The sequence below is a fragment of the Aotus nancymaae genome, unplaced genomic scaffold, assembly GCF_030222135.1.
Source record: "Aotus nancymaae isolate 86718 unplaced genomic scaffold, 86718_ANA_hifiasm-v0.15.2.pri h1tg000090l, whole genome shotgun sequence".
In the NCBI taxonomy this organism is placed as follows: domain Eukaryota; kingdom Metazoa; phylum Chordata; class Mammalia; order Primates; family Aotidae; genus Aotus; species Aotus nancymaae.
Window position 1 is genome coordinate 4,743,916 of NW_026988505.1, and position 69,705 is coordinate 4,813,620.

Here is a 69,705-nt window from a genome sequence, read left to right on the forward strand (position 1 = left end):
TTAGAATTGACTTGGCTATGCGGGCTCTCTTTTGGTTCCATATGAAGTTTAAGGTGGTTTTTTCCAGTTCTGTGAAGAAGGTCATTGGTAGCTTGATGGGGATAGCATTGAATCTGTAAATTACTTTGAGCAGTATGGCCATTTTCACGATATTGATTCTTCCTAACCATGAACATGGAATGTTTCTCCATCTGTTTGTGTCCTCTCTTATTTCGTTGAGCAGTGGTTTGTAGTTCTCCTTGAAGAGGTCCATTACGTTCCTTGTTAGTTGTATTCCTAGGTATTTTATTCTCTTTGTAGCAATTGTGAATGGCAGTTCGTTCTTGATTTGGCTCTCTTTAAGTCTGTTATTGGTGTATAGGAATGCTTGTGATTTTTGCACATTGATTTTGTATCCTGAGACTTTGCTGAAGTTGCTTATCAGTTTCAGGAGATTTTGGGCTGAGATGATGGGGTCACCTAGATATACCATCATGTCGTCTGCAAATAGAGAGGATTTGACTTCCTCCTTTCCTAATTGAATACCCTTTATTTCTTTTTCTTGCCTGATTGCTCTGGCTAGAACTTCCAATACTATATTGAATAGGAGTGGTGAGAGAGGGCATCCTTGTCTAGCACCAGATTTCAAAGGGAATGCTTCCAGTATTTGCCCATTCAGTATGATATTGGCTGTTGGTTTGTCGTAAATAGCTTTTATTATTTTGAGATACGTTCCATCAATACCTAGTTTATTGAGAGTTTTTAGCATAAAGGGCTGTTGAATTTTGTCGAAGGCCTTCTCTGCATCAATTGAGATAATCATGTGGTTTTTGTCTTTGGTTCTGTTTATGTGGTGAATTACATTTATAGACTTGCATATGTTGAACCAGCCTTGCATCCCCGGGATGAATCCTACTTGATCATGGTGGATAAGCTTTTTGATGTGCTGTTGTAATCGGCTTGTCAGTATTTTATTGAAGATTTTTGCATCTATGTTCATCATGGATATTGGCCTGTAGTTTTCTTTTCTTGTTGAGTCACTGCCGGGTTTTGGTATTAGGATGATGTTGGTCTCATAAAATGATTTGGGAAGGATTCCCTCTTTTTGGATTATTTGGAATAGTTTCAGAAGGAATGGTACCAGTTCCTCTTTGTATATCTGGTAGAATTCGGCTGTGAGCCCATCTGGACCTGGGCTTTTTTTGGGTGGTAGGCTCTTAATTGCTGCCTCGACTTCAGACCTTGTTATTGGTCTATTCAGGGTTTCGATTTCTTCCTGGTTTAGGCTTGGGAGGAGGCAACTGTCCAGGAATTTATCCATTTCTTCCAGGTTTTCTAGTTTATGTGCATAGAATTGTTTGTAATAATCTCTGATGATGGTTTGAATTTCTGTGGAATCTGTGGTGATATCCCCTTGATCATTTTTTATTGCATCTATTTGTTTATTCTCTCTTTTCTTTTTTATTAATCTGCCTAGTGGTCTGTCTATTTTGTTGATCTTTTCAAAAAACCAGCTCCTGGATTTATTGATTTTTTGTAGGGTTTTTCGTCTCTCTATCTCCTTCAATTCTGCTTTGATCTTAGTTATTTCTTGTCTTCTGCTAGGTTTTGAGTTTTTTTGATCTTGCTCCTCTAGCTCTTTCAATTTTGACGATAGGGTGTCAATTTTAGATCTCTCCTTTCTTCTCATGTGTGCACTTATTGCTATATAGTTTCCTCTAGAGACTGCTTTAAATGTGTCCCAGAGATTCTGGTATGTGGTGTCTTCGTTCTCGTTGGTTTCGAAGAACATCTTTATTGCTGCTTTCATTTCATTGTTTATCCAGTCAACATTCAGGAGAAAGTTGTTCATTTTCCGTGAAGCTGTGCGGTTCTGGGTTGGTTTCTGAATTCTGAGTTCTAACTTGTTTGCACTGTGGTCTGAGAGACTGTTTGTTATGGTTTCCATTCTTTTGCATTTGCTGAGGAGTGATTTACTTCCAATTATGTGGTCGATTTTAGAGTATGTGTGATGTGGTGCTGAGAAGAATGTATATTCTGTGGATTTGGGGTGGAGAGTTCTGTAAGTATCTATTAGGTTTGCTTGTTCCAGGTCTGAGTTCAAGTCCTGGATATCCTTGTTAATTTTCTGTCTCATTGATCTGTCTAATATTGACAATGGTGTGTTGAAGTCTCCCACTATCATTGTGTGGGAGTCTAAGTCTCTTTGTAAGTCTTTAAGAACTTGCCTTATGTATCGGGGTGGTCCTGTATTAGGTGCATATATATTTAGGATCATTAGCTCTTCTTGTTGCATTGATCCTTTTACCATTATGTAATGTCCTTCTTTATCTCTTTTGATCTTTGTTGTTTTAAAGTCTATCTTATCAGAGATGAGAATTGCAACTCCTGCTTTTTTTTGCTCTCCATTTGCTTGGTAAATCTTCTTCCATTCCTTTATTTTGAGCCTTTGTGTATCCTTGCATGTGAGATTGGTTTCCTGGATACAGCACACTGATGGGTTTTGGCTTTTTATCCAGTTTGCCAGTCTGTGTCTTTTGCTTGGGGCATTTAGTCCATTTACATTTAGGGTTAATATTGTTATGTGTCAATTTGATCCTGTCATTTTGATGCTAGCTGGCTGTTTTGCCCATTGGTTGATGCAGATTCTTCATTGTGTTGATGCTCTTTACCATTTTGTGTGTTTTTGGAGTGGCTGGTACTGGTTGTTCTTTTCTATGTGTAGTGCCTCCTTCAGGAGCTCTTGTAATGCCAATCTGGTGGTGATGAAATCCCTGAGTACTTGCTTGTTCACAAAGGATTTTATTTTTCCTTCACTTATGAAGCTTAGACTGGCTGGATATGAAATTCTGGGTTGAAAGTTCTTTTCTTTATGGATGTTGAATATCGGCCCCCACTCTCTTCTGGCTTGTAGGGTTTCTGCTGAGAGATCTGCTGTGAGTCTGATGGGCTTCCCTTTGTGGGTAACCCAACCTTTCTCTCTGGCTGCCCTTAGTATTTTCTCCTTCATTTCAACCCTGGTGAATCTGACGATTATGTGCCTTGGGGTTGCTCTTCTTGAGGAATATCTTTGTGGTGTTCTCTGTATTTCCTGGACTTGAATATTGGCCTGCCTTGCTAGGTTGGGGAAGCTTTCCTGGATAATATCCTGAAGAGTATTTTCCAGCTTGGATGCATTCTCTTCATCACATTCGGTACACCTATCAAATGTAGATTAGGTCTTTTCACATAGTCCCATATTTCTTGTTGACTTTGTTCATTTCTTTTTACCCTGTTTTCTCTAATCTTGCCTTCTCATTTTATTTCATTGAGTTGATCTTCGACCTCTGGTATCCTTTCTTCTGCTTGGTCAATTCGGCTGTTGAAACTTGTGCATGCTTCGCGAAGTTCTCGTGTTGTGTTTTTCAGCTCCATCAATTCACTCATATTCCTCTCTAAGTTGTCCATTCTCGTTAGCATTTCATCATGTCTTTTTTCAAGGTTCTTAGTTTCTTTGCATTGGATTAGAACATGTTCTTTTAGCTCACGGAAGCTTCTTATTATCCACTTTCTGAAAGCTGATTCTGTCATTTCATCACATTCATTCTCTATCCAGTCTTGTTCCCTTGCTGGTGAGGAGTTGTGCTCCCTTGTAGGCGGAGAGGTGTTCTGGTTTCGGGTGTTTTCATCCTTTTTGCACTGGTTTCTTCCCATCTTTGTGGATTTATCCACCTGTCGACTTTGTAGTTGCTGTCTTTCTGATTTTGGTAAGTTTAAGTCTGCAGCAGAAGAACTCATAAACCCCCTTTTCTTCCCCCCACATGTTCTGTCCCAGGGAGTTAGGGCTTTATGATTTTCTGCTGTTCTGCTGCCGTTTTCCCTGCCCACAAGGTGGCAGCCTAGTCACACTCAGCCTGCAGAGGCTTCGCTGAGCTGCTGTGGGCTCTGCCCAGCTTCTGTGTGAACTTCCCTGCAGTCCTGTTTATAAGGGTGTAGTTAGAACTGCTTCTGCTATGTTGTCCCGCCCCTGTTGTGACAGAGTCTCTGTAGTGCCGGGTTACCTTGGCTATGGCAGATTGCCCTGGGAACTGCAGGGTGCCTCCATAATGAAGGACGCCCCTCCTCCACAGAGCTGGACCATCCCAGGTTCAGTTGTGTTTGCTGTGGCGCTTTTTTTGCCCGGGAATCTCCTGGCTTGGCTCCCTGTTTCAGCTCCCCTTGCTAGCTAAGAGGGGACACCGTCTCGTCTGCTCTGCCCCGGGAGCCACTGCATCAGCTGAAGCCATGGCTCTGAGATTCAAGGTGCTTTTTTGCCCAGGAATCTCCTGGCCTGGCTCCCCGTTTCAGCTTCCCTTGCTGGCTTAGAGGGGACTCAGTCTTGCTCACTCTGCATAGGGAGCCGCTCCGCCAGGGCGCAGGCCAAGCAGCCACACCAGTCAAACCAGTGGTGCTGGCGACCCGTGGGGCTCCTCCGCCTGTGAATCTCCTGGTCTGTGGGCAGTAAAAATCCGTCTGGAAATGCGGTGTCCACTCACCCTCTGTGCTTTCTCTCGGAGCTGCAATCCCGAGTTCCTCCTAACCAGCCATCTTGGATCTCCTCCACTTTCTGTTCTTTCTTTCTCTCTCTCTTTCCCTCCCTCCCTCCCTCCTTTCCTTCCTTATTCCTTCCTTCCTTTTTTTCTCTCTTTTTTTTTCTTTTTTATGAATTGTATTTTAGGTTCTGGGGTACATGTGCAGATTATGCAGGATTGTTGCATAGGTACATACATGGCAATGCAGTTGGAGGCAACACCTCCAACCCCCCATCACCTACATCTGGCATTTCTCCCCATGTTATCCCTTCCTGACCTCCCCACCCCCTTCCCACTGTCCCTCCCTTGGCCCACCCCAAGAGACCCCGGTGTGTGATGCTATCATCCCTGTGTCCATGTGTTCTCATTGTTGAACACCCGCCTATGAGTGAGAACATGCAGTGTTTTTCTGTTCTTCTGTCAGTTTGCTGGGAATGATAGTTTCCAGATTCATCCATATCCCTACAAAGGACATGAACTCATCATTTTTTATGGCTGCATAGTATTCCATGGTGTATATGTGCCACATTTTCCTTGTCCAGTCTATCATCAGTGGGCATTTGGGTTGGTTCCAGGTCTTTGCTATTGTAAACAATGCTGCAGTGAACATACGTGTGCATATGACTTTATGATAGAATAATTTATAATCCTTTGGGTATATACCCAGTAATGGAATTGAAATACACAGAAAATTTCCTTTTCTGTGTTCTTGAGAAATCGCCACAGTGTCTTCCACAATGGTTGAACTAGTTTACACTCCCACCAACAGTGTAAAAGTGTTCCTATTACTCCACATCCTCTCCAGCATCTGTTGTCTCCAGATTTTTTAATGATCACCATTCTAACTGGCATGAGTTTGTATCTCCATGTGGTTTTGATTTGCATTTCTCTAATAATCAGTGATGATGAACATTTTGTCATATGTTTGTTGGCCTCGTATATGTCTTCTTTTGAAAAGTGTCTGTTCATATCCTTTGCCCACTTTTGGATGGGTTCATTTGCTTTTTTCTTGTAAATCTGTTTTAGTTATTTGTAGATTCTAGATGTTAGCCCTTTGTCGGATGGGTAGATTGCAAAAATTTTTTCCTATTCTGTTGGTTGCCAGTTCACTCTAATGATTGTTTCCTTTGCTGTACAGAAGCTCTGGAGTTTAATTAGCTTCTATTTGTCTATTTTCGCTTTTGTTGCCAGTGTTTTTTGTGTTTTAGTCAAGAAGTCCTTGCCTGTGCCTATGTCCTGAATTGTTGTGCCTAGGTTTTCTTCTAGGTTTTTTATGGTGTTAGGTCTTATGTTTAAGTCTTTAATCCATCTGGAGTTAATTTTAGTTTAAGGTGTCAGGAAGGGGTCCAGTTTCTGCTTTCTACACATGGCTAGCCAGTTTTCCCAACACCATTTATTAAACAGGTTATCCTTTCCCCATTTCTTGTTTTTGTCCCGTTTGTCAAATCTCAGATGGTTGTAGATGTGTAGCATTGCCTCCAGGGCCTCTATTCTGTTCTGTTGGTCTATATCTCTGTTTTAGTACCAGTACCATGCTGTTTTGATTACTGTAGCCTTGTAGTATAGTTTCAAATCAGATAGCAAGATGCCTCCGGCTTTGTTCTTTTTGCTTAGGATTGTCTTGGCTATGCAGGCTCTCTCTTTTGGTTCCATATGAAGTTTAAGGTGGGTTTTTTCCAGTTCTGTGAAGGAGGCCATTGGTAGCTTGATGGGTATAGCATTGAATCTATCAGTTACTTTGGTCAGTATGACCAGTTTCATAACCATGAGCATGGACTGTTTCTCCATCTGTTTGTGACCTCTCTTACTTCGTTGAGCAGTGGTTTGTAGCTTTCTTTAAAGAGGTCCTTTACATCCTTTGTTAGTTGTATTCCTAGGTATTTTATTCTCTTTGTAGCAATTGTGAATGGGAGTTTGCTCATGATTTGGCTCTCTGTTAGACTGTTATTTGTGTATAGAAATGCTTGTGATTTTTGCACATTGATTTTGTATTCTGAGACTTTACTGAAGTTGCTTATCAGTTTAAGGAGATTTGGGGCTGAGATGATAGAGTCTTCTAAATATATAATCATGTCATCTGCAAATAGAGATAATTTGACTTCTTCTTTTCCTAATTGAATACCTTTTTTTTTTTCTTGCCTAATTTTCTGGCTAGAACTTCCAATACTATATTGAATAGGAGTGGAGAGAGAGGAAATCCTTTTCTAGTGCCGGAATTCAAAGGGAATGCTTCCAGTTTTTGCCCATTCAGTATGATACTGCCTGTGGGTTTGTTGTAAATAGCTTTTATTGTTTTGAGATATGTTCCTTCGATACCTAGTTTATTGAAAGCTTTTAGCATAAAGCACTGTTGAATTTTATCAAAGGGCTTCTCTGCATCTATTGAGAAAATCATGTGGTTTTTGTCTTTGGTTCTGTTTATGTGGTGGATTACATTTGTAGACTTGCATATGTTGAACCAGACTTGCATCCACTGGATGAAGCCTACTTGATCGTGATGGATAAGCTTTTTGATGTGCTGTTGCATTGGTTTGACAGTATTTTATTGAATATTTTTCATCTATGTTCATCATGGATATTGGCCTGAAGTTTTCTTTTTTTGTTGAGTCTCTGCCAGGTTTTGGTATCAGGATGATGTTGGTCTCATAAAATGATTTGGAAAGGATTCCCTCTTTTTGTATTGTTTGGAATAGTTTCAGAAGGAATGGTACCAGTTCCTCTTTGTACATCTGGTAGAATTCAGCTGTGAACCCATCTGGACTTGGGCTTTTTTTGGTTGGTAGACTACTAATTGCTGCCTCAACTTCAGCCCTTGTTATTGGTCTATTCAAAGTTTCAACGTCTTCCTGGTTTACGCTTAGGAGGGTCCAAATGTCCAGGATTTTATCCATTTCTTCCAGGTTTACTGGTCTGTATGCATAGAGTTGTTTGTAGTAATCTCTGATGGTAGTATGTATTTGTATGGAATCGGTGGTGATATCCCCTTTTTCATTTATTGCATCTATTTGATTCTTCTCCCTTTTCTTTTTTATTAATCTGGCTAGCAGTCTGTCTATTTTGTTGATCTTTTCCAAAAACCAGCTCTTGAATTTATTTTTTTTTGAAGGGTTTTTTGTGTCTCTATCTCCTTCAGTTCTGCTCTGATCTTAGTTATTTCTTGTCTTCTGCTAGCTTTTGAGTTTTTTTGATCTTGCTCCTCTAGTTCTTTCAATTTTGATGATAGGATGTCGATTTTAGATCTTTCCTCACTTCTGATGTGGGCATTTATTGGCATAATTTCCCTCTAGACACTGCTTTAAATGTGTCCCAGAGATTCTGATATGTTATGTCTTCACTCTCTGGTTTCAAAGAACATCTTTATTTCTGCCTTCATTTCATTGTTTATCCAGTCAACATTTAGGAGGCAGTTGTTCAATTTCCATGAAGCTGTGCTGTTCTGAGTTAATTTCTCAATTCTGAGTTCTAATTTGATTGCAATGTGGTCTGAGAGACTGTTACGATTTCCATTCTTTTGCATTTGCTGAAGAGAGATTTACTTCCAATTATGTGGTCAATTTTAGAGTAGGTGCAATGCAGTGCTGAGAAGAATGTATATTCTGTGGATTTGGGGTGGAGATTTCTGTAGATGTCTATTAGGTCCACTTGGTCCAGATCTGAGTTCAAGTCCTGGATATCCTTGTTAATTTTCTGTCTCATTGATCTGTGTAATATTGACAGTGGAGTGTTCAAGTCTCCCACTATTATTGTGTGGGAGTCTAAGTCTCTTTGTAGGTTGTTAAGAACTTGCTTTATGTACCTGGGTGCTCATGTATTGGGTGTGTATATATTTAGGATCATTAGCTCTTCTTGATGCATTGATCCTTTTACAATTATGTGATGCCTTTCTTTGTCTCTTTTGATCTTTGTTGGTTTAAAGTCCATTTTAGCAGAGACTAGGATTGCAACCCCTGCTTTTTTTTTCTCTCCATTTGCTTGATAAATCTTCCTCCATCCCTTTATTTTGAGCCTATATGTGTCTTTGTACATGAGATGGGTTTCCTAAATACAGCACACTAATGGGTCTTGACTTTTTATCCAATTTGTCAGTCTGTGTCTTTTGATTGGGGTATTTAATTTATTTACATTTAAGGTTAATATTGTTATGTGTGAATTTGATCCTGCCATTTTGATGCTAGCTGGATGTTTTGCCAATTAGTTGACACATTTTCTTCATTGTGTTGATGGTCTTTACCATTTGGTATGTTTTTGGAGTGGCTGGTACTGGTTGTTCCTTTCTTTGTTTAGTGCTTCTTTCAGTAGCTCTTGTGAAGCAGGCCTGGTGGTGACGAAATCACTCAGCAATTGCTTGTCCGTGAAGGATTTTCTTTCTCCTTCGCTTATGAAGCTTAGTTTGACTGGATATGAAATTCTACGTTCAAAGTTCTTTTCTTTAAAGATGTTGAATATTGGCTCCCACTCTCTTCTGGCCTGTAGGGTTTCTGGTGAGAGATCTGCTGTGAGTCTGATGGGCTTCCCTTTGTGGGTAACCCAACCTTTCTCTCTGGCTGCCCTTAGCATTTTTCCTTCATTTCAACCCTGGTGAATCTGACAATTATGTGCCTTGGGGTTGCTCTTCTTGAGGAATATCTGTGTGGTGGTCTTGAATGGTGGCCTGGCTTGTTAGGGTGGGGAAGTTCTCCTGGATAATATCCTGAAGAGTGTTTTCAAGTTTGGATTCATTCTCTGTCACATTTAGGTACAGCTGTCAAATGTAGAGTAGGTCTTTTCATATAATCCCATATTTCTTGGAGGCTTTGTTCATTTCTTCTTTTTTTTCTCTCTCTAATCTTGCCTTCTCATTTTATTTCATTGAGTTAATCTTTAGTCTCTGATATTCTTTCTTCTGCTTGGTCGATTCAGCTATTCAAGCTTGTGTATGCTTTGTGAAGTTCTTGTGCTGTGTTTTTCAGCTCTATCAAGTCATTTATATTTGTCTCTAAGCTGTCTATGCTAGTTAGCATCTCATCTAACCTTTTTTATAGGTTCTTAGTTTCTTCTTTGCATTGGGTTAGCACATGTTCTTTTAGCTATGAGAAGTTTGTTATTACCCATCTTCTGAAGCTTGTTTCTGACAATTCATCAGATTCATTCTCCATCCATCTTTGATCCCTAGCTGGTGAGGAGTCTTGATCCTTTGGAGGAGGAGAGGTATTATAGTTTTTGGTGTTTTCATCCTTTTTGTGCTGGTTTCTTCCCATCTTAGTGGCTTTATCTACCTGTGGTCTTTGTAGTTGGTGACTTTCAGATGGGGTATCTGAGTGGACATCCTTTTTGTTGATGTTAAAGCTATTTCTTTCTGTTTCTTAGTTCTTCTTCTAAAAGTTGGGCCTCTCTGCTACAGGACTGCTGGAGTTCCAATCCAGACCCTGCTTGCCTGGGGATCACTCATGGGGGCTGCAGAACAGTAAGGGCTGCTGCCAGTTTCTTCTTCTGTTATCTTTGTCCCAGAAGGGTACTTGCCAGATGTTGGCCTGAGCTCTCCTTTATGAGATGTCTCTTTGGGTATATGGGGGTTGGGAGCTGCTTGAGAAGACAGTCTGTCCCTTATAGGAACTCAAATGCTGTTCTGGGAGCTCCATTGTTCTGTGCAGAACTGCTGGGCAGGTACTTTTAAGTCTACTGCAACCGAACTCATAACCCCCTCTTTTCCCAGGTGTTCTGTCCTAGGAAGGCTGGCTTTATTTATAAGTTCCTGTTGTGCTGCTGCCTTTTTTCATAGATGCCCTGCCCTGCAGGGAGTAGTCTAGTCACAGTATGCCAGCAGAGGTGTTGCTGAGCTGCTGCAGGCTCTACCCAGCTGCTATGTGAACTGTCTTGGTAGTTGTGGACTGCCTCGGTAGTGATGGCCGCCCTTCCCCCAACTGAGCTGGACCATCCTGGGTCCAGCTGCCCTTGCTGCCAAATTTTCAATCCAGAGCATTTCAGATTGCTTGTTTTGTGGGAGTGGTACCCACCAAGCCAGATCACCTGGCTCCCTGTCTCTGCCCCCTCCCTTTCAGTTGAATGGGTAACTCTGTCTCCCAGGCGTACCTGGTGTCAGTTGAAATGGCTGCCCAGATTTGTGTGAGTTTCTGTGTGCCAACCCGGCACCGGCTGAAGCCACCATGCTGAAAACTCATGGCACTTTTCGGTCTGCTGGTCTGTGGGCAGTGAAAATTCATTTGGATATGTGGTGGGCAGTCACCCTCTGCATTGATCTTGCTGGGAACTGCACTCTAGAGCTGTTTCTATTCTGCCATCTTGGATCCTCCCCCTCCCTTTTTCTTTTTCTTTTCTTTCTTTCTTTCACTCTGTTGCCCAGGCTGGAGTACAGTAGCACAATCTCAGCTCACTGCAACCTCCACCTCCTGGGTTCAAGCGATTATCCTGCCTCAACCTTCCTAGTAGCTGGGAGTACAGGCATTTGCCACCATGTCCAGCTAATTTTTGTGTTTTTAGTAGAGATAGGGTTTTGCCATGTTGGCCAGTCTGGCCCCAGAACCCTGTCCACAGAGCATCCTCCTGTGTCAGCCTCCCAAAGTGTTAGGATTACAGGCGTGAGACACCGTGCTTGGCCTGTTTTCTTTATTAGAGCTCTAAGTGTACCTTTCTTCCTTTCTCATCTTTTTGTTCGCCATTGTGCATTGTCAAAGTAAGTGACCACAATTTGTAGATCATCTACTACCTTAGGAACTTATGTTGCCAAGAACAAATAAATGACCATGTAGTGTAAACTTTTACATTTTCAGTAAATAAGTGTTGGGAATCAAGTGTGAATTTTGTGTGTGTATTAAGTGTTTATAAATTGGTGCAGTTAATCATTTTTATGAATATTAAAGTGAATAAATGTTCTCAAGTTGGGTTACTGGATGTATCCTAAAATACTGCTCCTTCAGCTCTCATAGTACCTTGGGGAAATTAGTGAAGGTCAGTCAGTGTGCCAAATAGATTTTGTGTGGATTATGGCCTGGAAAGTAGTTGAGAAATTCTGTAGTAGAGTAAGAAAATTATCCTAGTCCAGGAGTCCTGCAGTGGAAAAGACAAAACTCAGTGCTTAACTCATAAGTTAACCTCCTCAGCATGCTTTTTTTTTTTTTTTTTTTTTTTTTTTGAGATGGAGTCTTGCTTTGTCACCCAGACTGGAGTGCAGTGGCATGATTTTGGCTCCCTGCAACCCTTGCCTTCCAGATTGAAGCAGTTCTCCTGCCTCAGCCTCCTGAGTAGCTGAGATTATAGACTCACACCACACGCCTAGCTGATTTTTGTAGTTTGGAAGAGACGGGGTTTCATCATGTTGGCCAGGCTGGTCTTGAACTCCTGACTTTGTGATCCATATGCCTCAGCCTTCCAAAGTACTGGGATTACAGGTGTGAGCCATAGCACCCAGCATGCTTTTAATTTAGCCAAAGAATTAAAGTATTGGTGAAGAACTGAAGATTCGAAGTTATGTATGTTTTCCTAAGGGAAGTCATAGAAAAAGAAAAATATTCCTGGAGGTAGATCTTCAGTGTGGATTAGTTTGAACATGATGAAACCTGTAGAAGGCTTCATTTTCGAGACAAAGCTCAGATTCAAGGTTGTGATGAGTGCAGTCACCACTTTTGTTATGGGCAGTTGTGACAGTGATTGCAGAAACTGAGAATGTGAAGGCTGTACTACATAAAGAATATACCAGTGCCATAGAAGACACTGCAAGGATTGGGTGCTGGAGCAGCGCTGGGCCTGCCATCATCACCAGAGTGCAGCAGCTGTCATCAGAAGGAGAATCTCCACTTTTGCCATCACTAACAGCTGTTGACTTTCTCCAATTTATAAGATCTTGGAAGGAATTAAAGGTGCTTGGTGATTCCTCATTCTAACATAACCTTACTTGGCCTGTGAGTGGACCATGAATTTGTTTTTGGACAGGACAATTCAAGTCACAGACCATATGGCAAAAGAATTTTGTGGCCGTCAGAATTGTCTGCTTAAACCCACTATGGGTATACTCTGTCCTCAGCTTGGTGAAACCTAGATGTCACACATGAGAATGTGGTGGAGCCAGGGATGTGAAAGAGCCTCCAAGAGTGGAAGGTAGCACCTGGCTCTGTGATGAGAGTGTGAAGTCCTGCCTGGGAGGAGCAGATGCCAGAAAAGTAGATGAGGGTAGGCAGAAAAGGAGGCCAAAGAGCAAGTGAATAGATGCCCTTCACCTCAGAGGAGGAGAGTCTGATGTCTTTATTGGTAGTGTTCAAATGGGTTTCATAGCCGAGTTATTTTCTGTGGCTGAATGGTTCAACTACTCTGAAATCCATGGGGAAAAAACAACACATACTAAACCCCTGAGATGCTAAGTTTTCTTTTAAAGTAAAGGAAATGTTACAAGATTTTCCGAAACCACCAACCTTTAGCAACGTTTTCAGACCTTCTCCAACATTTTCCACTGCTGTTGTCAGCAATCAGAGATGACCTCCACAGTGAGATGAATCTTCTACTCCCCTTATCCTTTTTCTTTTTCTCTTTCCGTCCTTGCCTCATCCAGTAATTCCAGTCAGCCTCCATTGTCTCCAAGTCGACTTTTCTCCTCATCCACAACTTCACACCAGCCCTGAACACCTGTTCACGTAAGTGACATTCTATGTGTCTTTATTTTTTATTTTTATTTTATTTTTGAGACAGAGTCTCACTCTTGCCCTGGAATGCAGTGGCATCATCTTGGCTTACTGCAATCTCTGCCACCCAGGTTTAAGTGATTCTCCTGCCACAGCCTCCCAAGTAGCTGAAACTACAGTTACCCACCACCACACGTGGCTAGTTTTTGTATTTTTAGTAGTGATGGGGTATCACCATGTTGGCCAGGCTGGTCTCAAACTCCTGACCTCAGGTGATCTGCCCACCTTGGCCTCCCAAAGTGCTGGGATTACAGGTGTTAATCACTATGCCTGGTTCATTATTTACTATTTATAAGAACATGAGCTTACTACTTGTGTAACATTTATCCTTGTATTTTAGATGGGAGTTGCTGAGGTGGTATGAGGTTTGGTGTCTACATCCGGCATCTCAGGGAAATTGCCAAGTTGTTCAGATTGTCAACTGTATTAATGAGGTTGTTTGTCAGCTTCATAGCTTGCTACTGTAAAGTAAGTTATAAAGGGAATTTTTTTAATAAAAAGAAATAGATTCAGGCTGATTGTGGTGGCTCCTGCCTGCAATGCTAGCACTTTGGGAGGCCAAGGTGGGTGGATTGTCTGAAATTAGGAGTTTGAGACCACCCTCAGCAACATGGTGAAACCCCATCTCTACTAAAAAAAAAAAAAAAATTAGCTGGGCCTGGTGGTGGATGCCTGTAGTCCCAGCTACTCAGGAGGCTGAGGCACAAGAATTACTTGAGCCTGGAAGGCAGAGGTTGCAGTTTGCTGACATCATGCCAGTGCCAGCCTGGGTGGTAGAGATAAACTCTGTAAAGAAAAAAAAAAAAAGATTGACTCAAAGGAGGGGGACCCACTGTTAGTAAAATATATCTAGTACCACATGCTTTTTGATCTGCTAATGATCTATCAAACTGCAGGTCTTTTGGCTTTGTAATATATTCAGTTACACATTTCTTCATTTAAGAATTGAAGACTTTTTATATCTCCATTATGTGCCAAGTACTGGGTGGAACACTAGGTGGCAGAGATGAACAAATCTCTGTTCCCAGGATTTCACAGTGGATGTTGGAATTTAGTGCCATTTAGCTTCATTCAATACCTCAGTAGTCCCAAGATTTCCCATATGATCCTGTCCTCCAGCATCCTGTTGATTCAACTTCAGAATATATCCCAGACTCTGTCCCTCTTCATGCCTCACTGCTACCACCCTGGATTCATCTGCCATCATCTCTCATCTGGATTATCTCGGTACTGTTGTAACTCGTTTTCTTGTCTCCATGCTTACCTCCTTCAGTCTACTCTCTTTCTCTTTATTTCTTTTTTTAGACAAAGTCTTGCTCTATTGCCAAGGCTAGAGTGCAATGCCATTATCTAGGCTCACTGCAACTTCCACCTCCCCAATTCAAGTGATTCTCCTTCCTTAGCTGCCCTAGTAGCTGAGATTACAGGCATGAGCCACAATGCCCGCTAATTTTTTTTGTATTTTTATTAGAGACAGTGTTTCACCATATTGGCCAGGCTAGTCTTGAACTCCTGTCCCCGAGTGATCCGCCTGCCTTGTCCTCCCAACATGTTGGGATTGCAGTAGTAAGCCACTATGCCCAGCCAGTCTACTTTCAATATAACAGCTAGAATAATCCTTTTACAGTGGAATTAAGATCATGTTTACGCCTCTGTTCAAACTCTCCAGTGGCTTTGTTTTGTACATGACCTGGCTCCTGCTACCTGTTTCACTGTGCTTCCTGCTGCTCTGCTGCTCTTACTCTTCTTTATAAACACTGAGCTCATGGTGTTTCTCTTAGCATGCCAGGCAGGCTTCACCCTGTCCTGTCTCTGGGCCTTGCTGTTTCCTCTGCCTGGAGCACTCTTCCCCTAATGTCTGCATGGCTCACTCTCTTACTGCTTTGGATTGTGGTCCAAAAGTCACTTTATCAAGGGCCTCCAGGCTGCTCTGAGACATTGATCACTACTTGCAGAGGTCAGTCCTGCAGACCTTGACTTAGTAACAGATGAATGAAATATGCTCTTACATACAGAATACAGTGTATGAGTTGGGTTAAGGGATCCTCAGCTGCTTTTAGGGGGCGATTACAGCTAATTGACTACAACTTCTTGTTCCTTCTTGCATTTATTCAGTATAGCTCTAACAACAGAGGTTTTAAATCAACATGCTTGTGGATAATTAACATGGTTAAAAGACTGGTTTTACAAATGATAAAAACTTTTGGTTCTTGGGCCCAGAATAAACACCATTAAGGAGTAATTCTTTTTCAGCCACCCCAGAGAGGGCCATCTAGCACAAAGTTTACATAAGTAAACAGAGTAGAGACAAAGGAATGTGGGGTAAACAGACTTAACTGGGGGAATTTTTATTATCTTAATCTTCAGCTTATGACTTAAAGCTCTAAAGTCTTCAGCCTGGCTCATTAAAACTTTCTTGGCTCTCCAAAATGTTTGAGACTGTAATCTATGACTTCCCTAATGTTTCCCTTAATATTTTGCCAGCCACCCTGAGTGAATCCCAACACTGCCCTGCATAAAATATATTCTTAATTCATATTTTCTATTTGATATCTGGCTTCCCCTCTTCCTTCACTAAAATGTAAGCTCCATCAGGGAAGGGATTTTGTCTGTTTTGTTCTGTTGTATCCCTAAATACCTAGAAGGTGCTCAGTAAATATTTGTTGGTTGAGTGGATAAATCAGCCTATTATTGAATTGGTTAATATCTTCTGTAGAAGGGACATCTCTTACCAGTGGTGCATATCTGTATGAGAGATGGTGTAGGGAGGGACATGGTCAGAATGTCTGTGTGGAATAGTTTTGCTTAGCATAATCCCAGCAGGCTCCTATTGGGGTTGTCACAATTTTAGCCTTATTAGTATCACTCTTTAATCATAAAGCCAGAGGATGTTAAGATTGAAATTGATCTGGGAGACTATTCTGTCCACTTTTCTCATTATTGATGTGAGAATAACAGAGCCTAGAGAAAGTAAGTTGATTAATCACAATTGTAAAGCTGGGGGGTCAACCTGAAATTAGGCTTCTGACATCAGATTCTGTAGTCTTTCCTACGTGTGTTCCCCCCTGGCTAAGACAGTTTGTGGGCTTTCAGATTTGACAATTTTCTCTCCAGTTTCTAAACAGTAGCTTTTATCTGGACATCTAGGTTAGCATAGATGGAAAATGACCCTGAAATGTGTGGAAGAATCCCAAAGGTTGACTTCTGTGAATGGGAACTACCCCAGATGTGTCAGGAGCACCACAGGCATTCTCACTCCTCCATTCACTGGAGCTGTGTATGGTGGAAAGGAAACCCAAATCAAGACCCTTTGCTGCTTCACTTCTTTTATTGCATGTCACAGTCCAATGTGTCTCCACTTAAAGTCAGATTTTTTGATGAATAGTCAGACCAGCAGCAGGCCCTTTGTGTCAGAAGTCCTGATCTCACCAACTGTTCATTTTCTTGATGGACTTCCTTACTTCAGGCATTTGCGTGTAGCTGGTCTATTGTCGACTTGTCAGAGGGGTGTAGAGACCTCTCTTTTTGGGACAGTCAGTTCTCCTTGTGCAGCATGTCCTGAAGCTGGCCTGTCTCCATCCTCTTTCTAAGTGTGTGAGGTCTATTGTTAAGCAGGGTAAAGTGAGAAATGACTCCTAAAGAGAGAAAAACTCCTCCAGCATTTGGTAAAACATGTTTGTGAACTGACTAAGATGTAATTGGATGGCATGAAAATGCTAAAATTTATTTAATTTCTTGCCATCTGGTTTGTTATATATGGTGCCTTAAATTGAGTTTAGAAGAAACTTTGATCATAGGCCAAGAGGTATCTCATATATATATATCCCACACATATATTGAGATGAAGATTTTTTCTGTTGCCCAGGCTGGAGTGTAGTGGCATAATCTCAGCTCACTGCAAACTTTGCCTCCTAGGTTCAAGTGATTCTTCTCTCTCAGCCTCCCAAGTAGCTGGGATCATAGACACCTGCCACCATGCCTGGCTAATTTTTGTGTTTTTAGTAGAGACTGGGTTTTACCATGGCCAGGCTGTTCTCAAACTCCTGACCTCAGACCATCTGCCTGCCTCGGCTTCCCAAAGTGTAGGAATTACAGGCGTGAGCCACTGCACCTGGCCAAAGGTGTCATATTTAATTCTACTCCCTGTGGCCTCTCTTATACCAGTCATGCATGAAGCCCATGGTTTTGTTGCATCTAGTTTTACTGAAACAAAGGCTATGTACTTTAATAGTTTACAGTGACATATTCTAGTTTGCATCTGAAATGTACTCTGAGGATGCTGACTTCCAGATAGTCATTGTTGGCTTCCAGATAGTTATTTTTGGGTCAAGGGAATTTCCAAGTCTTTTGAGTATAGTAGCCATACCACTTAGAGAGTTTCATTTTGGTTTGGTTACAACATTTATTTTAGCTTAGTTTTCTTAGATTAAGTGGGCAAAATAAGAAAGAGCAGAAGCCTTTGGGAGGCTGAGGCAGGTGGATCACGAGGTCAGGCATTTGAGACTGGCATGGCCAACATGGTGAAATCTCATCTCTACTAAAAATACAAAAATTAGCTGAGTATGGTGGTGTGTACTTGCAGTCCCCACTACTTGGGAGGCCAAGGCAGGTGAATTGCTTGAACCCAGAAGCCAGAGTTTGCAGTGAGTCGAGATTGTGAGTAGAGATGGGGTTTCTCCATGTTGGTCAGGCTGGTCTCGAACTCCCATCCTCAGGTGATCCACCCACCTTGGACCCAAGTGATGTGATTATAAGCATGAGCCATTGTGCCTGGCCTCTATCTGTTTTTACAATTATACTGTTAAATACATGATGTTCCTTGACAGTGGTAATTTTTAATGACAATTTTTAACTGAGTGGAATTGCCATAAAAATAATAAAAGTAACAGTTAATATTTACTGAGCTGTTACTAGGTGCCTATAAATACCAGAGATTTTTAAATTCCTCATAACTCTTCCTTATTTCATTTAACCACTCTATCTTAAATTATTCATGCTTGCTTCAGTAGCACATATACTAAAGTTGAAATGATAGAAAGATGGGCATGGCCTCTGTGCAAGAATGACATGCAAATTTGTGAAGCATTCCATATGTTTTTAAAAACAGAAAAATATTACTCCTAGATTTTCACTGTTTTTGTGCATATGACCTTTTGTTTAGGTTGAATTATATCCAAAGATGATATTTCCAGAAATGAGATTACTGTCAGTCACAGGGCATTAGCATTCTTATTACACTTGATGTAAATTGCCAAACTTTCAAGCATGGTGGCTGTCAGCCTATAATTTGCAGCCGAAGTGGAGGATTGCTTGAGGCCAGGAGTTGGAAGAGGCAGTAGAGTGAGCCACTTTATTATTTTTTAAAAATTTCCAATCTTTATCCTGGAAGGCTTGTATACAATTTAAACACCACTAATAGTATAAGAAAATGCCCGTTTTGCTGCACCTTTGCTGGCACAGGGTATTATAACTTAACAAGTTATGTTTTGTTTGATTATTTTTAATAAATAAAATACCTCATATTACTTTATCTTTGTTATATTTTAATATATTTTCTTATATTAACTTAGTAGCTTGCTTTCTTGCTTGCTTGCTTTTCTTTTGTGTGTATGTGTGATGAAGTTTGACTCTTGTTGCCCAGGCTGGAGTGCAATGGCATGATCTCTGCTCACTACAACTTCCTCCTCTTGTGTTCAAGCCATTCTCCTGCCTTAGTCTCCTGAGTACCTGGGATTACAGGCGCGCACCACCATACCTGGCTAATTTTGTATTTTTAGTAGAGATAGGGTTTCTCCATATTGGTCAGGCTGGTCTCAGACTCTAGACCTCAAGTTATCCACCTGACTCAGCCTCTCAAAGTGCTGGGATTACAGGCATGAGCTACTGTACCTGGCTAGCTTTATTTCTTTATTGCCCCCCTTTATTTTTCAGAACAAATCTCGCTCTGTAGCCCAGGCTTGAGTATAGTGGTACAGTCCCGAATCACCACAGCCTTGACCTCTTGGACTCAGGTGATACTTCCATTTCACTAACTGGGATTATAGGCACATGCCACCATGCCTGGCTAAATTTTTTTATTTTTAGCAGAGATGAGATCTTGCTAAGTTTTCCAGGTTGGTCTGGAATTCCTGGCTTCAAGCGATCCTCCCACCGCCCCCTCCCAAAGTGCTGGTATTATACGCAGGAGCCACCATGGCTGGGCTGTCCATGTCTTTTCTGTTTATTTATAGACTTCATATGTCTTTTACTAATTTGATGATCCATTTATTTAATCTTCTATTAAATTATAAAAATATTAAATACTTTTAAATAAAGAAGTGAAAAATTTCCTTTACTCTTTAGACTCATAATCTTATCTCAGGAAATAATTGGCCATATTCCTCAAGATACATACAGGCTAATTGGATATCACTTCTCATTTTCAATTTCATGTACATCTGTTTAAATACCTAGTAATCCATCTTAATCCTTTTCATAGTTTCATAATGTTTTATTATATGGATGTATCACAATTTACTAGTCAGCTGCTGTAGACATTTAGGCTCCTTCTAATATTTGCTTTGAGCTCTTTTTTTTTTTTTTTAATTGCATTTTAGGTTTTGGGGTACATGTGAAGAACATGCAAGATTGTTGCATAGGTGCATACGTGGCAGTGTGATTTGCTGCCTTCCTCCCCTTCACCTATATGTGGCATTTCTCCCCATGCTATCTCTCCCCAACTCCCCATCCCCTGCCGTCCCTCCCCTATTTCCCCCAACAGACCCCAGTGTATAGCGCTCCCCTCCCTATGTCCATGTGTTCTCATCGTTCAACACCCGCTATGATTGAGAACATGCAGTGTTTGATTTTGTGTTTTGTGTCAGTTTGCTGAGAATGATGGTTTCCAGGTTCATCCATGTCCCTACAAAGGACACGAACTCATCATTTTTGATGGCTGCATAATATTCCATGGTGTATATGTGCCACATTTTCCCTGTCCAGTCTATCATCGATGGGCATTTGGGTTGGTTCCAGGTCTTTGCTATTGTAAACTGTGCTGCAATGAACATTCGTGTGCATGTGTCCTTATAGTAGAACAATTTATAATCCTTTGGATATATACCCGGTAATGGGATTGCTGGGTCAAATGGAATTTCTATTTCTAGGTCCTTGAGGAATCGCCACACTGTCTTCCACATGGTTGAACTAACTTACACTCCCACCAACAGTGTAAAAGTGTTCCTGTTTCTCCACATCCTCTCCAGCATCTGTTGTCTCCAGATTTCTTAATGATCGCCATTCTAACTGGCGTGAGATGGTATCTCAATGTAGTTTTGATTTGCCTTTCTCTAATGACCAGTGATGATGAGCATTTTTTCATATGCTTTTTGGCCTCATGTATGTCTTCTTTTGTAAAGTATCTGTTCATATCCATCACCAACTTTTAAATGGGCTTGTTTTTTTCTTGTAAATCTGTTTTAATTCATTGTAAATTCTGGATATCAGCCCTTTGTCAGACGGGTAGGCTGCAAAAATTTTTTCACATTCTGTTGGTTGCCGATTCACTCTATTGACTGTTTCTTTTGCCGTGCCGAAGCTGTGGAGTTTGGTTAGGTCCCATTTGTCTATTTTGGCTTTTGTTGCCAATGCTTTTAGTGTTTTGGTCATGAAGTCCTTGCCTATGCCTATGTCCTGAATGGTTTTGCCTAGGTTTCCTTCTAGGGTTTTTATGGTGTTAGGTCTTATGTTTAAGTCTTTAATCCATCTGGAGTTAATTTTGGTGTAAGGTGTCAGGAAGGGGTCGAGTTTCTGCTTTCTGCATATGGCTAGCCAGTTTTCCCAACACCACTTATTAAACAGGGAATCCTTTCCCCATTGCTTGTTTTTGTCAGGTTTGTCAAAGATTGGATGGTTGTAGATATGTTGTGTTGCCTCCAACGCCTCTGTTCTGTTCCATTGGTCTATATCTCTGTTTTGGTACCAGTACCATGCTGTTTTGATTACTGTAGCCTTGTAGTAGAGTTTGATGTCCGGTAGTGTGATGCCTCCCGCTTTGTTCTTTTTGCTTAGAATTGACTTGGCTATGCGGGCTCTCTTTTGGTTCCATATGAAGTTTAAGGTGGTTTTTTCCAGTTCTGTGAAGAAGGTCATTCGTAGCTTGATGGGGATAGCATTGAATCTGTAAATTACTTTGGGCAGTATGGCCACTTTCATGATATTGATTCTTCCTAACCATGAACATGGAATGTTTCTCCATCTGTTTGTGTCCTCTCTTATTTCATTGAGCAGTGGTTTGTAATTCTCCTTGAAGAGGTCCTTTACGTTCCTTGTTAGTTGTATTCCTAGGTATTTTATTCTCTTTGTAGCAATTGTGAATGGCAGTTCGTTCTTGATTTGGCTCTAAGTCTGTATTGGTGTATAGGAATGCTTGTGATTTTTGCACATTGATTTTGTATCCTGAGACTTTGCTGAAGTTGCTTACCAGTTTCAGGAGATTTTGGGCTGAGATGATGGGGTCACCTAGATATACCATCATGTCGTCTGCAAATAGAGAGGATTTGACTTCCTCCTTTCCTAATTGAATACCCTTTATTTCTTTTTCTTGCCTGATTGCTCTGGCTAGAACTTCCAATACTATATTGAATAGGAGTGGTGAGAGAGGGCATCCTTGTCTAGCACCAGATTTCAAAGGGAATGCTTCCAGTATTTGCCCATTCAGTATGATATTGGCTGTTGGTTTGTCGTAAATAGCTTTTATTATTTTGAGATACGTTCCATCAATACCTAGTTTATTGAGAGTTTTTAGCATAAAGGGCTGTTGAATTTTGTCGAAGGCCTTCTCTGCATCAATTGAGATAATCATGTGGTTTTTGTCTTTGGTTCTGTTTATGTGGTGAATTACATTTATAGACTTGCATATGTTGAACCAGCCTTGCATCCCCGGGATGAATCCTACTTGATCATGGTGGATAAGCTTTTTGATGTGCTGTTGTAATCGGCTTGTCAGTATTTTATTGAAGATTTTTGCATCTATGTTCATCATGGATATTGGCCTGTAGTTTTCTTTTCTTGTTGAGTCACTGCCGGGTTTTGGTATCAGGATGATGTTGGTCTCATAAAATGATTTGGGAAGGATTCCCTCTTTTTGGATTATTTGGAATAGTTTCAGAAGGAATGGTACCAGTTCCTCTTTGTATGTCTGGTAGAATTCAGCTGTGAGCCCATCTGGACCTGGGCTTTTTTTGGGTGGTAGGCTCTTAATTGCTGCCTCGACTTCAGACCTTGTTATTGGTCTATCGAGGGTTTCGATTTCTTCCTGGTTTAGGCTTGGGAGGAGGCAACTGTCCAGGAATTTATCCATTTCTTCCAGGTTTTCTAGTTTATGTGCATAGAGTTGTTTGTAATAATCTCTGATGATGGTTTGAATTTCTGTAGAATCTGTGGTGATATCCCCTTGATCATTTTTTATTGCATCTATTTGTTTATTCTCTCTTTTCTTTTTTATTAATCTGCCTAGTGGTCTGTCTATTTTGTTGATCTTTTCAAAAAACCAGCTCCTGGATTTATTGATTTTTTGAAGGGTTTTTTGTGTCTCTATCTCCTTCAGTTCTGCTCTGATCTTAGTTATTTCTTGTCTTCTGCTAGGTTTTGAGTTTTTTTTTTCTTGCTCCTCTAGCTCTTTCAATTTTGATGATAGGGTGTCAATTTTAGATCTCTTCTTTCTTCTCATGTGTGCACGTATTGCTATATATTTTCCTCTAGAGACTGCTTTAAATGTGTCCCAGAGATTCTGGTATGTGGTGTCTTCGTTCTCGTTGGTTTCAAAGAACATCTTTATTTCTGCCTTCATTTCATTGTTTATCCAGTCAACATTCAGGAGAAAGTTGTTCAATTTCCATGAAGGTGTGCGGTTCTGGGTTGGTTTCTGAATTCTGAGTTCTAACTTGATTGCAGTGTGTTCTGAGAGACTGTTTGTTATGGTTTCTGTTCTTTTGCATTTGCTGAGGAGTGATTTACTTCCAATTATGTGGTCGATTTTAGAGTATGTGTGATGTGGTGCTGAGAAGAATGTATATTCTGTGGATTTGGGGTGGAGAGTTCTGTAAATGTCTATTAGGTTTGCTTGTTCCAGGTCTCAGTTCAAGTCCTGGATATCCTTGTTAATTTTCTGTCTTGTTGATCTGTCTAATGTTGACAATGGTGTGTTAAAGTCTCCCACTATTATTGTGTGGGAGTCTAAGTCTCTTTGTAAGTCATTAAGAACTTGCCTTATGTATCTGGGTGGTCCTGTATTAGGTGCATATATATTTAGGATCATTAGCTCTTCTTGTTGCATTGATCCTTTTACCATTATATAATGTCCTTCTTTGTCTCTTTTGATCTTTGTTGCTTTAAAATCTATTTTATCAGAGATAAGCATTGCAACTCCTGCTTTTTTTTTGCTCTCCGTTTGCTTGGTAAATCTTCCTCCATCCCTTTATTTTGAGCCTTTGTGTATCCTTGCTCGTGAGATGGTTTCCTGGATACAGCACACTGATGGGTTTTGGCTTTTTATCCAATTTGCCAGTCTGTGTCTTTTGATTGGGGCATTTAGTCCATTTATATTTAGGGTTAATATTGTTATGTGTCAATTTGATCCTGCCATTTTGATGCTAGCTGGCTGTTTTGCCCGTTGGTTGATGCAGATTCTTAATTGCATTGATACTATTTACCATTTGGTGTGTTTTTGGAGTGGCTGGTACTGGTTGTTCTTTTCTATGTGTAGTGCCTCCTTCAGGAGCTCTTGTAAAGCCGGTCTGGTGGTGATGAAATCTCTGAGTACTTGCTTGTTCACAGAGGATTTTATTTTTCCTTCATTTATGAAGCTTAGTTTGGCTGGATATGAAATTCTGGGTTGAAAGTTCTTTTCTTTATGGATGTTGAATATCGGCCCCCACTCTCTTCTGGCCTGTAGGGTTTCTGCTGAGAGATCTACTGTGAGTCTGATGGGCTTCCCTTTGTGGGTAACCCGACCTTTCTCTCTGGCTGCCCTTAGTATTTTCTCCTTCATTTCAACCCTGGTGATTCTGATGATTATGTGCCTTGGGGTTGCTCTTCTTGAGGAATATCTTTGTGGTGTTCTCTGTATTTCCTGGACTTGAATATTGACCTGCCTTGCTAGGTTGGGGAAGTTTTCCTGGATAATATCCTGAAGAGTGTTTTCCAGCTTGGATGAGCTCTTTATATCATTAAAAATTAACCCCCTCAGGCAGGTGTGGTGGCTCACACCTGCAATCCCAGCACTTTGGAAGACTCAGGTGGGAGAACTCCTTGAGGCTAGGGAATCACCACCAGCCTGGTCAACATAGTGGCACTTTGTCTCTACTATAAATTAAAAATAAAATGAGCTGGACATTGCGGTGCACACCTGTATTCCCAGCGACTGGGGAAGCTGATATTGGAGGATCACTTGACCCTAAGAGGTTGAGGCTGCAGTAATCTATGATCACACCACTGCACTCCAGCTTTAGTAACAGTAAGTCTGTGTTTCTTAAATAAAATAAAAATTAGGTTGGAAGACTACTGAAGTCCTGGAGGTTGAGGCTGCAGTCAGCTGTGATTGTACCACTGCAGTCCAGCCTAGGCAATAGGGCAAGATTCTTTCTCAAAAAAATAAAGTAAAATAAAATAAAATTAACCCTGTAGCATATTTCCCAGTAAAACCTTCCCTCCTACATTTTTCTTAGAAGCTCTTGAATTTTGTTTGCTTTTCACATACCATTTAAAACTTTTAACTACTGATATCTATGTCATTCCTTCTTTTATTTTTTAAGAATGTCTTTTTGTCACTTCAAGCTGGATCTACCATGAAAGACTTCAGAGTCCAGGAAGAGATTGACTGGGCAGCATGTTATTCAGGTACAAAAAGACTTAGACAGTAACTCAGAAATGATCAAATAATAGTGCATGCATCAAGTGCAATGGGAGGCTCTTCTGGAGAGTGAGAGAAGTTTCCAGATAAGGTGATGTCAAGGCCAGGTTTTGAAAGATGAGGAAGAGTTGTATAAGAATGGAGAGGGAAGGGAGAGGTGAAGGGATGGGGAATGGGCTGGGATGGGATGGAGTGTTCCCGGCAGGGAAAGCAGCACTATAAAGACCTGGACAATTAAGATGGCACATGTTGTTCAGGGAATGTTGAATTAAGTGTGGCAGGAATGCTTTGGAGAGACAGTAATTTTCTGGTATGGAATTTTGCTCTAGAGACCTCATTCCAGTTTCTAATATTTTGTTGTTGTCATACATCACTGTCCCTGTCAAATAGTTTGGAATAGGTGTGATGTTCATTATAACGTAAATCATAATATTTCATGAATTCTCCCAAAATCACAGGAAGGTGCCACAGTTATCCCCATTTTATGAAGTGATGAAGACTTAGGGATAATGAGTGCTTTGCCTAATCTCACATGGATATTAAGACTGAGTCAGATGTAGGGTCTGGTTTAAGTTTAACGCTTGCTCTGTTGATGAGCACCACGTGTTGCTTCTCCTGTGCAGTTAAGCAGGTAGGTGAAAGAAAAGCCCGTTTTTCTCTCTAGTCACACACTTCTGACTGAATGTGTGTGTGGAGTTTCTACACCAAATTCTCCAGTACTCTGGATATTAACTGAGTATCTCACAATATTGTTCTGACACTACCTGGAGCTGGTGCAGACCCTACAGGTTAGGGGCTCAGTCCAATGAGACTACCCTCACTTCAGATTCCAATGGCAAGTACTAGGTTTTCACCTGTACTTTTGATCAACCTGTTACAAATCAGGGGTTTCCAAGACTCCCTTATTGGATTTATTTGCTAGAACAGCTTACAGAACTCAGAAAAGCAGCTTATTTTCTTTTTTCCTGAGACATAGTGTCTCAGTTTGTTGCCCAGGCTAGGGTGCAGTGGTGCAGTCATAGCTCACTGCAGCCGTGACTTCCTGGGCTTAAGTTGTCCTCCCACCTCAGCCTTCCTAGTAGCTGAGACTATACACCTGCACAACCACATTTGACTATTTTAATTTTTGTAGAGATGGGGTCTTGTTTTGTTGCCCAGGCTGGCCACAAATTCCTGGACCCAAGCGATCTTCCCACCTCAGTCACTTAAAGTGCCAGAATTACAGATGTGAGCCTCCACACCTGGTCAGTTCATTTCCTATTACTGGTTCATTGTAAAGGATACATGTCAGAAACAGCCAATAAAAGAGATGTGCATGCTGGATGCAGTGGCTTACACCTGTGATCCCATCACTTTAGGAGATCAAGTGGAAGGATTGCTTAAACTCAGGAGTTTGAGATCAGCCTGGGCAATATGGTAAAACCCTGTCTCTATAATGTGGTGATGCATGTCTGTAATCTCAGCTACTCAGGAGGCTTAGGCAGGAGAATCACTTGAACCCAGAATGTGGAGGTTGCAATGGGCTGAGATCATGCTACTACACTGCAGCCTGGGCTACTGAATGAGACTTCATCCCCAAAAAAGAAATGAAAATAAATAAATAAATAAATAAATAACCAGGTGCGATGATGTGAACCTGTAATTCCAGCTACGAGGAAAGCTGAAGTGAGGATAACTTGAGCTGGGGACTGGGGAAGCTTAGGTTGCCCTGAGCTGAGATTCTGCCACTGCACTCTAGCCTGGACGAAAGAGCCAGATCCTGTATCAAAGAAAGAAAAGAAGAAAAGGAAAGAAAAGAAAAGGAAGGAAGGAAAGAGGGAGGGAGGGAGAGAAGGGAGGAAGGAAGGAAGAAAGGAAGGAAAAAGTAAAGGAGAGGAATGAAGGAGGGAAGGAAAGAAGGAAAAAGAAAAAGAGAAACAAAAAAAGAAAGAGAAAGAAAGGGAAAAGAAAAGAAACAAAGAAAAGAAGCAAGCCCAGGGGAAGGTAAGTGGCGAGGGACACAGAGCTTCCATGCCCTCTGTTGAACATGCCACCCTCCCAGCACATCCTGTGTTTAGCCACCCAGAAGCTCTGCAAACCCTGTTGTTCAGGGTGTTTATGGAGGCTCTGTTACACAAGTATGATTGATAAAATCTTTGGCCTTTGGTGATTAAGTCAGTCTCCAGCCCCTCTTCCCTTCTGGAGTTCAGTGGGTGAGGCTGAAAGTTTCAAGCCTCTACTCATGTGGCTGCTTCCTCTGTCAATGAGCCCTCCTCCTGAAGAAATCTAGGAGCATGCAGCCACCCAGTCATTTCAGCCACATCCTGAAATGCATTCTTATCATGCTGGAGATCCCAAAGTTCTTAGAGGGTCTTGTGTTAGATAGCTGGGACCAAGATCAAATATTAAAGTTAAAGATGCTCCTATCACCTCTAGCACTGAGGTCTTTGTAAACTTTAGAAGCTCTGTGCCAGGAACCAGGTACAGAGACCAAATATGTATTTCTTTTCTTTTTTTGAGACAGAACCTCCCTGTGTCATTCAGGCTGGAGCACAGTGATGTGATCATAGCTCACTATAATTTTGACCTCTTGAGCTCAAGCGATCTTCCCACCTCAGCTTTCCAAGTATCTAGGACTACACATGCACGTCACCCATGCCCAGCTCATTTGTGTAGAGATGCAATTAGTTATGTCTCCCAGACTGATCTCAAACTCCTGAGCTAAAGCAATCATCTCAACTCAGCCTCTCAAGTAGCTGGGACTACAGGTGCACACCACCATGTCCAGCTAATATTTATTTTTATACTTTTGTAGAGGTGGAGTCTCACCATGTTGTCCAGGCTAGTTTCAAACTCCAGGCCTGAAGCATTCCTCCTACCTTGACCTCCCAAAGTGTTTGAATTTGGGTAGGAGCCACCGTGCCCAGCAATCACAAAGATCTTTATAAAAGAAAGAGGGTAGGAGAGTCAGAATTGGAATAGGAGATGTGGTGATGGAAGCAGAGGTCAGAGAGGTAGATTTGAAGATGCTTCATTTCTGGCTTTGAAGATGGATTTAGGGGCCATGATCCAAAGAATGGGGGTGGCTTCTAGAAGCTGGAAAAGCCAAGGGAAGACTTTAGAGCCTCTAGAGGGAATACAGCCCTGCTGATACCTTAACTTTAGCCTTAATAGATCTAGTTTGAGCTTCTGACCCCCAGAAGTATCAGATGGTAGATATGTGGTGTTTTAAGCAACTAAATGTAGAGTAGTTTGTTGCAGCAGCAAGAAGAAATGAACATGAAGCCAAGCATGGTGGCTGATGCTGGTAATCCCAGCACTTTAGGAATCCAGGCAGGAGAATTACTTGAGGCCAGGAGTTCAAGACCAGCCTGGGCAACATAGGAGACCCTGTCTCTACAAAAAATAAAACTGGCTGGCTCAGTGCTTCACTCCTGTGATCCCGACACTTTGGGAGGTTGAGGAGGGCGGATCACCTGAGGTCAGAAGTTTGAGACCAGCCTGGCCAACACGGCAAAACCCCATCTCTACTAAAAATACAAAAATTAGCTAGGCATGGTGGCACACACCTATAATCCCAGCTTCTTGGGAGGCTGAAGCTGGAGAATCACTTGAACCTGGGAGGTGGAAGTTTCAGTGAGCTGGGATTGCACCATTGCACTCCAGCCTGGGCAAGAAGAATGAAACTCCATTTCAAAATAAAATAAAATAATAAGCCAATCATGATGGCATGCACCTATAGTTCCAGCTACTAGGGAGACTGAGGTGGGAGGATTGCTTGAGCCTGGGAATTTGAGGTTGCAGTGAGCTGTGATTGCACCACTCCACTTCAGCCTTGGTGACAGAGTGAGATCTTGTCTCCAAAAAAAAGAAAAAAGAAAAAGAAAGAAAGAAAAAATCAACATGGTGGGAATGGGGACAGATGACAATGTTAAATAGACTGGTCAGGGGTGGCCTCCTAAGTGAAAACTGAGCAAAGACTTGAAGGAGGGGAAGGAGCTGGCCAAGGTGCTGAGGGAAGAGCATTGTATTCAGAAACAACAGAATAGTGTCTTCAATGTGTCTGAGCCTCTGGAAGGAGGCCAGTGGAGCAGAAGGAGACAGGGAGAGAATTAGGGGAGGAAGCCAGGGAGTTGCTGGGCAGGGATCAGTACACATCTTGTAAGTCCTGGGAGGTTATTGCTGGGTCTTTGGCTTTTACTTTGAGATGGGAACTGCAGGAGGTTTCTGAGCAGAGAGGCGACATGATCTGTCTCCCAATTTAAAAGCATTCTCTGACTGCTTAGTTGAGAAAGATTGTGGAAAGATTTGGGTAGAAGCATGGGGGCCAGACTGTGGCAGCATCCAGGTAGGAGATGATAGTGGTCCTGACCAAGGTCATGGCAGTGATGAGAGATGGTCAGAGGAGAGAAGTAGGGGAGGAGGCCAGGGAGTTGCTGGGTGGGGATCTTCAGTACATGTTGAAGACAGTCAACAGAATTTCCTGACAGACTGGATGTGGGGTGTGAGAGAAGGCAGGGGTCAAGGTTTAGTTTGATTCTTATTCTATTATTAAGCACTTTTTTAAAAAAACACTACTGCCTTTCCCAATCTTATCAAGTATGGGATGCTAGATTAAAGAAATCTCTTCAGGCTCAATGCAGTGGCTCATGCCTGTAGTCCCAGCTGTTTGGGAAGCAGAGATGGGAGTATCTTTTAAGGACAGGATTTCAAGACCAGCCTGGGCAACATAGCAAGACCTCCTTGCTACAAAAATATTTTTCAAAATTTAATAAAATAAAAAAATGTAGCTAGGCATGTTGATGTGTATTTGTAATCTCAGCTACACAGGAAGTTTAGGTGGGCAGATCTCTTGAGGTAGAGAGTTTGAGGCCAGCTTGGGCACCATAGCAAGACTCCTCACTCTACAAAAACTTAAAAAAAAAAAAATAGCCAGGTATGGAGCCACTCAACTGTAGAAACAGCACTGGGGAGCTGAGGCAGGAAGATGGCATGAGCCCAGGAGGTTGAGGCTGCAGTGAGCTATAAGTGCACAACTGCATTCCAGCCTGAGTGACAGAGCAGGATTTTGTCTCACAATGCAAATAGAAATACAAATAAAATAATGAAATCTCAAGTCAGAGCCCTTTGGTTCTGCAGCTGTTGCTACTTCAGAGCCGTGCAGTGGGTTTTTTATCACTGGAAATGAGGAGACCCCTGTCCAGTGCTATTGCCTTACTAATCAGTGTTTTTAAAAATATATTAATCGGGCTGGGCATGGTGGTTTATGCCTGCAATCCCAACACTTTGGGAGGACAAGGCGGGTGGATTACCTGAGGTCAGGGGTTCAAGACCAGCTTTGCCAACATGGCCAAACACCATCTCTACTAAAAAAAATACAAAAATTAACCAGACATGATAGAGGGTACCTGTAATCCAAGCTACTTCAGAGGCTGAGGCAGGAGAATGGTTTGAACCTGGGGATCAGAGGGTGCAGTGAGCTGACATTGCACTGCTTCACTCCAGCCTCAGTGAAAGACTGAGACTTTCAAAAAAAAAAGTATTATATCAACATGTAATGAATGGTTTTATTATTATTATTATTTAAGATGGAGTTTCACTCTTGTTACCCAGGCTGGAGTGCAATGGCACGATCGTGGCTCACTGCAACCTCCACCACCCGGGTTTAAGCAATTCTCCTGCCTCAGCCTCCCGAGTAGCTGGGATTACAGGTGTCTGCCACCACACCTGGCTAATTTTATGTTTTTAGTAGAGACAGGGTTTCACCATGTTGGAGGGCTAGTCTCAAAATCCTGACCTCATGTGGTCTGCCCACGTTGGCCTCTCAAAGAACTGGGATTATAGGCATGAGCCACCATGCCCAGCCAATTTTATTATTAATATGTAATGAATAATAAATATTTTAAGTTTTTTGCTTTATATTAGTTATATCAACATGTCATTGTTTTATTATTAATATGTAATGAATAAAAATATTTTTAAAATTTTGTCCTTTTTTTAACTTTAATATAATTATTCATATAAAGAAAAAGTCCTAGAGATCTTATATAAAGTTAAAAAATGTAAAGGGATGCTAGACCCCAAAAGATTTAGAACTTCTAGTTTAGAAATATTCAGAGTAAACCACATACAACTTGCTACTTGGTCTGTTTTCTTTCTTTGTTTTTTGTTGTAGGAGATGAGATCTTGCTCTGTCACCTAGGCTGGAGTACAGTGGTGTGATCGCACCACTGTAGCTTCACTTCAGGCTTGAACTCCTGGGCTAAGGATCCTCCTGCCTCAGCCTCCTGAGTAGCTGGGACTGTAGGTATACATGATGACACCTGGTTAATTTTTAAACTTTTTCATAGACATGGGATCTCACTTTGTTGGTCAGGCTGGTGTCAAACTCCTGGCCTCGAGTGACCCTTCCACCTCCACCTCCCATCCTAGAGATATGATCCACCACAATAAGCACTTGTTCAATTTTCTAAAAAAATAAAAATTTCTAAGTAAAGCTGCGGGATGATGGCAGGAAGATAATAGTAAAAAAAAAAAAAAAAAAAAAAAAAAAAAAGAATCAATTGTAATGATTTATTCCCACATATTCTTTTGACAGCAAGGAAAACTTTTAGTAGATACATTTTTTACAAACAAACAAAAGGCAAATAAACAATGTTGTACAGAAACTTCAACACACACTATAATATTCCCACTTTTCTGATATCAGTTATGGAGATTCTTCATGGATTACTTAACTATCACCATCAGTAGTTTGATCCTCTGATCATTTTTATCAACTTCCTCATTTGTTAACTTCTCTCCAAGGTATGTCATATCGTGACATACTGCTGCTGCACAAACATGGCCTGAGTCATCCTGTTATTCACATAGAATACTTCCCTAATTTCTTTTTTTATGCTCTGTCTCTGTGTTTTGCATTTTTCTTACCTTTATTGTCAGAAACTTCAGAAAGTCAGTTGTACTAATTTATCAACATTTGCTTCATTAATTTCTACTTTGCTTATATGTGATTTTCCTCAACAGACCTCATCACAATTTCTAACCTGTTTTTTTTGTTTGTTTGTTTGCTTTTCTGAGACAAGGTCTTGCTCTGTTGTTCAGGCTAGAGAGCAGTGGTGCTATCATAGCTGACTACAGCCATAATCTCCGAGGTTCAAGTGATCCTCCCACCTCAGCTTCCCAAATGTCTCAGACTACAGGTGTTTGCCACTATGTCCAACCAATATTTGGACTTTTTCTGTACATGGATTCCAGAGGGCTGACTGTGAAATGTGAGTATGCATGAATTTTGGTGTATGCTGAGATGTGGGGCTGGAACTAATCTTCTCTTTATACTGAGGGATGACTGTATATGTTTTTATAATTATGCTGTAGGACACATATTGTTCCATAGCCTTGAAAATGATAGTTTTAATGCCAAATAATTTTTAATTGAGTGGAATATTAACAATTAAAGTAGCAGCTGGCCAGGTGTAGTGGCTCACACCAGTAATCGCAACACTTTGGGAGGCTGAGGCAGGAGGATTGCCTGAGGCCAAGAGTCTGAGACAGGCTGTGGTAACAAAGGAAGTCACCATCCCTACAGTGAAGTACATGAATTAGCCTAGTGTGGTGGCATGCGCCTGTAGTCCTAGCTACTTGAGTCCAGGGAAGCTGAGACTACAGTGAGTCATAATCAGGCCTCTGCACTCCAGCCTGGGTGACAGAGACCCTGTCTCAAAACAACAAAAAACTAGCAGCTAACATTAACTGATCTTCACTTACCTACTCTGTGTTAAATTATTCTCAGATTTTCACTGTTTGTGCAGATGACCTTTTGTTTAGATTGAATTGTCTCCCCAGGTATTTCCAGAAGTAAGGTTACTGTGAGTGATGATGAATGGACATTCTCATTGGCCTTGATATAAATTGACAAGGTTTTGGATGCCTGTCATCTATAATCCCAGCACTAAGGCTAAGGAGGGAGGCTAAGGCAGGAGGATTGCTTGAGGCCAGCAGTATGGTGAAATACTGTCTCTATTATTTTTAAAAATTGCCAAGCTTTACCTTGGAAGGCTTATATACAATGTAAACATCCCCCATAGTATAAGAAAGTGCCCATTTCACTCTACCTTTGCCAGCACATAGCATTATAATTTAATACATTTTTTTTAATTATTTTAAATAGATAAAAGACCTCATGTTGCTTTATTTATTTGTCACATTTCAACATCTTTCCTTATCTTAGCTTATTAGCTCTATTTCTTTTTTGTCTGTAAATGGTTGTCTTTGTTGTTTTGTTCTTTGAGACAGGGCCTTGCTCTGTCACCCAGGCTTGACTGTAGTGGCATAATCATAACTCACTGCAACCTTGACCTCCCAGGCTCAAACTACCCTCCCTCTTCAGCTTCCTGAGTAGCTGGGACTGCCAATGCGCACCTCCACACCCAGCTAACTTTTTTCTTTTTTTGGATAGAAACAGAGTCTCGCTGTGTTTCCCAGGCTGGTCTCTAGCTCCTGCCTCAAGTAATCCTCCTGTATTGGTGTCTTAAGTTGCTGGAATTTCAGGCATGAGCCACCATGCCTGGCCTTGGCTAGTCCTACATACGCTCTAGAGTTCTCTTTACTTTATGCTAGCCAATCTGTCATTATGCTGTTCCCCTGTTAATAATGAATAATTCTCTGTAATAAATTTTACCACTTTAAATTTTTGAGTGGTTTATGTCTCATGATTGGACTCTGACTAATACAGAGTTGATGCTAGGAAGGGTCCCAGGAGATAGACCCACGCAGATGGGATTTGGGCATAGGTTTGGTTATCTAAGGGGCAGTGCTGAGCTTCTTGCCAATGGGAAATGGGATGCTGGTGATTTTGGGGAGTGACCTTATCATGACTCAGGCTACTACTTACTGTTGATTGTGATGAAATGCCAGTGGATATACTTGAGCAGGGGTGCCCAACCCCTGATCCATGGAACTGTAAGGACCCACACAGCAGGAGGTGAGTGGTGTCTGGTGAGGGAAGCTTCATGTGTATTTACAGCCACTCTCTGTTGCTCACATTCCTGCCTGACCTCCGTCTTCTCTCAGATCAGCAACAGCATTAGATTCTCTTAGGAGCACGAACCCTATTGTGAACCAGGCATGCGAGGGATCAAGTTGCACGGTCCCTGTGAGAATCTAATGCTGAATGATTTGTCACTTTCTCCGATCATACTCAAATGGGACCATCTAGTAGCAGAAAAACAAGCTTAACATGCCCACTAATTCTATATTATGGTGAGTTCTATATTTCATTATATATCACAACATAATAATGGAAATAAAGTGCCCAATAAATGTAATGTGCTTGAATATTTTGGCTGTGCTCCTACCTCCCAGCAGCCTCTCCAGGCCTAGAAATTTTTCCAGTTGGCCTCTATAGGCCAAGCTTATAGCTCACAATGGTCCATTTAAGTCCATATCCAGCCTCATGGTTGTCTTTGCAGATGAGGCTACTGCCTCACAGCAGCCTCCACAGGCCCAGGTTCATCATTACAGTGGACTCTTTAGGTCCAGCCCCTGCCTCCCAGCCTTCTCTCCAGGCCTAGAACTTCCTCAAGTCAGCCTAATCAGGCCCAGCTCCTGACTTTCATCATCCTCCCAAGGGCCAGATTTTGCTTTACGACCACCTTCCAAGACCCAGCTTCTGTTTTACAGTGGCCTCTTGAGGCCCAACTTCTGCCTGCCAGCAGCTGGTACAGGCCCAGCTCCTCCCTTCCAATGGCCTCTTTAGTCCCAGCTCCTGTCTCTGGGTGGCTTATCTGGGCCCAAACTGTCCACTAGTGGGCCTCTCAAGGCTGAGCTCTTCCTCCCAGCTGTGCCTAGAAGGCCATCGCCTGCCTCACAACAACCTCTTTTGGCTCTGCTCCTGCCTAGCTCCTGGTGGCCTTTTTAAGCCAAAAACTGCCTCAAGTCAAGCTCTCCAGGCCCACCTTCAGCCTCCTAATGGCTTGGACAGGCCCAGCTCCTGAGTGACAGTGGCCTCTCCAGCCCAGCTCTTGTCTCCCAGTGGACTCTCCAGGCCCAGCTTTTGCCTCATGGAGGTCTTCCCTGAACAAGTTTTTACCCACCTCCTGGCAGCCTCGACAGGCCCAGGTCCTGCCTCACACTAACCTTATTAGGCCCAGCTCACAGTGGCATCTGCAGGCCCAGCTCCTGTCCCCTGACAGGCTCTCCAGGACCAAAACTTCCTCAAGTTGGCCTTTTTTGGGCACAGCTCCTGCCTCTCAATGGCCTTTTCAGGCCCGGTTCCTGCATATCAGCCTCACCAGACAACTTTCTCAAGTCTGCCATTCCAGGTCCAAATCCTTCCTATCGGCCTCTACAGGCCCAAACTCTGCCTCACAGCAGACTCTCCAGGCCCAGCATCTGCCTCACCACAATGCCTGTAGGCCAAGCTTCTACCTTTCAGCAGCCTTGACAGGCCCAGCTCCTGCCCCACAACAAGCTCTCCAGGCTGGAATCTTCCAGAAGTTGGCCACTCCAACTGAGCACTTGCCTCACACTGAGCTCTTTAGGCCCAGCTTATGCCTCTTGGTAGCCTCCCCAGGCAAAGCTACTGCAAGCCAGCAGCCTTTCCAGGCCCAGCTTCTGCTCCCATCTGCCTCTACAGGCCTAACCTCTGCCTCACAGCAGACTTCATGCCCAGCATCTGCCTCACTGTGGCCCCACCAAGTCAACCTTCTGCCTTTCAGCAGCCTCTATATGCCCAGTTCCTGCCACCCAATGGCCCCTTTAGGCCAAGCTCATGCCTCACAGGCGCCTTTCCAGACCCAGCTTTTGCCTCATGGCAACCTTCCCTGGTCAAGTTGCTCCCTGTCCCCTGGCAGCCTAGATAGGCCCAGGTCCTGCCTCACACTGGCCTCTCTACGCAAAGCTTATGCCTCACAATAGCATCTCCAGATGCAGCTTTTGTCCCAGAATGGCATCTCCAGGCCAAAAACTTCCTCAAGTCAGCCTCTCTAGGCCCACCTACTGCCTCCTGGTGGCCTCTAAACACCCAAATCCTTCCTAAGTTGGCCTCTCCTGGCCCAGATCCTGCCTCCCATTGGCCTCTAAAAACCCAGTCTCTGCCTCACAGAGTCTTCTCCAGGTACAACTAAATGTCTTAGCTGACTATACAGTCACACCTGGTGCCTCATAAAAACCTCTTTTGGCCCAGCACCTGCCAATTTGCCATCAACAACTATAGGCCAAAATTGTCCTTAAGTTCACCTCTCCAGGCCAAACATCTGTCTCCCAGTGGCATGTAAAGGCCCAGCTTTAGCTTGAGAACACCCTCTACAGGACCCACACTTTACTTCTTGAGACTTTTGGCAGCCTCTCTGGACCGAGCTCATGCCTCTCACAGCCTCTCCAGGCCCAGGTGCTGCCTCCCAGAGTCCTCTCTGGGCCCAGCTCTACTCTCGGCTACATCGAGAGGCCCACCTCCTGCCTAACAATAAACTCTGTGGACTCAACTCCTGCCCAGCTCCTGGCAGCCTTTGTAGGCCCAAAAGGTCCTCAAGTCAAGCTCTCCAGGCCCACCTAGCTCATGCATCACGGTGGCCTCTCCAGCCTCAGCTCCTTGCCTTGCGATGGTCTCTCCAGGCCCCAAACGTCCTTAAGTTGGCTTCTCAGCCTGGCTGCTGCCTTCTCCCAGTGGCCTCGGCAGGCCCAAAGGGTCCTGAAGTCAGCCTCTCAAGGCCCAGCTCCTGACCTCCCGGCAGCTTGTCTGGGCACAAAACTTCCTGACGTGCGCCCCTCCAGGGCCAGCTCCTGCCTCCAGTCGGCCTCTCCAGGCTCAGCCTCTGCTTCAATCATGGCAGCCTCCCCAGGCCCAGCTTTTCCTCCTAGCCATGTCTACAGGCCCAAGTCCTGCCTCATGACAGCCTCTTTTGGCTCAGCTCCTGGACAGCTCCTGGTGGCCTTGCCTTTGTAGGCCCAAAGATTCCTCAAGTGGAGCTTTCCAGGCCTACTTTCTGCCTCCCAGTGGCCTTGACAGGCCCAGCTCCTGCCTGACAGTGGCCTCTCCAGGCCCAGCTCTGGCCTCCCTGCAGCCTTCCCAGGACCAGCTGTTGCCTGGCAGTGGCTTCCCCAGGCCAAGTTCCTGCCTGCCTCTCAGCTGCATCCACAGGCCCAGCTCATGCCTCTGGTAGCCTCTCTAGGCCCAGCTCTGGCCTCACACTGGCCTTTAGTGTAGTAGGCCCAGGTCCTCCTTCGCACTGGCCCAGGTGTCTAGGCCCAGCTCATGCCTCTGACAGACTCTCCCAGGCCAGCTCCTGCCTCCCCGTGGCCTCTCCAGGCCCAAAGCTTCCTCTCGTGGGCCTCTCCAGGCCTGGCTCCTGCCTGTGGTAGGCCCCTCCAGGCCCAGCCTCTGCCTCCCAGTGGACCCTCCAGGCCCAGTTCCTGGCCTCACCATGGCCTCCTCTCAGGCTTAGCTCCTGCCTTTTTAGCAGCCTGTATGTACAGGCCCAGCAATGGCCTCCCAGTGGCCTCTTTAGGCCAAACTGGTGCCTCCCAGTGGTCTTTCCAGGCCCAGTATTGGCTTTCTGGCATCCTCTCTAGGCCCAGAATGTTTCCAAGTTGACCTCTCCAGGCCCAGCTCTTCCTCCCAGCTGTGTCTACAGGCCCACCTCCTGCCTCGCAACAACCACATTTGGCCCAGCTCCTGCCTAGCTCCCGGCAGCCTCTGTAGGCCACAGCTTTCCTCAAGTTGGGCTTTCCAGGCCCACCTTTGGCCTCCCAGTGAACCAGAGAGACCCAGCTCCTGCCTGACAACAGTCTCTCCAGGCCCAGCTCTTGCCCTCGACATCAGCCTCCTCAGGCCATTTCTGCCTGCCGGCTTGCCTGTCTCCCTACCTGGCAGCAGTGTGGACAAACCCAGCTCCTGCCTTTTGAAGGGCCTCTTTAGGTGCATCTCATGACTCACCATGGCCTCCCCAGGCCAAGAGAGGCTCCTGCCTCTCAGTAGCCTCTGCAGGCCCAGCTCATTCTTCACAGGGGCCTTCCAGGCCCAGTTCTTGGAAGTCTTTCGGCGGCCCCTCCAGGCCCAGCTCATGCCTCTTGTGGCATCTCCAGGCCCAAGCGCTGCCTCCCGGTGTCCTGAGCCCAGCTCTTCCTCCCAGCTGCATCTACAGGCCCACCTCCTGCCTCACCTTGCAACAACCTCTGTAGACTCAGTCAGCTCCTGCCCAGCTCCTGGTGGCCTGTAGGCCCAAAATGTCCTCAAGTCAAGCTCTCCAGGCTCACCCAGCTCATGCCTCACGATGGCCTCTCGAGACTCAGCTCCTGCCCTCCGATGGCATCTTCAGGCCCCAAACTTCCTCAAATCAGCTTCTTTCAGCCTGGCTCTGGCCTCCTCCTAGTGGCCTTGGCAGGCCCAAATGGCCCTGAAGTCAGCCTCTCCAGGCCTAGCTCCTGCCCTCCCAGCAGCTTGTCTGGGTGCAAACTTCCTGATGTTGGCCCCTTCAGGGCCAGCTCCTGCCTCCCAGGGGCCTCCTTCAGCCCAGCTCCTGCCTCCCATCAGCCTCTCCAGGCTCAGCCTCTGCCTCCCTCATGGTGGCCTCCCTAGGCCCAGCTCTTCCTCCCCACTGGGTGTACAGGCTCAACTCCTGCCTGGCAACAACCACATTTGTCCCAGCTCCTACCTAGCTCCCAGCAGTCTCTGTAGACTTCAGTTACTCAGACAGACCCAGCTCCTGCTTGACTACAGGCTCTTCAGCCCAACTATTCCCCGTATGGGCCTTTTCTGGCCTTGTTACTACCTGTTTTTCAGCCATTTTTGCAGACCTTTCATTTGACTCACAGTGGTCTCTTCCTCCCCATCCTCTGTGTCATGTCTGCCTCTCAAGATTCACCTTTTCTGTCATGACAGCATTTCTTATACCAGCTTGTGCCCCACCATGGCCTCTCCAGGCTTGTCTTCTGCCTCTTAGTGGACACTCCAGGTTCATCTCCTGCCTCATGGTGGTTTTTTCTGCCCTGCGGTTGCCTCACACTGGCCAATTCTGGATCCAGCTCTATAGGTCTTTGATGGTCAACAGCATCAAAAAGCCCAAAGCTTCCCTGGAATCTCATTTGTTCACTTTTTAGCCATGTGTCTTGGCTAAACACCTGTCTCTCCTTTTAACCTTGTGAGTGTAGTTTTGACAGATTTGTAGTAAATTCTGCCTGTGTCTTTTTACAGTGATGTCTCTTTTATTTAGTGTCTCATGATTTTTCTTGTCTTCTGGGGTTTGGAGGGGAATGGGCCTCTGCTTTGGCTGTTTGTCTTTGCCCTGGATGTGGTAGCTTCTCATTTCATGTCTTCTTTTTTAATATTTTTTACAGTTAACTTTTTTTTTGTTAGGGTCTTGCTCTGTCACCCGGGCTGGAGTGTCATCATGTGATCATGGCTCCACTGCAGCCTTGGTCTTTTGGCCTCCGATGATTTTCCCAAGTCATCATCTTGAGTAGCTGAGACTACAGGCATATGCCACCATCCCTGACTAATTTCTGATTTTGTTTGAGAGGTTGGTTCTCACTGTGTTGCTCAGTCTGGTCTTAAACTTTGGGATACAAGCAATCCTTTTGCCTGGGCCCCTCAATGTGCTGAGATTACAAGCATGAGCCATCATCCGTGGCCTGTCATTTGCTTACCATGAAGTATTAAGAATTCACTTTTTGATTAATATACTATGATTATATACATTTGTGAATATATAGATATTTTAAATTTTTCTGGGATACCAATTTTTTTTTTTTTTTTTGAGGCAAGTTTCTGCTTTGTCTTTCAGGCTGAAATGGAATGGTGTGATCTCGGATCACTGCAGCCTCTGCCTTCTTGGCTTAAATCATCCTCCCACCTCAGCCTCCTGAGTAGCTAGGACCCTAGGTGCAAGCTGCCATGCCCATCTAATTTTTATATTTGTTGTAGAGACACAGTCTCACTATGTTTCCCTGGCCAGTTTCAAACTCCTGGGTTCAAGTGATCCTCCTCCATCAACCTCCTGCTGTGCTGGGATCACAAGTGTGAAAGTGTGAGCCACTACACCTGGCCTGCCATTCTCTTTTCATGGATCATTAAGAATGTACCTCTTAATTAGTATTCTATAAATATATATGTGTATATATATTTGTATGTGAATATATGTGTGTATATATTTTCATAACATACACAGACTCCCACATATACATTGTGAAAGAGATATTTCCATACCTAGAAATTGATAAGCCTCTTCCAGCTGTTGAAACCACCCTTAGCATAAACACAAAAGACATACAAAATATCATTATTAATGGCCATGGACCAAGATGACTGTGAGTCAATAGTACTTCGCACCTCAATCCCCTTCCAGCAGAGCATCTCAAAGGGCTGGATATATCTTAATATCATACCCTTTCACATAGATTAGGATGCTTTGTAATTATTACTTCTCTTGAGACCTCAGTGTGACCCTCATCAGTGTGAAATCAGAAACTATTTCCCAAATCATATCAATGTTGAATAACAGGTTTGGTCAGGAAATAGTTATTGCATTAGGTTTTGTAATATTGGGGCTCAGGGGTTCAGGGTGCCCTCAGCTCCCCTGAGAGGATGTTTCTCCATGTTCTTGGTCTCCTGCCCTCTCAAGAATGAGAGAGGGGACCACAGTAAATGCCAGACTCAAAGTGTTTGTAGATTTATTTAAAAAGAGAGAAAAACAGGAGAAGGAGAGAGAAACAGCCAACTCTCACACTGAGTGAGAGAATCCAGAAAGATGGAATCCAGGAGAGGAAAGCAGCTTCCACACTGAGTGGAAGGGAATAGAGGGTATTCATGGAAGGGGACTCAAACATGGAGTCCGAAGGGGTGAGGAAGAGGGGACTTTTAACCTGGGAGGAACACCCACCTTCTCTAAGACCCCTGACCAATGAAACGGGTTCCTTAGAACTTCTGCTGGAGTGATTGACTCTTAGTTTCTTCCTGCACCCGTGAAATTCAAACATAAACCGTTAAATCTCCCAGAGGGAGAGAGATGGGAGGGGGGCATGGTGCTAGGAAGTTCTGGCCCTTAAAACTATGCCCCCTTGTGGACACAGTAAGAGAACACATTCCCTCATTGTGTCAAGACAAGTTCTGGCCCTTAAAACTACGCCCCCTTGTGGACACGGAAAGAGAACACATTCCCTCATTCTGTCAAGACAAGTTCTGGCCCTTAAAACTATGCCCCTGCCGGGCGCGGTGGCTCACGCCTGTAATCCCAGCACTCTGGGAGGCCGAGGCGGGTGGATAACGAGGTCAAGAGAACGAGACCATCATGGTGAACATGGTGAAACCCCGTCTCTACTAAAAATACAAAAAATTAGCTGGGCATGGTGGCGTGTGCCTGTAATCCCATCTACTCAGGAGGCTGAGGCAGGAGAATTGCCTGAACCCAGTAGGTGGAGGTTGCAGTGAGCCGAGATTGCACCATTGCACTCCAGCCTGGGTAACAAGAGTGCAACTCGGTCTCAAAAAAAAAAAAAAAAAAACTACGCCCCCTTGTGGACACGGAAAGAGAGCACATTCCCTCATTCTGTCAAGACAAGTTCTGGCCCTTAAAACTACGCCCCCTTGTGGACACGGAAAGAGAACACATTCCTTCATTCTGTCAAGACAAGTTCTTGGCCTAGGCAGATGGAATATTGTAGAAAAATGTGTGTGTGTGTGTGTGTGTGTACATTCTTGCACACAGATGTGGAGGTAGAAGTAGGGGGTTGAATTTGATAAAACCAGAAGGGGGCAGGCTGCTGGAAGGGGCACTTGTTTTGGCAGCAGCTGTCTAACTCTAGAGTTAAGAAATAATTGTAAACCTCAGTTTTGTCACCTGGAAAATAAAGATTATAATTTCTGCCTTGATATATCAATTAGGTGGTCCGCTATATGCAAAATATCTAGTATATAATAGGTGCTGAATAAATCCTACTTTCTGTAGCTCATTCTTATTCACTGCTTAATTTTTAGAAGTTTAGAATAATAAAGACTCTTGTAATAATTATTTGTAATTATTATATAAAATCCAAGTCCCGTAGAAAAGTACAAAGAGGCTGGGTGTGGGATGGCTCACACTTGTAATTCCAGCATTTTGGGAGGCTGAGGCGGGCAGATTACTTGAAGTCAGGAATTTGAGACCAAAATCAGCAACATGGCAAGATCCCATCTCTATAAAAAATTAAAAACCAGTTATGGTAATGTGCACCTGTAGTACCAACTACTCGGGAGGCTGAGGCAGGTGGATCATTAGAACCCTGGAGTTTGAAACTTCAGCCTGGGCAACAGAGTGAGACCCTGTCTGAGAGAGAGAGAGAGAGAGGGAGAAGTACAGAGAAGCAAGTAACAAATAATGAAATTTTCAATGACCAAGAAATAACTCAACATTATGTGATATGGCTGGGCAAGATATCTCATGCCTGCAATCCCAGCACTTTTGGAGTGTGCAGATCACTTGAAGTCAGGAGTTCGAGACCAGCCTGGTCAACATGGCAAAACCCCATATCTACTAAAAATTAAAAAATTAGATGGGCATCATGGTGGCCACCTGTAATCTCAACTACTCAAGAGGCTGAGGGGCAAGAATTGCTTGAACCTGGGAGGCAGAGGTTGCAGTGAGCCAAGATTGTACCATTCCACTCCAGCCTAGGCAACAGAGTGAGACTCTGTGTCAAAAACAAAAAAGCAATCAAACAAAAAAAAAAAGGTGATAGATAATTAATTCAAAACTCTTTTTGTGCAAATAGGTAGTTAAACAAATGGATTAAAAATAACTACATATTTTATATGTGTTTTAGTTTAAATATATATATAACTTTCATTTTGCTTAATACAACAGAAGCTCAAGAAATAGAAGCTGAAGTAAGGTGGGAACATTTCTGAACTTCAGATAAATGCCTATGTGCAAGTGATATCTTTTCATTCAACATTCATTAAAATTATGAAAAAAGATAAAAGTGTCATAATTCTTTTTAATCTACAGTTTCTATTTTCACCCACAGCTGCTGTGTTTTTGAAATTGGTGCATTTTTGAGAGTTTCTATTTAATGAGTATATACTTGAATGACATCTTTCTTGGGAGAGTATTCTTGATTCATTTTCCTTTTTTTTAGTTCTTTCTTTAATTTCTGACTCTATTGTCATCTAGTTCTGGCTGGTGCTATGGGAAGGTCTGAGGCTGGATGGAGGTTCTTCTCACATGTGCATTATGTTTTCCTGCTGAAAGGCCAGTGGAGTACTTTTTTAAAAAATCATTTAAGTTCAATAGCTTAGCCAGATGGCTCTAGTCCAGTCATTCCATATTAGTTTTTCCAGGTATATGGTGTGCCCTTTGACTACTGATTATGTACTTCTCTATCTCTGCATTCCTTCCTTTCCTTCTTTCTTTTTCACTCTCTCTCCTTTCCCTCCCTCTCTTCCATCCCTCCCTCCCTACTTTCATTCTTAAATTTCTTCCTTTCTTTCAAGACAGGGCCTTGCTCTGTCACCCAGGTTCTAGAACAAAGTGGTGCCTTCATAGCTCACTGCAGCCTCAAACTTCTGGGCTCAAAATATCTTCCCACCTCAACCTCCCACGTAGCTAGGACTACAGGTATGCACCACTACAGCTGGCTAATTTTTGTTACTTTCCTAGAGATGGGGTTTTCCTATGTTGCCCAGGCTTTTCTCAAACTCCTGTCCTCAAGCTATCCTACTACCTTAGTCCCCTAAAGCACTGGGATTATAGGTGTGAGACTCCATGCCCAGCCCTGCTTTTTTGGGTTTTTTAGATTCTCTAACTCTGGGTCACCAACTGACAACCCAGTGTTAGACTACTATCTCTAATTTCCATAACTTTTTTCAGTTGCTTTAATGTAGATATTTTATCCTCTGATTCACTTTGATTTTTTATTTATTTATTTATTTTTGAGACAGAGTCTTACTCTGTCACCCAAGCTCAAGTGCAGTGATGCAATCTCTGCTCACTGAAAAGTTTGCCTCCCAAGTTCAAGCAATTCTCCTGCCTCAGCCCCCGAAAGTAGCTGGAATTACAGGTGCACACCACTACACCCAGCTAATTTTTGTATTTTTAGTAGAAATAGGGTTTTGCCATGTTTGCCAGTCTGGTCTCAAACTCCTGACCTCAGGTGATCCACCTGCCTTGGTCTCCCAAATTGCTGGGATTACAGGTGTGAGCCACCATGCCCAGCTGCCACATTTTCTTTATTCTTTTTTCAGTTGATGGAAGGAAACAGGTTGATTCCAACTCTTCACTATTGTGAATAGTTGTCTGCAAATTTTTTATACTTGTCATCTCTTCCCTTGAATATGAACTTAGTCCCCTGCTTCTGTAAGTAGAATACAGTGGAAGTGTTGCTCATGACCTGCCATTGTTAGGTCATAAAAGATGACACTGTTTCCACTTGGCTCTCCTTCCTGGGATGGGTGCACTTGGAATCCACTCACCAATTTGTGAGAAAGCCCAGACCATGTAGGGAGCTTATGTGTGGGTATTCCACCAGATATCCCCAGCTGAGGCCCTGGCTGACAGCCCACAGGAACCAGGAGATACTTGAGCAGGTAACTTTTGAGACTATTCTAACTCTATACTGTTTGAAAGCAACCACATCCTCAACCAGAACTGCCTAGGTGAATCTAATCAGCCTCCAGAATTGTGAGAAGACTAATAAGTATCATTGTAACTTTATACCTTAGGGTTGTTTTTTTCTTGCTGTTTGTGCGTGTGTGTGTGTGTGTGTGTGTGTGTGTGTGTGTGTTAGTTTTCTGAGATGGAGTCTCACTCTGTCCCTTAGGCTGGAGTGTGGTGATGTGATCTCAGCTCACTGCAACCTCCACCTCCAGAGTTCAAGTGATTCTCCTGTCTCAGCCTCCTGAGTAGCTAGGATTATAAGCGTGTGATACCACACCTGGCTAATTTTTGTATTTTTAGTAAAGACGAGGTTTCATCGTGTTGGCCAGGCTTGTCTCTAACTCCTGACCTTGTGATCTGCCTGCCTTGGCCTCCCAAAGTGCTGGGATTACAGGCATGAGCTGCCATGCCTGGCTGGTATGTTACACAGCAATAGGTAGCAAATACACAAAGTCATCTTCCAATATAAATATGTTACTTCTCCACTTGACAGCATTTAACGGTTTAGAATTGAGTGTAAAATAAAGACAAAACCCAGTCCTGAATCCATCTGACAAGGGATTAATAACCCTTGAGTATATAAGGAGCTCAAAGGAAACAAAATCAATAGAAAAAAAAACTGTAATAATTTGATTAAAGAGACAATAGATCAGAATGGACATTTCTCAAAAAAAGGCATACAAATGGCAAAAGAGTATATGAAAAGTTGCTCAACATCACTGATATCAGAGAAATGCAAATTAAAACGGCAATGAGCTATCATCCCACCCCAGTTAAAATGGCTTATATCCAAAAGTCAGGCAATAACTAATGCTAATGAGGATGTAGAGAAAAGGGAACACTGGTACACTGTTGGTGGGGATATAAATTAGTGCAACCACTATGGAGAATGGTTTGGAGGGTCTCAAAAAACTAAAAAGAGAGCTACTTTGTGACACAGTAATTCTACTGCTTGGGTATATACCCAAAAGAAAGCAAATCAGTGTATCAAAGAAATATCTACATTTCTATATTTATTGCAACACTATTCACAATAGCCAAGATTTGGAAGCAATCTAAGTGTCCATTAACAGGTGAATGGACAAAGAAAACGTGGTGCATATACACAATAGAACACTATACAGCCATGAAAAAGAATAGAATCCTGTTATTTGCAATAGCATGGGTAGAACTGGAGATCATTATTTTAACTAAAATTAGCCAGACACAGAAAGACAAATTCTGCATGCTCCCAGTCATTTATGGGTGCAAAAAATTAAAACAATTGAGTTTATGGAAATAGAGAGTAGAATGATGGTTACCAAAGGCTGGGGATGGTAGTGGGCTGGAGGGAGTGCACAGGAATAACTAATGGGCACAAAAATACAGTTAGAATGAAAAAGATGTGGTACTTGGTAGTACAATAGAGTGACAATGGTAAACAATAATTTATTGTATATTTTTAAATTGCTAAAAGAGACCAGACATGGTGGCTTATGCCTGTAATCCCAGCACTTTGGGAGGCAAAGCCAGGATGATCACATGAGGTCAGGAGTCCAAGACCAGCCTGACCAACATGATGAAACACTGTCTCTACTAAAAATACAGAAATTAGCAGGGCTTGATGGCACATGCCTGTAGTCCCAGCTACTCAGGAGACTGAGGCTGGAGAATCACTTGAAAGGGCGATGGGGTTGGTGGTGGATGTTGAAGTGAGCTGAGATTGCACCACTGCACTCCATCCCAGGAGACAGAGCTACACTCTATTTCAAAAAAAAAAAAGAAAGAAAAAGAAGAAAAAAGGAAAAGAGCATAATCGAATTGTTTGTAAAACAAAGAAAGGATAAATGCTTAAGGTGAGGGGTATTCCATTTACTCTGATGTGATTATTACATATTGCAGGACTGTATCAGAACATCTCATGTACCCCATAAATATATATACCTACTATGTACCCACAAAAACTTAAAGCATTTTTAAACCACTAATCTTGGCCAGATGTAGTATACAAACCTGTAATTCCAGTGCTTTTTTTTTTTTAATTGCATTTTCGGTTTTGGGGTACATGTGAAAAACATGCAAGGTTGTTGCATAGGTGCATGTGTGGCAGTGTGATTTGCTGCCTTCTTCCCCTTCACCTATATCTGGCTTTTCTCCCCATGCTATCCCTCCCCAACTCCCCACCCCCCCAACAGACCCCAGTGTATAGTGCTCCCCTCCCTGTGTCCATGGGTTCCCATTGTTCAATACCCATCTATGAGTGAGAACATGCGATGTTTGATTTTGTGTTCTTGTGTCAGTTTGCTGAGAATGATGGTTTCCAGGTTCATCCATGTCCCTACAAAGGACGCGAACTCATCATTTTTTATGGCTGAATAATATTCCATGGTGTATATGTGCCACATTTTTCCTGTCCAGTCTATCATCGATGGGCATTTGGGTTGGTTCCAGGTCTTTGCTATTGTAAACTGTGCTGCAATGAACATTCGTGTGCATGTGTCCTTATAGTAGAATGATTTATAATCCTTTGGATATATACCCAGTAATGGGATTGCTGGGTCAAATGGAATTTCTATTTCTAGGTCCTCGAGGAATCGCCACACTGTCTTCCACAATGGTTGAACTAATTTACACTCCCACCAACAGTGTAAAAGTGTTCCTATTTCTCCACATCCTCTCCAGCATCTATTGTCTCCAGATTTTTTAATGATCGCCATTCTAACTGGCGTGAGATGGTATCTCAATGTAGTTTTGATTTGCATTTCTCTAATGACCAGTGATGATGAGCATTTTTTCATATGCTTGTTGGCCTCATGTATGTCTTCTTTTGTAAAGTATCTGTTCATATCCTTCACCCATTTTTGAATGGGCTTGTTTGTTTTTTTCTTGTAAATCTGTTTTAGTTCGTTGTAAATTCTGGATATCAGCCCTTTGTCAGACGGGTAGGCTGCAAAAATTCTTTCACATTCTGTTGGTTGCCGATTCATTCTATTGACTGTTTCTTTCACTGTGCAGAAGCTGTGGAGTTTGATTAGGTCCCATTTGTCTATTTTGGCTTTTGTTGCCAATGCTTTTGGTGTTTTGGCCATAAAGTCCTTGCCTACGCCTATGCACTGAATGGTTTTGCCTAGGTTTTCTTCTAGGATTTTTATGGTGTTAGGTCTTATGTTTAAGTCTTTAATCCATCTGGAGTCAATTTTAGTGTAAGGTGTCAGGAAGGGGTCGAGTTTCTGCTTTCTGCATATGGCTAGCCAGTTTTCCCAACACCACTTATTAAACAGGGAATCCTTTCCCCATTGCTTGTTTTTATCAGATTTGTCAAAGATCGGCTGGTTGTAGATATGTTGTGTTGCCTCTGATACCTCTGTTCTGTTCCATTGGTCTATATCTCTGTTTTGGTACCAGTACCATGCTGTTTTGATTACTGTAGCCTTGTAGTAGAGTTTGATGTCCGGTAGTGTGATGCCTCCCGCTTTGTTCTTTTTGCTTAGAATTGACTTGGCTATGCGGGCTCTCTTTTGGTTCCATATGAAGTTTAAGGTGGTTTTTTTCCAGTTCTGTGAAGAAGGTCATTGGTAGCTTGATGGGGATAGTGTTGAATCTGTAAATTACTTTGGGCAGTATGGCCATTTTCACGATATTAATTCTTCCTAACCATGAACATGGAATGTTTCTCCATCTGTTTGTGTCCTCTCTTATTTCGTTGAGCAGTGGTTTGTAATCCTCCTTGAAGAGGTCCTTTACATTACTTGTTAGTTGTATTCCTAGGTATTTTATTCTCTTTGTAGCTATTGTTAATGGCAGTTCATTCTTGATGTGGCTCTCTTTAAGTCTGTTATTGGTGTATAGGAATGCTTGTGATTTTTGCACATTGATTTTGTATCCTGAGATTTTGCTGAAGTTGCTTATCTATTTCAGGAGATTTGGGGCTGAGATGATGGGGTCTTCTAGATATACCATCATGTCATCTGCAAATAGAGACAATTTGACTTCCTCCTCTCCTAATTGAATACTCTTTATTTCTTTTTCTTGCCTGATTGCTCTGGCTAGAACTTCCAGTACTATATTGAATAGGAGTGGTGAGAGAGGGCATCCTTGTCTAGCACCAGATTTCAAAGGGAATGCTTCCAGTATTTGCCCATTCAGTATGATATTGGCTGTTGGTTTGTCATAAATAGCTTTTATTATTTTGAGATACGTTCTGTCGATACCTAGTTATTGAGAGTTTTTAGCATAAAGGGCTGTTGAATTTTCTCAAAGGCCTTCTCTGCATCAATTGAGATAATCATGTGGTTTTTGTCTTTGGTTCTGTTTATGTGGTGAATTACATTTATAGACTTGTGTATATTGAACCAGCCTTGCATCCCCGGGTTGAATCCTACTTGATCATGGTGGATAAGCTTTTTGATGTGCTGTTGTAATCGGCTTGTCAGTATTTTATTGAAGATTTTTGCATCTATGTTCATCATGGATATTGGCCTGTAGTTTTCTTTTCTTGTTGAGTCACTGCCGGGTTTTGGTATCAGGATGATGTTGGTCTCATAAAATGATTTGGGAAGGATTCCCTCTTTTTGGATTATTTGGAATAGTTTCAGAAGGAATGGTACCAGTTCCTCTTTGTATATCTGGTAGAATTTGGCTGTGAACCCATCTGAACCTAGGCTTTTTTTGGGTGGTAGGCTTTTAATTGCTACCTGGACTTCAGACCTTGTTATTGGTCTATCGAGGGTTTCGACTTCTTCCTGGTTTAGGCTTGGGAGGAGGCAACTGTCCAGGAATTTATCCATTTCTTCCAGGTTTTCTAGTTTATGTGCATAGAGTTGTTTGTAATAATCTCTGATGATGGTTTGAATTTCTGTGGAATCTGTGGTGATATCCCCTTGATCATTCTTTATTGCATCTATTTGGTTATTGTCTCTTTTCTTTTTTATTAATCTGGCTAGTGGTCTGTCTATTTTGTTGATCTTTTCAAAAAACCAGCTCCTGGATTTATTTATTTTTTGAAGGGTTTTTCGTGTCTCTATCTCCTTCAATTCTGCTTTGATCTTAGTTATTTCTTGTCTTCTGCTAGGTTTTGAGTTTTTTTTTATCTTGCTCCTCTAGCTCTTTCAATTTTGATGATAGGGTGTCAATTTTAGATCTCTCCTTTCTTCTCATGTGTGCACTTATTGCTATATATTTTCCTCTAGAGACTGCTTTAAATGTTTCCCAGAGATTCTGGTATGTGGTATCTTCGTTCTCCTTGGTTTCGAAGAACATCTTTATTTCTGCCTTCATTTCATTGTTTATCCAGTCAACATTCAGGACACAATTGTTCACTTTCCATGAAGCTGTGTGGTTCTGGGTTGGTTTCTGAATTCTGAGTTCTAACTTGATTGCACTGTGGTCTGAGAGACTGTTTGTTATGGTTTCCATTCTTTTGCATTTGCTGAGGAGTGATTTACTTCCAATTATGTGGTCAATTTTAGAGTATGTGTGATGTGGTGCTGAGAAGAATGTATATTCTGTGGATTTGGGGTGGAGAGTTCTGTAAATGTCTATTAGGTTTGCTTGTTCCAGGTCTCAGTTCAAGTCCTGGATATCCTTGTTAATTTTCTGTCTCGTTGATCTGTCTAATATTGACAATGGTGTGTTGAAGTCTCCCACTATTATTGTGTGGGAGTCTAAGTCTCTTTGTAAGTCATTAAGAACTTGCCTTATGTATCTGGCTGCTCCTGTATTAGGTGCATATATATTTAGGATCATTAGCTCTTCTTGTTGCATTGATCCTTTTACCACTATGTAATGTCCTTCTTTGTCTCTTTTGATCTTTGTTGCTTTAAAGTCTATTTTATCAGAGATGAGAATTGCAACTCCTGCTTTTTTTTGCTCTCCATTTGCTTGGTAAATCTTCCTCCATCTCTTTATTTTGAGCCTTTGTGTATCCTTGCATGTGTGGTGGGTTTCCTGGATACAGCACAGTGATCGGTTTTGGCTTTTTATCCAATTTGCCACTCTGTGTCTTTTGATTGGGGCATTTAGTCCATTTACAGTTAGGGTTAATATTGTTATGTGTGAATTTGATCCTGCCATTTTGATGCTAACTGGCTGTTTTGCCCATTGGTTGATGCAGATTCTTCATTGTGTTGATGCTCTTTACCATTTCATGTGTTTTTGGAGTGGCTGGTACTGGTTGTTCTTTTCTATGTGTAGTGCCTCCTTCAGGAGCTCTTGTAAAGCAGGTCTGGTGGTGATGAAATCTCTGAGTACTTGCTTGTTTACAAAGGATTTTATTTTTCCTTCATTTATGAAGCTTAGTTTGGCTGGATATGAAATTCTGGGTTGAAAGTTCTTTTCTTTAAGGATGTTGAATATCAGCCCCCACTCTCTTCTGGTCTGTAGGGTTTCTGCTGAGAGATCTGCTGTGAGTCTGATGGGCTTCCCTTTGTGGGTAACCCAACCTTTCTCTCTGGCTGCCCTTAGTATTTTCTCCTTCATTTCAACCCTGGTGAATCTGATGATTATGTGCCTTGGGGTTGCTCTTCTAGAGGAATATCTTTGTGGTGTTCTCTGTATTTCCTGGACTTGAATATTGGCCTGCCTTGCTAGGTTGGGGAAGTTTTCCTGGATAATATCCTGAAGAGTATTTTCCAGCTTGGATGCATTCTCTTCGTCACATTCAGGTACACCTATCAAACGTAGATTAGGTCTTTTCACATAGTCCCATATTTCTTGTTGCCTTTGTTCATTCCTTTTTACCCTGTTTTCTCTAATCTTGCCTTCTCATTTTATTTCATTGAGTTGATCTTCGACCTCAGATATCCTTTCTTCTGCTTGGTCAATTCGGCTGTTGAAACTTGTGCATGCTTTGCGAAGTTCTCGTGTTGTGTTTTTCAGCTCCATCAATTCACTCATACTCCTCTCTAAGTTGTCCATTCTCGTTAGCATTTCATCAAGTCTTTTTTCAAGGTTCTTAGTTTCTTTGCATTGGATTAGAACATGTTCTTTTAGCTCACGGAAGTTTCTTATTATCCACTTTCTGAAAGCTGATTCTGTCATTTCATCACACTCATTCTCCATCCAGTCTTGTTCCCTTGCTGGTGAGGAGTTGCGCTCCCTTGCAGGAGGAGAGGTGTTCTGGTTTTGGGTGTTTTCATCCTTTTTGCACTGGTTTCTTCTCATCTTTGTGGATTTATCCACCTGTCGACTTTGTAGTTGCTGTCTTTCTGATTTTGGTAAGTTTAAGTCTGCAGCAGCAGAACTCATAAACCCCGTTTTCTTCCCCCCAGGTGTTCTGTCCCAAGGAGTTAGGGCTTTATGATTTTCCACTGTGTTGCTGCTGTTTTCCCTGCCCACAAGGTGGCAGCCTAGTCACACTCAGCCTGCAGAGGCTTCGCTGAGCTGCTGTGGGCTCCGCCCAGCTTCTGTGTGAACTTCCCTGCAGTCCTGTTTATATGGGTGTAGTTAGAACTGCTTCCGCTATGTTGGCCCGCCCCTGTAGTGACAGAGTCTCTGTAGTGACGAGTTGCCTTGGTTATGGCAGATTGCCCTGGGAACTGCAGGGTGCCTCCATAATGGAGGACGCCCCTCCTCCACAGAGCTGGACCGTCCCAGGTTCAGTTGTGTTTCCCATGGAGCTTTTTTTGCCTGGGAATGTCCTGGCTTGACTCCCTGTTTCAGCTCCCCTTGCTGGCTTAGAGGGGACTCAGTCTTTCTCACTCTGCACAGGGAGCTGCTGCCCCAGGGTGCAGGCCAAGCAGCCATGCCGGTCAAACCAGCAGCACTGGTGACCCATGGGGCTCCTCCGCCTGTGAATCTCCTGGTCTGTGGGCAGTAAAAATCCTTATGGAAATGCGGCATCCACTCACCCTCTGCGCTTTCTCTCAGAGCTGCAATCCTGAGTTCCTCCTAACCGGCCATCTTGGATCCAATCTCCCCAGTGCTTTTTGAGGTCACGATAGGAGGATCACTTGAGTCCGGGAGTTTGAGAGCCACCTAGGCAACACAGCAAGACTCCCATCTCTAATAACAATGAAAAGAAATTAGCCAGGCCTGGTGGAATTTGTGCCTATAGTCCCAGCTCCTTGAGAGGCTGAGGTGACAAAATTCCTTGAACCCAGGAGAAGGAGAGGTTTAGACTGTGGTGAGCTATGATTGCCCCACTGCACTCCAGCCTGGGTGACAGAGTGAGACCATGTCTCTTTAAAAAACAAATCAATCCTAACATGATCTGGCACTGCCTGCCACCTCTATTCTTTTCCTCTTTCTCATTTTGCATTGGGCATCTGGGCTTCTTTTCTGTTCCTGTTAATGCCAAGCTGTTTCCGTCTTCAGGACCATTGCACATGCTCTTCCCTGCCCAAAATGGACTTCCCACACCTCCTGCCACAGCTGGATTTTTCTCATGTTTCAGACCTCAGTTCACACATCACCTCTGCAGAGAAATTCTCCCTCATCCTGTGAAGGAGGAATCCTCCTCTGCATTGCCTTGTCCTGCCTGTTCTCTCAAAGCAGATATTCACACTCAAAAATCAGCTTGTTACTTATTGAATTGCTTGTCTGCATGTTCTCCCAAAGTCATGCCAAATCAGAACAGAAGCTTCCTACAGCAGAAGTCTCATCTTGTTCGTTCTCAGAACCTAATCTAGTAATTGCACATAGTAGGCATGCAATAAATGTCATTGGAATGAATAAGTATTAAGGGGCCAGTCATGGTGGCTCTCATCTGTAATATCAGTGCTTTAGGAGGCTGAGGCCAGTGCAGGAGTTTGAGACCAGTCTGGTCAACATCCTGAAACCCCATCTCTGATAAAAATACAAAAATTAGCTGGGTGTAGAGGTGTACACCTGTAATCCCAGCTACTCAGGAGGCTGAGGCAGGAGAACTGCTTGAACCAGGGAGGTGGAGCTTTCAGTGAGCCAGAGGTTGCAGTGAGCCAAGATTGTGCCATTACACTCCAGCCTGGACAACAGAGTGAGGCTCCACCTCAAAAAAAAAAGATATGAATAAGCATCAAGGAAGAGAGATTTTGTGATTTGCCACCTTTTCATGGAAATCCTACTTAACATGGACATTTTCTATTTGATGGTATTTCTATAATAGGAAATTGAAACTGAGCTAATTAAAAAAGAAAAATGAGGCTGGGCATGGTGATTCATGCCTGTAATCCCAGCACTTAGGAAGGCTGAAGGGGGGAATCACGTCAGGCTAGGAGTTTAAGACCAACCTGGGCAACATACTGAGACCGCCTTCTCAACAAAAATAACTTTCAATTAACCAGGTATGCCAGTCGCATTGGCTCACACCTGTAGTCCCAGCACTTTGGGAGACTGAGGTGGGTAGATCACCTCAGGTCAGGAGTTTGAGACCAGCCTGGATAACATGGCAGAACCCCGTCTCTACTAAAAATATAAAAAATAGCCAAACGTGGTGGCAAATGCCTGTAATCCCAGCTACTCGGGAAGCTGAGGCAGAAGGATCACTTGAATCCAGGAGTCAGAGTTTGCAGTGAGCCAAGATCAGGCCATTGCACTCCAGCCTGGACAAGAGTACAACTCCATCTTGAAAAAAAATTATCCACATGTGGTGGCTCATGTCTGTAGTCCCAGCTCCTCAGGAGGCTGAAGTGGGAGGGTACTTGAGCCCAGGAGATAGAGGCTGCAGTGAGCCATGATTTCACCACTGCACTCCAATGAGAGACCCTCTGTGGTAAGAGAGGCTTTCTCTCTCTACCTGGTGAGTTACTTCATATCTTTGGTACCCAATTTTCTCATGTGTAAAATTAGGGAGCCAGGAACCATTGCTCACACCAGTAATCCCAGCACTTTGGGAGACCAACATGAGTGGATCACGATATCAAGAGATCAACATGGTGAAACTCTGTCTCTACTAAAAATACAAAAATTAGCTGGGCATGGTGGCAGGTGCCTATAATCCCAGCTAATCGGGAGGCTGAGATAAGAGAATTGCTTGAACCTGGAAGGTGGAGGTTGCAGTGAGCCAAGATTGCACCACTGCACTCCAGCCTGAGAAACAGAGCAAGACTCCATCTAAATAAATAAATAATAAATAAACAAATTAAATTAAATTGGGCAGTAAAACCACATGTCCCCTAGGATCCTTTCCTCTTAGTCATTCTATGGGTTAATTAAAGAGATTTGTTTTCTCATACTCATACATCCAAAAATGTACTCAAGGTAGGCTTTCCACATTTCCTGGTATCTTGTTATTGCCCCACATGATGTGGGAGTATTTGGAGGAGAAGCCCTTCCTTGCTACCTTATTTTCTTTTTAGAGGCAAAATCTCTCCCTATCACCCAGTCTGGAGTGCAGTGGTACAATCCTGGATCACTGCAACCTCAAACTCCTGGCCTCAAGTCATTCTCCAATTCCAGCCTCTGGAGTACCTGAGACAACAGGCACACACCACCATGCCCAGCCTGTTGCCCAGGCTGGTCTCAAACTCCTGGCCTCAAGTGATCCTTCTGCCTCAGCCTCCCAAAGTGCTGGCTTCACAGGTGTGAGCCATGGTGCCTGGCCCTTCATTGCTTTTTAGTAACCTTAATTACTGTCTTTTGAATAGCTCTAGAACTACAATGTTTTTGTCTTTTGAGGCTAGAGTTGAAGCTAATTTCCATAAATAGTCATTTTGGGTCAAGTCTTTTGAATAAAGTGAGTGGCCAGAGATGATGACACAATTTTTTCTCAAACAGTTTCTGAGAGAGCACGCTGTGAACTCTAAAATGTGTGTGCCAGTCACCGGGCCACATTTCACTCTTCTTGCCAAACTCAGAATTGCAAATGAAAATTATTTATTTTATTATTATTATTGTTTGTTTTAGATGGAGTCTCACTCTGTCACATGGGCTGGAGTGCAGTGGCATGATCTCAGCTCACTGCAACCTCCACCTCCAGGTTCAAGTGATTCTCCTGCCTCAGCCTCCCAAGTAGCTGGGATTACAGGCATGCACCACCATGCCTGGCTAATTTTTGTACCTTTTTTTTTCTTTTTGAGATGGACTCTCGCTCTGTCACCCAGGCTGGAGTGCATTGGTCCGATCTCAGTTCAGTGCAACATCCACCTCCCCATTTCAAGTGATTCTCCCTGCTTCACTCTCCCAAGTAGCTGGATTACAGGTGCCCACCACTATACCTGGCTAATTGTATTTTCAGTAGAGACAGGGTTTCACCCTGTGGGCCGGGCTGGTCTCTAACTCCTAATCTCAAGTGACCTGCCTGCCTTGGCCTCCCAAAGTGCTGGGATTATAGGCATGAGCCACCGCTCCCAACCTAATTCTTGTACTTTTAGTAGATACGAGGTTTCACCATATTAGTCATGCTGGTTTCAACACCTGACCTCAGGTGATCCACCCACTTCAGCCTCCCAAAGTACTGAGATTACAAGCATGAGCCACTGTGCCTGGCCAATTTTTTCTAATATCAAAGGAATCACCAGGGTCTTCCCTTTCTTTTGATTCATTTATTTTCTTGGTTCTGAGAATTTTTTTTTTAAATATGGAATGCTTTTTGAATTTGTGTATCATCCTTTCACAAGAAGCATGCTCTTCTTCTCCATGTCATGCCAATTTTAGTATATGTGCTGCCGAAGTGAGCACTGGTTCTGTGTTTATTTGTTTATTTATTTTTGAGACAGGGTTTCACTGTATCTTCCAGGCTGGAATACAGTGACATGATCATGGCTCACTGCAACCTGTGCCTCCCAGGGCTCAAGCAATCTCCTGCTTGGACCTTTCAAAGTGTGGAGATTACAAGTGTGAGCCACTGTGTCCAGCCTGCAATGTTTAACTGCTGATTTTAATGCCTGGTTTTGGTTGTACTAGACACTTCAACTACTTTTTTCTTTAAAAATTGCTGGTTTGTTCAGCTCCTTCAAAGGATCTTTGGTGTTTTATACATCCTAACATGTGAGGCCAGGTATGGTGGCTCATGTCTGTAACCCCAGCATTTGGGGAAGCCAAGGTGGGAGCATCTCTCAACACCAAGAGTTCAAAACCAGTCGGAACAACATAGTGAGACCCCTGTTTCTACAAGAACTAAAAAATTAGCTGGGCATGGTGGTTCATGCATGTAGCCCCAGCTCTTGGAAGGCTGAGGAAGGAAGATCACTTGAGCCCATGAAGTTGAGGCTTTAGTGAGCAATGACCATGCCAGGGCACTCCAGCTTGGGTGACAGGGTGAGACCTTGTCTCAAAAAAAAAAAAGATTAATAATTTCAGAAACATTTTCTATGCTCCAGGTTACTTTAAAAATTAGGCCTAATCTTAGCCACGCCTGGTGACTCACACCTGTAATCCCAGCACTTTAGGAGGCTGAGGCGGGTGGATCATTTGAGGTTGGGAGTTCAAGATCAGCCTGGCAAACATGGCAAAAACCTGTCTCTACTCAAAATGTAAAAAATTAGCCAGGTGTAGTGGCAGGTACCTGTAATCTCAGCTACTCAGGAGGCTGAGGCATGAGAATCACTTGAACCTGGGAGATGGAGGTTGCAGTGAGCCAAGATTATGCCACTATACTCCAGCCTGGGCAACAGAGCAAGGCTCTGTCTCAAAAAAAAAAAAAAAGAAAGAAAAAGGAAATTATGAAAACTCTCTCTTGAATATATGGGCACCTCCTGAACAGGGAAGTGGTTGAGTGGGGTCCTGGCAGGTGGGAAGGGGCATCCTGGCAAGGCAGGAGCTGGGACTTCAGCATGCTCAATGTCTGGACCTCAGTGGTGCCCTTTGTCACAAGTGTCCATCTGCATCAACTGACTTATACGGGAGAACCTGGAGAAAAACCAATGATATGGTTTGGCTGTGTCCCCACTCAAATCTCATCTTGAATTTTAGCTCCCATAATCCCCCATGTTATGGGAGGGACCCAGTAGAAGGTAAATGAATCATGGGAGCTAGTTTTTCCCATGTTGTTCTCATGATAGTGAGTATGTCTCATGAGATCTGATGGTTTTATAAAAGGGCAGTTCCCCTGCACACACTTTCTTGCCTGCCACCCTGTAAGGCATGCCTTTGGTCTTCCTTTGCCTTCCATCATGATTGTGAGGCCTCCCCAGCCATCCTGAACAGTGAATCCATTAAACCTCTTTTTTAAATAAATTACCCAGTCTCAGGTATGTCTTTATTAGCAGCATGAGAATGGATGAATACAACTTCAATAGCTTAAGTGGGTCCAGCCACCACTCCAGAAGACACAGGGTTATAAACCATGGCTGCATCCACATAGTGTTAACTCAGCATATGTGCAGAGTATATGAGCTGTGGGGCTATGGTAGCCTCCACCTAGATTTCAAAACATGTACTGCACAGCCAGGAGCCCCAGGCAGAAATCTGTGACAGAGGTGGAGCCACTGCAAAGACTCCACCAGGGCAATGCCTAATGGAGCTGCAAGGGTGGGACCACCTCTGAGACCCAACAACTGTAGAGTTTTTTATCTGTTTGTTTTTTTATTTTGCCTCATGAAACACAAGGCCTCAAAAAATTGTATAAAGACTCATAACTGTTCCTCTCCATGGAAATCTTTAGTAAAAGGTGAAAGATTTATAGGACCTGAAGAGAAACCAGAGTATTATTTGTTTTTTGTGGGGGTTTTTTTGTTTTTGTTTTTGTTTTTTGAGACAGAGTCTTGCTCTGTCACCAGGCTGGAGTGCAGTGGCTCACTGCAACCTCTGCCTCATGGGTTCAAGCCATTTATTAAGTGTGACTTAATAAGTTGGGGTACTTAACATCTCATACCATGGCTAATGCAACAGTTTGCATCTCCTTTATTTTTTCATTTATTTAGTGTGCTCCACATACTAGCAGCTGATAAATGTCTTTAAGCATCGGATTTATTGTATGATTTCCCTTCTGAAAAAAGTCATAATAACTTGTAATAAAATGAGAGACTGATACCCAGACTATTGACATGGCATTTCAAAACCCCAGAAGTATGATCCTAATCTAGCTTTTTTTTTTTTAACTTGTTTTGAGATGGAGTCTCACTCTGTCACCCAGGTTGGAGTGCAGTGGTGCAATCTCTGCTCACTGCAATCTCTGCTTCCTGGGTTCAAGCGATTCTTCTACCTCAGCCCCCAGAGTAGCTGGGATTACAGGTGTGTGTCACCAGGCCCAGCTAATTTTTGTATTTTTAGTAAAGATGAGGTTTCACCATGTTGGCCAGGCTGGTATCAAACTCCTAACCTCAGGTCATCCACCCACCTCAGCCTCCCAAAGTGCCGGTGTTACAGCATGAGCCACTGTATCTGGCTGAACTGTAGAGTTAATAATGTGCAACTCCAGCCTGGGAGAGCTGAAAGCACGATGCTTCAACCCATGAAAGCTTCTACATGAACTGAGCCCAGAAGGCACAGCAGTATAGTAGCCCTGTACTGCTAGCTCCAGAGGGACAGGGCTGCCCTAGGTTTTGGGGATTGAACCCTCCCAATGTGTCCAGGTAGCAGCACAGGAAATAAAAATTATTCTGGAATCCTAAGATTTAATTTGTCTGCCTTGCTGGATTTTGGACTTACTTTGGACCTGTTACTTCTTTCTTTAGGCCTATTTCTCCTTTTTGAAATGAAAATGACTGCCAGGAATAGTGGCTCATGCTTGTAAGCCCAGCACTTTGGGAGGCCAAGGTGGGTGGATACCCTGAGGTCAAGAGTTCGAGACCAGTCTGGCCAACATGGTGAAACCCCCTCTCTACTAAAAATACAAAAAAGTAGCCAGGTGTGGTGGCAGGCACCTGTCAGCTACTCAGGAGCCTGAAGCAGGAGAATTGCTTGAACCCCAGAAGTGGAGGTTGCAGTGAATCGAGATCGTGCCACTGAACTCCAACCTGGGCAACAAGAGTGAAACACTGTTTCAAAAAAAAAAAAGAAAGGAAGCCTCTGCACTGTACCTGTCTTACTATTGTATTTTGTAAGCACATCACTTTATCTTTATTATTATTTCATAGGCTCACAGCTGGAGGAAAATTTGCCTCAAGATGAATTGTGCCATGGGTCTCACCCATATCTGATTTTGATGAGACTCTGAAGTTTAAACTTTTGCATTGGTCCTGAACAAGTTAAGACTTTTGGAGCTATTGGGATCGAATGAATGTATTTTGCATGTGAGGACATGAATTTGGGTAGTCAGTGGCAGAATGCTATGGTTTGAATGTATCCCCCGAAGCTCATGTGTTGGAAACCTAATCCCCAATACAACAATGTGGAGAGGTGGGACCTTTAAGAGGTGATTAGGTCATGAAGACTCTGCCTTAATGCATTAATGTGGTTTTTGTGGGAGTGGGTTTAATTATTACATGAGTGGGTTCCTTCTGAAGGATGAATGTAGCCCCCTTCCTGCTCTCTGTCACTATAAGATACTTTCTGCCATTGTTCGATAGAGCAAGAAGGCCCTCACCAGATGTAGACCCTGTACTTGGACTTCTTAACCTCCATAGCCCTGAGTTAAATAAATCTGTTCATTATAAATTACCTGTTATAGCAGCATAGAATGGATGAAGACAAGTGCCTCTGAATGATTCACCCTGGAGAGAAGAAACTGGTTAAAACTGTAGATTTTTTAGTGTTTCCCAGAGCTCTGAATCTAAATTCCTAAATGTCTAAATCTCTGAATAGCAAATTTTTAACAACTTTCCTGGTGATTCTTAAGCACATTAAAATTTGAGAACAGGCTGGGTGAGGTAGCTCACATCTGTAATCTCAGCTCTTTGGGAGGTCAAGGTGAGAAGTTCACAAGGTCAGAAGTTCAAGACCAGACTGGCCAACATGGTGAAACCACGTCTCTACTAAACAAAAAAATCAAAAATTAGCTGGACATGGTGGCTCATGCCTGTAATCCCAGCTACTTGGGAGGCTGAGGTAGGAGAATTACTTGAAGTGGGACCCAGGAGGTGAAGGTTGCAGTGAGCCAAAATTGTGCCACTGCACTCCAGCCTGGGCTACAGAGCGAGATTCCACCTCAAAAAAAAAAAAAAAAAAAATTGTGAGCATCTGCTCTGTGTCCAATATCATTTAAACCTAGAAAATATGCACTCACCAACACTTCAATCAATGTTATTACCTGAGTTTGCCTTATCATAAAGGTCACTAGAGGGCTTGATAAAAATACACACTCTTGGCTGGGCTTGGTGGCTCCCATCTGTAATCCCAGCACTTTGGGAGGCTAAGGTGGGTGGATCATGAGGTCAGGAGATCGAGACCATCCTGACCAACATGGTGAAACCCTGCCTCTACTAAAAATACAAAAAAAATTAGCCAGGTGTGGTGGCACATGCCTGCAGTCCCAGCTACTCAGGAGGCTAAGGTAGGAGAATTGCTTGAACCCAGGTGGCAGAGACTGTAGTGAGCTGAGATCATAGCACTGCACTATAGCCTCATAACAGAGCAAGACTCCATCTCAAAAAAGAAAAAAAAAAAAGCACATTCTTAGATCTCTCTGCTGATGGGAATCACATATGAAACAAAGCCCAAGAATCTACATTTTTTTTTTAATGCTTTTTTTGAGATGGAGTCTTACTCTGTTGCCCAGGCTAGAGTGCAGTGGTGTGATCTTGGCTCACTGTAACCTCCACTTCTTGGGTTCAAGCAATTCTCTGGTCTCAGCCTCCTGAGTAGCTGTGATTACAGGGTGCCTGTCACCATGCCCAGCTAATTTTTGTATTTTTAGTAGAGCTGGGTTTCACCATATTGGTCAGACTGGTCTCAAACTCCTGCCCTCAGGTGATCCACCCACCTGAGCCTCCCAACCTTCTAGTATTAGAGGTGTGAGCCACCACACCCAGCCAAGAATCTACATTTAAATGCAGTTGTTAAATGTTCTAAGTAACTACACACATCTGTCTATTTTGTGGAATTACTGGAATATAGATCAGTTAAATTTTGGATAGCTTTAACCCAATATGATAATTTTAGGTTTTGAATGGCAGCTTATTTTAAGCCATTGCTTCTGGAAGAATTTAATCTGATCCAGTGTTGGATTTTTCTTTCACTCATAGAGACAAGAATAAAGATAATAGCTATAGCATTTATTGAGCACTAACTGTGCCCACCACTTGATCCTGATCAAACCCTCTGAGGCATGGACCACTGTACTACTGCCATCCCAATTTTATGGAGAAGATACTGAGGCAAAGGAGGGTTAAGTACCTTGCTAGACACGAGCAGCTATTAATGCGGTAAAGCTGGAGTCCCAAACCACTCTTGTTACCAATGCAACACTGCATCTCTGGACTCCAGACCAATTTCTCTGATTCTCAACATTTGCCTGCATTAAATGCACTTTTGTGAAATATATTACTTTTATTTATTTTTTGAGATGGAGTCTCACTCTGTGGTGCAATCTCAGCTCACTGCAACCTCCGCCTCCTTGGTTCAAGCAATTCTCCTGCCTCAGCCTCCCGAGTAGCTGTGATTACAGGCAGCCATCATGACGCCTGGCTAATTTTTGTATTTTTAGTAGAGACAGTGTTTCACCATGTTGGCCAAGCTGATCCTGAACTCCAGACCTCAGGTGATCAGCCTGCCTTGGCCTCCTAAAATGCTTGGATTACAGGCATGAGCCGCCACACCTGGCCAAAATATGTTTCTTATATAAAAGGGAAAGTTTTCATTGTGCTATGTTCCACTCATGGCTAAAATTTCCTAAAGTGGGCTTTGTTCATTTTTCTTCTTCTTCCTTTTATCTAGAGTGACTAGAAAGAAAGAGCATTGCTCTTAACCCAAAGAAGACTCTTCTAAAAATTTCAATATCAGTGAAACTAATTAAATTGGAAAATATCACCAACTAAATAAATAAAACAAGATAAAATGTTTTGCTAATTATTTTTGAATAATTTATTCCCGGGCTCCCTATGACTCATTGGGGAATTGCAAGATACTGGAAAGTCTCTAATTAGGGAATTTTAGAATAAACAGAAGTATAAACATTGTAGGAGTTAGATTTGAAGACAACTGCTTATAACATACAGACCCACCAGGAAGTTAGCATCTTGGTGGGAGTTATTTATTATATGTTTTAGTTTGAACAGAGAACATGCACACTGATGATCTCAAAAGTGTTCTTATCCTCATATAGAGAAGGAAATGTATGCAAGGCAAGGTGAATGTGCTATGCAGGGAGACCCAGGCACAGTTGGTGTTTGGCTTTGCTATTCACTGCAATGTGGACTGTGGGCAATTGAACTCACACTTTGTGAATGGCCCTTAGAGAGGAAATCCTATAAAGATCCCAGGACTTGCAGCAGTCACACTGGAGATTGAGTCTTCAAGGGAACAGAGTGCTGGAGAACACAGAGACATGTAGGTGAGCTAAAGATGAAATGTGAGGCTGGGCACACTGCTGCATACCTGTCATCTCAACACTTTCAGAGGCCAAGGCAGAAGGATCACTTGAGACCAGGAGGTTGAGGCTGACCTGAGTGACATAGTGAGACCCCCATGTCTACAAAAAATAACAAGAAACCAATTGGACCAGGAGCAGTGGCTCATGCCTGTAATCCCAGCACTTTGGGAGGCTGAGGCAGGCAGATAATGAGATTAGGAGTCTGAAACCAGACTGACCAACATGATGAAACCCTGTCGCTATTGAAAATACAAAAGATTAGCCCAGCATAGTGGCATGTATCTGTAATCCCAGCTACTACAGAGGCTGAGGCAGGAGAATCGCTTGAACCCAGGAGGCGGAGGTTGCAGTGAGTCAAGATTGTGCCATTGCACTCCATCCTGGGCAATAGGGCAATACTCTGTCTCAAAAAAAAAAAAAAAGAAGAAGAAAAGGAAAAGAAAAAAAAGAAACCAATCAGTTATGGTGGCATGCACCTGTGGTTTCAGCTACTCAGGAGGCTGAGATGGGAGAATTGCATGAGCCTGGGGAGGTGAGACCCTCTCAAAGAGAAAAAGGAGGAGGAGGAAGAGGAAGAAAAAGGAGAAGCAGCAGCAGAAGGAGGAGGAAGAGGAGGAAGAAGAAGAGAAGGAGGAAGAGGAGGAGAAAGGAAGAAGTATAAGAAGGAGAATGAAGAGAAGGAGGAAGAAGAGGAAGAAGAAATAGAAGAAAAAGAAGAATCTGGCAGAGCACAGTGACTCATACCTGTAATCCTAGCACTTTGGGATGCTGAGGTGGGTGGATCACTTAAGATCAGAAGTTCAAGACCAGCTGGACCAAGATTGTAAAACCCTGTCTGTACTAAAACTACAAAAATTAGCTGGGCATGGGTGGCAGGCATCTGTAATCCCAGCTACTCAGGAGGCTGAGGCAGGAGAATCGCTTGAACCTGGGAGACAGAGGTTGCAGTGAGCTGAGATTGCACTACTACACTACAGTCTGGGCGGCTGTAGAGTGAGGCTCCATCTCAAAAAAAAAAAAAAGTAGAAGAAAGAAGAAGAAATAAGAGTGTGTACTCATTTGAAGCAACTAAGGATAGTCGGGAGCTGCAGCGGGAGCTGATCAACGAGGCGCTGGAGACGCTGATGGAGCAGGCAGTGGCTGCTGTGCAGAAAATGGACCGAGCTGAGTACCAGGCCAAGATCCGGGATCTGCAGCAGGCAGCCGTGACCAAGCGGGTAGCCCAGGCATCCCAGCGCGAGAGCCAGTGGCGGGAGTTCCCCGTGGAGCACGTGCAGCTACTCTGTATCAAGTGCATGGCGGCCGTGAGCCACGGCAGTGACCTGCGGAAGGTGGAGGGCGCCCACCACATCAACGTGAACCCCAACTTCTCGGTCTACTATAACGTCTCCAGGGAGCCTGTTGTCATCAACAAAGTCTTCAGGGACTGGAAGCCTGGGGGTGTCATCAGCTGCAGGAACTGTGGGGAGCATTGTGCTCAGAACCTGACGGACCTCTCCTTGGACTAGCCACCTCGTTGCTGCAGTGCCTGGATCGGGCTGTAGGGGGCGGGAGAGTCCACAGCTGCAGTCGTCTTCCCTGGGACACAGCCTGGTCCAGGCCCCTCCTTCTGGAACCACCAGCTGTGGGCATCAGGCCCACCAGTCACAAAGGAGTCCTGGGCATCCTGGCTTAGGCTCCTGCAATGGGGAAGCAACTGGAGGGCCAGACCTCAGCCCCAGACCCACCTTCCACACACATAGACACTTTCATATGCACTGGATGGAGTTGGGGAAATTGAGGCAAAAGAATTGCCACACTTTGGACTTGGCTGCCATTAAAAAAATTAAAAAAAATAGCTGGTCAAAAAAAAAAAAAAAAAAAAAGAAGAAGAAATGGTTTCTGAGTGGCCATGAAGAGTAGGAAGGAAACCGAACCTACCTCTTGCTAGGTCTATGGGGAAATCATTGGTTAAGGTAGAGAAGGTCATCGGAAAGAGACTAGGTTTGGTGAGTAAAAGATTCTAAAAACTAGAAGAAAAGGAAGTATCGAAGTTACTCTTACTGAGTAATATATAACCCCAGAAATTTGGGCGCTTAAAATAATAATCTATTTTTTTTCATGGTCTGGGAGTTGACTGGGTTCAAGAAGGTGATTTTCACTCAGGGTCTCTCATGCTGTTGCAGTGGCTGGGGCTGGAGTCATCGCAAAGCCTTCTTCAGGCTCATGTCTGGCAACTGATGCTGGCTGTCATCTGAAACCTGTGCTGGGACTGTTGATTGGAAGATCAAAATGTGGCCTCTCCCTGTGATCTGGGCTTCCTCACAGCATGGCTACTGGGTTAAAGAGCAAGCATCCCAGGAAGACCATGGACCACAAATGTTTTCACCTTTTATGACCTACCTTGAATCACTTCTGTCATTCACAGACCTTCTCGAATTCAAAGGGGAGGAGCACAGACCTGACCTCATCATGGAGCATGTATGGAGAAGGTCATGTTTGAAGAAGCACATGCTATTATTATTGTTGTTATTATTATGGTTTTTAAGCAGGGCCAGGTGTGGTAGCTCACTCCTGTACTCTCAGCACTTGGGAGGCCATGGCAGGCAGATCACCTGAGGTCAGGAATTCAAGACCAGCCTGACCAACATGGAGAAACCCCATCTTTACTAAAAATACAAAATTAGCTGAGCTTGGTGGTGCATGCCTGTAATCCGAGCCACTCTGGTGGTTTTGGTGAGCCGAGATCGTGGCATTGCTCTCCAACATGAGCAACAGACAACAATAACAAAAAAGAAGAAGTCTCGCTGTCACCCAGGCTGAGTGCAGTGGTACAATCTTGACTCACTGCAACTCCTGCCTCCCAGGTTCAAGTGATTTTCCTGCCTCAGCCTCCTCAGTAGCTGGGATTACAGGCACCTGCCACCACACCCAGCTAATTTTTGTACTTTTAGTATAGATGGGGTTTCATTATGTTGGCCAGACTGGTCTCAAACTCCTGACCTCAGGTGATCTGCCCACCTAGGCCCCCCAAAGTGCTGGGATTATAGGCATGAGCCACTGCAGCCAGAATATACTATTAGTAAAAACTCAGAAAACAGCCAGATGTGGTGGGTCACACCTGTAACCCTGCACCTTGGGAGGCAGAAGTGGGTAGATCACTTGAGGTCTAGACTTTGAGACCAGCCTGGGAAACATAATGAGACCGCCCCCATCTCTATAAAAATTAAAAATTAAAAGTCAGAAAACAACAGATGTTGGTGAGGATGCAGAGAAAAGGGAATGCTTATACACTGTTGGTGGGAATGTAAATTAGTACAACCATTACTGAAAACAGTACAGAGACTTCTCATGGAACTAAAAATACAACTGCCATTCAACTAGCAATCTCAGTGCTGGGTATCTGCCCAAAGGGAAAGAAATCAATATGTCAAAAAGTACCTGTACTCATGTGTTTATCACAGCACTATTCATAGTAACAAAGATATGGGATCAACCTAAGTGTCCATCAGAGGATGACTGGATAAAGAAAATGTGGTACATACACACCGTGGAACTTGACTCAGCCACAAAAAGAATGAAATCATGTCTTTTCCAGTAGTGTGGATAGAACTGGAGGACATATCCTCAGTGAAATAACTCAGAAACAAAGCCAAATACTGACTGTTCTCATATGTGGGAGTTAAAAAATAGGTACACAGGAGGAAAAATAAACACTGAAGGCTCCAAAAGATGGGAGGAGGGCAAAGAGTGAATATTCTCCTACTGAGTACAATGTTCACTATTTGGTCATGGCTACACTCAAAGTGCAGACCTCAGCACTCCACAATAAGAAAACCTGCACCCGTACCCTCTAAATACATCAAACTTTTTGGGGGTTTATTTATTAAAAAATTCAACTGATTAGGTGCAGTGGCTCACACCTGTAATCCCAACACTTTGGGAGAATAGGCAGGTGTATCAACTGAGGTTGGGAGTTTGAGACCAGCCTGACAATATGGCAAAACCTTGTCTCTACTAAAAATACAAAAATTAGCCGGCCTGTGGTGGCATGCAACTGTAATCTCAGCTACTTGAGAGGCTGAGACAGGAGAATCGCTTGAACCTGGGAGGCAGAGGTTACAGTGAGATGCTATCAGGCCACTGCACACCAGCCTGGCTGACAGAGTGAGACTCCATCTCTGGGGGGGAATAAATTCAACTTTTGGCTGAGCACAGTGGTTCATGCCTGTAATCCCAGCACTATGGGAGGCTGAGGCAGGCAGATCACTTTAGGTGAGGAGTTTGAGACCAGCCTGGCCAAAAGGGTGAAGCCCCGTTTCCACTAAAAATACAAAAATTAGCCAAGTATTGTGGTGCACACCTGTAATCCCAGCTACTCAGGAGACTAAGGCAGGAGAATCACTATAACCCAGGAGGTGGAAGTTGCAGTGAGCTGAGATTACATCACTGCACTTCAGCCTGGGTGACAGAGCAAGATTCTGTCTCAAAAAAAAAATCAACTTTTATTATTATTTTTGTGACAGGATCTCACTCTGTCACCCAGGCTGGAGTGCAGTGGTATGATCATGGCTGACTGTAGCCTTGACTTCCCTGGCTCAAGCAATCCTCACCTCAGCCTGCTGAGTACCTGAGACTACAGGTATATACCACCATGCCTGGCTAAATTTTTTTTTTTGAGATAAAGTTTCACTCTTGTTGCCAAGGCTGCAGTGTAATGGCTCGATCTTGGCTCGCCAAAACCTCTGCCTCCCAGGTTCAAGCGATTCTCGTGCCTCAGCTTTCTGAGTAGCTGGGATGACAGGCATGTGCCACCATGCCTGGCTAAATTTTTGTATTTTTTATAGAGACAGGGTGTGGCCATATTTTTCAGGTTGGTATGGAACACCTGAGCTCAAGTGATCCACCCACCTCAGCCTCCAAAAGTGCTGTGATTACAGGCATGAGCCATTGCACAGGCTCTCAACTTTTGTGTTAGATACAGGGTGTACATGTGCAGTTTTGTTACAAGGGTATTTTGCACCCAGGTAGTGAGCATAGCATATAATAGGTAGTTTTTCAACCCACACTCCTTCTTCTCCCTCTCCCTTCTAGTAGTCCACAGTGTCTACTGTTTCCGATTTAAAATATTTAAAAATTAGACCGGGCATGGTGGCTCACATCTGTAATACTAGCACTTTGGGAGGCCGAGGCAGGCAGGTCATCTGAGGTCTGGAGTTCGAGAATAGCCTGACCAACATGGAGAAACCATGTCTCGTCTCTACTAAAAATACAAAATTAGCCACGCATGGTGGCAGGCACCTGTAATCCCAGCTACTCAGGAGGCTGAGACAGGTGAATCACTTAAACCTGGGAGACAGAGGTTGCGGTGAGTGGAAATCACACATTGCATTCCAGCCTGGGTGACAAAGTGAGACTCCGGTCTCAAAAAATTAAAAAATAAATAATCAAATATTTAAAAATGAAGAGCACATGGGATAGCAGAACTTGTTGCAGCCACCTTGGAAAATATAATCTGCCACAGAAGACAGGTAGAAAGAATGTTAGAGTTTAAGATTTCAGAAATCTAGCCATCCAAAAGATCACAAGAGCCATTCATGTGGCAGCTTAAGGGGAATGGAAGCAAAGGTCATGAGAGCTTAGGAAGATGTGGGATGGTGAGTCAGGTGAACTGCATTCTCATCCATGTGGACGATGACATCCTCAGGATAGCAGAAAGACTTCAGAGAACAGATGACAAAATACCATGTCATTCATTATTATTTTTTAGAGACGGTGTTTCTCTGTTGCCCAGGCTGGAGTACAGTGGCTTGATCATAGCTCACTGTAGCCTTGAACTCCTGGGCTCAAGCAATCCTTCTGCTCCAGCTTCCTGAATAGCTAGGGCTACAGTGTGTGCCACCATGCCTGGCTAATATTGTATTTTTATTTTTTGTAGAGATAGGATCTTGCTATGTTGCCCAGGCTGGTTTGCAACTCCTGGCCTCAAGTGATCCTCCCACATTGGCCTCTCAAAGCATTGGGATTACAGGCATGAGCCACTGTGCTCCACCACAAAACTTTTTTTTTAATAGAGTTTCACTCTCGTTGCCCAGGCTGGAGTGCAATGGTACAATTTCAGCTCACCAAATGCTCTGCCTCCTGGATTCAAGTGGTTCTCCTACCTCAGCCCCTTGAGTAGCTGGGATTACAGGCATATACCACCATGCCTGGCTAATTTTACATTTTTAATAGAGATGGGTTTTCTCCATGTTGGTCAGGCTGGTCTCAAACTCCTGACCCCAGGTGATCTGCCCACCTTGGCCTCCCAAAGTGCTGGGATTACAGGCATGAGCCACCATGCCCAGCCTACAAAACACTTTTTTTTAAAACTTTTCATCTTTTTTTTCTGGAGAGGCAAAATAATCTCTGTGATGAGGACTTCTTCTTTTGGGAGAGGAAAAGATGTTTGCTGTGGGCCTATTATTTGTGCAAAGATCCTAATAGCTAACATTTTTTGACTGTCCATTCATTCATTCAATATATGTATACTGGGGCCAGCCATGGTGGCTCATAGGATCATAGGCATGATCCCAGCACTTTGAGAGGCCGAGGCAGGTGGATCACTTGAGATCAGGGGTTCAAGACCAGCCTGACCAACATGGTGAAACCCTGCTTCTACTAAAAAATTAGCCAAGTATGGTGGCTACTTGGGAGGCTGAGGCAGGAGAATTGCTTGAACCTGGGAGGC

At 43.3% G+C, this 69,705-nt stretch overlaps 2 non-coding genes and 2 pseudogenes across 2 annotated transcripts; 2 read left to right on the forward strand and 2 right to left on the reverse strand.

Moving 5' to 3' along the window:
* The first annotated feature begins 18,195 nt into the window (after nt 1-18,195).
* Nucleotides 18,196-18,295, forward strand: LOC135271805 (U6 spliceosomal RNA; annotated as a pseudogene).
* A 15,681-nt stretch (nt 18,296-33,976) lies between these two features.
* Nucleotides 33,977-36,056, forward strand: LOC135271789 (uncharacterized; annotated as a pseudogene).
* Nucleotides 36,057-56,159: 20,103 nt separating this feature from the next.
* Nucleotides 56,160-56,266, reverse strand: LOC135271804 (U6 spliceosomal RNA). The gene has a single exon (XR_010339936.1). It is a non-coding gene; the product is annotated as a U6 spliceosomal RNA (small nuclear RNA).
* Nucleotides 56,267-58,117: 1,851 nt separating this feature from the next.
* On the reverse strand, nt 58,118-58,234 carry LOC135271809 (U5 spliceosomal RNA). The gene has a single exon (XR_010339939.1). It is a non-coding gene; the product is annotated as a U5 spliceosomal RNA (small nuclear RNA).
* Between the last annotated feature and the right edge of the window lie 11,471 nt (nt 58,235-69,705).